The 71,414-nt window shown below is 51.7% G+C and overlaps 3 protein-coding genes across 3 annotated transcripts; 2 read left to right on the top strand and 1 right to left on the bottom strand.

Moving 5' to 3' along the window:
- Window positions 1-16,740: 16,740 nt before the first annotated feature.
- On the bottom strand, window positions 16,741-30,107 carry CIAPIN1 (cytokine induced apoptosis inhibitor 1). The gene is made up of 9 exons (XM_075326287.1): window positions 30,004-30,107; window positions 20,128-20,291; window positions 19,897-20,049; window positions 18,591-18,667; window positions 18,308-18,455; window positions 18,150-18,223; window positions 17,226-17,347; window positions 17,066-17,141; window positions 16,741-16,901 (listed from the first exon to the last, which is right to left on the bottom strand). Exons 2-9 carry the CDS (start codon window positions 20,288-20,290, stop codon window positions 16,791-16,793), a joined length of 924 nt encoding a protein of 307 aa, XP_075182402.1. The 5' UTR covers window position 20,291; window positions 30,004-30,107; the 3' UTR covers window positions 16,741-16,790.
- A 3-nt stretch (window positions 30,108-30,110) lies between these two features.
- On the top strand, window positions 30,111-36,782 carry COQ9 (coenzyme Q9). Its single transcript, XM_075326286.1, has 9 exons — window positions 30,111-30,242; window positions 31,543-31,678; window positions 31,753-31,888; window positions 31,957-32,099; window positions 32,323-32,407; window positions 34,509-34,613; window positions 34,694-34,849; window positions 34,922-34,975; window positions 36,691-36,782. The coding sequence occupies exons 1-9, from the start codon at window positions 30,161-30,163 to the stop codon at window positions 36,724-36,726; spliced, it is 933 nt and encodes a 310-aa protein (XP_075182401.1). The 5' UTR covers window positions 30,111-30,160; the 3' UTR covers window positions 36,727-36,782.
- Window positions 36,783-37,161: 379 nt separating this feature from the next.
- On the top strand, window positions 37,162-39,454 carry LOC142254414 (uncharacterized). Its single transcript, XM_075325457.1, has 3 exons — window positions 37,162-37,251; window positions 37,528-38,132; window positions 38,174-39,454. Exons 1-3 carry the CDS (start codon window positions 37,162-37,164, stop codon window positions 38,670-38,672), a joined length of 1,194 nt encoding a protein of 397 aa, XP_075181572.1. The 3' UTR covers window positions 38,673-39,454.
- Window positions 39,455-71,414: the final 31,960 nt, after the last annotated feature.

Genomic DNA, 71,414 nt, shown 5'->3' on the forward strand with positions numbered 1-71,414 from the left:
ATCGTGATCGGTGGCAGGAGCTCTGGTCACTGTGTTGCAGCGAGCGGTGGCAGGAGCTCTGGTCACTGTGTTGCAGTGAGCGGTGGCAGGAGCTCTGGTGACTGTGTTGCAGTGAGCGGTGGCAGGAGCTCTGGTGACTGTGTTTCAGGATCGTGATCGGTGGCAGGAGCTCTGGTCACTGTGTTGCAGCGAGCGGTGGCAGGAGCTCTGGTGACTTGTGTTGCAGTGAGCGGTGGCAGGAGCTCTGGTGACTGTGTTGCAGGAGGGTGAGTGGTGGCAGGAGCTCTGGTGACTTGTGTTGCAGTGAGCGGTGGCAGGAGCTCTGGTGACTGTGTTGCAGTGAGCGGTGGCAGGAGCTCTGGTGACTGTGTTGCAGGAGGGTGAGTGGTGGCAGGAGCTCTGGTGACTGTTGCAGGGTATCGAGCGGTGGTAGGAGTTCCTAGTGACTGTTGCAGGACGGTGAGCGGTGGCAGGAGCTCTGGTGACTGTGTTGCAGGAGGGTGAGCGGTGGCAGGAGCTCTGGTGACTGTGTTGCAGGAGGGTGAGCGGTGGCAGGAGCTCTGGTGACTGTGTTGCAGGAGGGTGAGCGGTGGCAGGAGCTCTGGTGACTGTGTTGCAGGAGGGTGAGCGGTGGCAGGAGCTCTGGTGACTGTGTTGCAGGAGGGTGAGCGGTGGCAGGAGCTCTGGTGACTGTGTTGCAGGAGGGTGAGCGGTGGCAGGAGCTCTGGTGACTGTGTTGCAGGAGGGTGAGCGGTGGTAGGAGCTCTGGTGACTGTGTTGCAGGAGGGTGAGCGGTGGCAGGAGCTCTGGTGACTGTGTTGCAGGGTATCGAGCAGTGGTAGGAGTTCCTGGTGACTGTTGCAGGAGGGTGAGCGGTGGCAGGAGCTCTGGTGACTGTGTTGCAGGAGGGTGAGCGGTGGTAGGAGCTCTGGTGACTGTGTTGCAGGAGGGTGAGCGGTGGCAGGAGCTCTGGTGACTGTGTTGCAGGAGGGTGAGCGGTGGTAGGAGCTCTGGTGACTGTTGCAGGAGGGTGAGCGGTGGCAGGAGCTCTGGTGACTGTGTTGCAGGAGGGTGAGCGGTGGTAGGAGCTCTGGTGACTGTGTTGCAGGGTATCGAGCGGTGGTAGGAGTTCCTGGTGACTGTTGCAGGACGGTGAGCGGTAGCTGGAGTTCCCGATGACTGTGTTGCAGGACGGTGAGCGGTGGTAGGAGCTCTGGTGACTGTGTTGCAGGAGGGTGAGCGGTGGCAGGAGCTCTGGTGACTGTTACAGGGTATCGAGCAGTGGTAGGAGTTCCTGGTGACTGTTGCAGGAGGGTGAGCGGTGGTAGGAGCTCTGGTGACTGTGTTGCAGGAGGGTGAGCGGTGGCAGGAGCTCTGGTGACTGTGTTGCAGGACGGTGAGCGGTGGCAGGAGCTCTGGTGACTGTGTTGCAGGAGGGTGAGCGGTGGCAGGAGCTCTGGTGACTGTTGCAGGGTATCGAGCGGTGCTAGGAGTTCCTGGTGACTGTTGCAGGACGGTGAGCGGTGGCAGGAGCTCTGGTGACTGTTGCAGGGTATAGAGCGGTGGTAGGAGTTCCTGGTGACTGTTGCAGGAGGGTGAGCGGTGGCAGGAGCTCTGGTGACTGTGTTGCAGGAGGGTGAGCGGTGGCAGGAGCTCTGGTGACTGTTGCAGGGTATTGAGCGGTGGTAGGAGTTCCTGGTGACTGTTGCAGGACGGTGAGCGGTAGCTGGAGTTCCCGATGACTGTGTTGCAGGACGGTGAGCGGTGGTAGGAGTTCCTGGTGACTGTTGCAGGACGGTGAGCGGTAGCTGGAGTTCCCGATGACTGTGTTGCAGGACGGTGAGCGGTGGTAGAAGTTCCTGGTGACTATTGCAGGACGGTGAGCGGTGGCAGGAGCTCTGGTGACTGTGTTGCAGGGTATCGAGCGGTGGTAGGAGTTCCTGGTGACTGTTGCAGGACGGTGAGCGGTAGCTGGAGTTCCCGATGACTGTGTTGCAGGACGGTGAGCGGTGGTAGGAGTTCCTGGTGACTGTTGCAGGACGGTGAGCGGTGGTAGGAGTTCCTGGTGACTGTTGCAGGACGGTGAGCGGTAGCTGGAGTTCCCGATGACTGTGTTGCAGGACGGTGAGCGGTGGTAGAAGTTCCTGGTGACTATTGCAGGACGGTGAGCGGTGGCAGGAGCTCTGGTGACTGTGTTGCAGGGTATCGAGCGGTGGTAGGAGTTCCTGGTGACTGTTGCAGGACGGTGAGCGGTGGCAGGAGCTCTGGTGACTGTTGCAGGACGGTGAGCGGTGGCAGGAGCTCTGGTGACTGTTGCAGGACGGTGAGCGGTGGCAGGAGCTCTGGTGACTGTGTTGCAGGGTATCGAGCGGTGGTAGGAGCTCTGGTGACTGTGTTGCAGGGTATCGAGCGGTGGTAGGAGTTCCTGGTGACTGTTGCAGGACGGTGAGCGGTAGCAGGAGTTCCCGATGACTGTGTTTCAGAACCACCAGCGGTGGCAGAAGCTTGTGTCCAACCTTGCACCAGGATAGAGTAAAACACCCTTCGTAGTGGAGGACGGTGGTGGTTTCTGGTTTCTCAGTCTGCGTTCACCAGGCATGAGCGTGTTGTAGGATTACGTGCAGTTTTTCTGTATCTCTTCCCATAAGGCCTTGTGGACACGAGTATTTGGAGAGGTTTTACCTCAGTATTTGTAGCCAAAACCAGGAGTGGGTGAAACTGCAGGAGTGGTGCCCGTGCTTCTATTATACTTTTCCTGATGTTCCACTCCTGGTTTTGGTTACAAATACTGAATGTGTGAACATGGCATTACAGATACTCATATGTGTGCACCGCTTATAAGCCCCATATGTGTGCACTGCTTATAAGCCCCATATGTGTGCACTGCTTATAAGCCCCATATGTGTGCACCGCTTATAAGCCCCATATGTGTGCACCGCTTATAAGCCTCATATGTGTGCACTGCTTATAAGCCCCATATGTGTGCACTGCTTATAAGCCCCATATGTGTGTGCACCGCTTATAAGCCCCATATGTGTGTGCACTGCTTATAAGCCCCATATGTGTGTGCACTGCTTATAAGCCCCATATGTGTGCACTGCTTATAAGCCCCATATGTGTGCACCGCTTATAAGCCCCATATGTGTGCACCGCTTATAAGCCTCATATGTGTGCACTGCTTATAAGCCCCATATGTGTGCACTGCTTATAAGCCCCATATGTGTGTGCACTGCTTATAAGCCCCATATGTGTGTGCACCGCTCATAAGCCTCATATGTGTGCACCGCTTATAAGCCTCGTGTGTGCACCGCTTATAAGCCTCATATGTGTGCACTGCTTATAAGCCCCATATGTGTGTGCACCGCTTATAAGCCCCATATGTTTGTGCACCGCTCATAAGCCTCATATGTCACAAACCACCGGGGGGGTCACTCAGAAATCCCCCGCGCTGGCTACCAGTACGTCACAATCGGGGGGTAACAAGTGGGGGTCACCCCTCCTTTATACCTCCCGACCGACAGACAGAGCACGTGACGCGCTCTCTAGCGCCCCTCTTATAGTCAGGCCAATTATGGAATTGCCCGACAATAAGCAAGGAGGCCGCTATACTACTTATGCCGATTATTGAAGGGTCCCCGGTGAGAGTAGGGTATATATTCCCCCGACCTCCGCGGGCGGAATATATAAAATCTCCCCGAATCTCACTGGCCTCCCCACAATAATCCTTGGCACAAACTCGCTGCCACCAACCGCTTCACGGTAACTATTAGCCGAACACACAGACGTGGGATTCAAGATCGAGATAACAGAACAGCCCAAGATTAATTATATAATTTAATCAGCCTAAAGCACACTAGAAACTACAATATATACAATAGGGAATTGTGAGGTAAATCCGGAGAGATGACGATAAATCATGATATTCAAGTATGTCAGGAAGCCCTCTCCTGGTGTCACCCCCCCTTTCCTTCACACAACTGGTTTAGCAACAAATCCCATGGCCATGTCCTGTGATATGGAAATGAGGTGGTGTGGGAACAATGGACACAGGATGACTCCCTGCCGTCACCCTGTAACAAGAGTTGTATCTCATTAGCCAGGCTATGGAAATAGCCAGACAGAACGACTCCAGTAAAAAATGGTTCATATCTCGCAAGCCATATTTCCGATAAATATGGCAACCATAAAAATGGTGTCTCCGCATGTGGACGATGCCGGCACCCCCTTTTTATGGGAGCAGGACATTGGGAAATGCCCCAGGCGTGATATCAGCCAATGGGGAACTGGCAGACAGGTCATGAGTCCCCTCGTTCTGTAGCTAAATTCATAACTGTCACAATGAGAGCATTGGCGTCTGCCTACGACGCTCCCAGGCAAAGTTATGGCCAATATCCCCTTTGCTGGATAATTCTGATCCATGCAGGGGGAGTGGCAGTGCTTCCCTGTGAGGTCACTAAGGTAGGAGGGGACCTGGATCTGCCCAGGTTGATAACCCTACTTCGGCCATTTTCCAGGGTTCTTCTGCTCGGGGGCCTGGTTGGGAAAGACCTGTGAGGGAGTTCCTGGAAACCTGGTCTACAGCGCCCCCCTGTGGCCAGACGCAACAAGGTAACTGCTGGAACTGTGTATGCCTGTTTGTAACCCATGCTTTGATTGTAACTGTCCTCTGACATATGTATATTCTGTAGATTCCCTATTGTATATATTGTAGTTTCTAGTGTGCTTTAGGCTGATTAAATTATATAATTAATCTTGGGCTGTTCTGTTATCTCGATCTTGAATCCCACGTCTGTGTGTTCGGCTAATAGTTACCGTGAAGCGGTTGGTGGCAGCGAATTGTGCCAAGGATTATTGTGGGGAGGCCAGTGAGATTCGGGGAGATTTTATATATTCCGCCCGCGGAGGTCGGGGGAATATATACCTTACTCTCACCGGGGACCCTTCAATAATCGGCATAAGTAGTATAGCGGCCTCCTTGCTTATGGTCGGGCAATTCCATAATTGGCCTGACTATAAGAGGGGCGCTAGAGAGCGCGTCACGTGCTCTGTCTGTCGGTCGGGAGGTATAAAGGAGGGGTGACCCCCACTTGTTACCCCCCGATTGTGACGTACTGGTAGCCAGCGCGGGGGATTTCTGAGTGACCCCCCCGGTGGTTTGTGACATATTGGTGGCATAGCGGTGGGATCGAGATAATAGTGTGTGTGAGTGTGAGACCCATACTCCCAGACACTAAAGACTGCCTGCAGCAGCTGTGGCTGCTGGGGTCTTCAGACTAGCTCAACACTAGAGTGTCAGAGTGCAGATACTGTAAGGTGTGTGGAGGCATCAGGTGTCAGTTCTGTGTCAGTGACCAAAAGTCTGCAAGAATGGCTGATGGCACCAGGAGCAGAGCTATGCAACTGGCCAATGCTAAGGCAGGAGCCGAAGAGAGGGAGGACGGTGCTGTGGACAGCAATGAGGAGGTTGCCCACGAGTCCTCTAGGAGCTCGACGCCAGAAAACCGTTCTGCCGAGGACATTGCACAACCTGGCACTGCTGGACAAGATGAGGAGGAGCTCACCCAAGGTTCCTCAACGAGCCAGATGCCAGCCCTCCGCTCTGAAAGGGACAGTGAATCGCCTAGCTCTGCAGCGTGCCGCAGATCACCACGTGCCATTCCACCGAGCCTGGGAGGCTCGGATAGCCTTCTTCAAATGGCTATGGCCCTTCTCCAGGCTGGAGACCAGAAGGGCTACAAGGAACTCCTGGCAGAGCGCAGGGCAGAGCGGCAGGCAGCGCGTGACGCTGAGGCTGCGGAGCGGCACGCAGAGCGTGAGGCTGCGGAGCGAGAGCGGCAGGCAGCGCGTGAAGAGCGAGAGCGAGAGCGACAGGCAGACCGTGACTACCAGCTGCAGCTAGCTCAGCTCCGGCCCTCATCAGCCACACGTGACCTTCGAGACACCAAACTTCCAAAGGTCCGTGTTGAGGACTTCCCAGTGCTGGAGAAGGATGGAGACTTGGACTCTTTCTTGACTGCTTTTGAACGGACTTGCTTGCAGCACCATCTGGACAAGGACCAGTGGGCCAAATACCTGACCCCCCGTTTAAGGGGTAAGGCCCTGGATGTCCTTGGGGACTTGCCTGCTGAGGCAGATCAGGGCTACGACACCATCAAGCGGGCCCTGATCCAACAGTACAACCTCACTCCAGAGTCCTACCGCAAGAAGTTCCGGAGCCTACAGAAGGGACCAAAGGACTCCTGGGCTGACCACCGGCGGGCACTTGCCCGAGCTGCCGACCACTGGACCCAAGGCCTGCAGCTTTCCACCGGACCAGAGATCCTGGACTTGGTCATCACGGAGCAACTCTTGTGGAACTGCCCTGAGGATCTCCGCCAGTTCATCCGAGACCAGAAGCCAAAGGGGTCCACGGCTACAGCTGCCCTGGCCGATGACTACACCAACAATCGGGCTCCGGAAGCCAGGAGAGCAGCCACCAGCAGCACCTGGAGAGGGGGTAAGATGAATTCTGCGACTGCCCCACCTGCCCCTAGACTGCAGGGGGTGTCCCCCTCAACTCCCCTCTCCAGGCCCGTGGCGGAACCAAGACGGTGCCACCAGTGCAACCTACCTGGACACTTCAAGGCCATGTGCCCTCAGCGTCCCAAGGCCCCGGCTCCGTCCCCGTCCCAAGGGCCGCCCAAGGTGTATTGTGTGGGTGGGGGTGGTGGTAGGTCCCTGGACAGCTTCCAACCTGTCACCGTCGGCCGGTCTGTGACCATAGGACTGCGAGACAGCGCCTCGGAGGTGACTCTGGTGCGGCCTGAGATGGTGTCCCCCCAAGACTTGATCCCTGGAAAAACCCTCGCTGTCTCCGGGATTGGAGGCATTGACCCGGCGCTGCCTGTTGCTGACATTTATGTGGACTGGGGCGCAGGGCGAGGGGTGAGGGAGGTGGGGGTAACTGATCGGATCCCTGCAAACGTGCTACTTGGGACAGATTTGGGGCAGATAACCTCCCAGTTTGGGCCCCCCCCAAGGGCTGAACCTTCAGCCCGTACTGACATGACTCCTAACAATGTTAATGTGTTATCTATGAATGATGTAAGGGAGGAGGGAGTGAACTCTGATATTTCTGCTTGCACAGACACCATAGACACACACACAGCTGCAGCTGTGACAGGGGAGGGGGTCAGAGAAAGGTGTGACAATGCCTCTACAAGTAACCAGCCTGTGAGCTGGGATCTGTTGCCCTCTGCAGGGATAAGCAGAGAGCAGGGTGCTGCAGGGGGAGGACCAGTGTGTGGGGTGGGGGCTACCACAGCAAATGTGGGGTCCCCAGAGATTTCACAGCGGGGTTCTGTTGCTGCAGGAGGGGAACAGGCAGGTGAGATTGGGGCCGGTCCAGGAGCGGAAGTGCTCCCAGGTAAGATCTCGGTGCATGGTTCCCCCACAACCGGGGTGTCAGGAAGCCAGGTAGGTCTGCCTGAACCGGCGACTTGGTCAGGAACGGAGGAGGAGCAGGCACGACCCACGGTCGCAGCGGCTGTGGCCGCTGTCACCCGCAGTGGGAGTGCTGGAAGCCAAGGGGCCTCCCGGAGGTCCGATAGCTCTTCCCCTTCTGACCAAGTGGCAGCCGAGTCAGGTGGAGGCCAGGACACAGGTCCCGGGGTACTGACCGAAGATGTGACAGTCTCGTCGATTCTGGCCACATCTAGTCAGGGGTTTCAGGCAGCGTTAGAAGCTGACGACAGCCTGAAAGCTCTTAAGGAGCAGGCGGCACAGCCTCCCTCGGACTCGGACCCGGAGCGAGTGGTCTGGGACCAAGGACGGCTGTACCGGGCCACGGTCCAGCAGGGTTCACCGGAGGCGTGGCCCAGGGACCGACAGTTGGTGGTACCCTATCCGTTCCGGACGGAGTTGTTGCGGATCGCACATGAGATTCCGATGGCCGGACACCTAGGGATCGCTAAGACCAAGGCCAGGTTAAACCAGCATTTCTACTGGCCAAAAATGGGGGCCGATGTGGCTGCCTACTGCCGTTCGTGTGAAACCTGTCAGAGAGTGGGGAAGGCGGGGCCACGCCCCAAAGCCCCACTGGTATCTCTGCCAATCATCGATGAGCCTTTCAGGAGGGTGGCTGTGGATCTGGTCGGCCCGCTGGCCATCCCCAGCAGCTCCGGGAAACGCTTCATACTGACGGTAGTGGACTATGCCACCCGGTACCCAGAAGCAGTGGCCTTGTCGTCCATTCGGGCTGACAAGGTGGCCACCGCATTGCTGGAGATTTTCTCCCGAGTGGGTTTTCCCCAGGAAATGCTCACTGACCGGGGGACCCAATTCATGTCCCAGCTGATGGAGGCCCTCTGTAAGCAAGTCCAGGTGCGACATCTGGTGGCCAGCCCGTACCATCCACAGACTAATGGCCTGTGCGAGCGGTTCAATGGCACCTTAAAGCAGATGCTTAAGATGTTGGTCGACTCCCATGGGCGTGACTGGGAGCGGTATCTCCCACACCTGTTATTTGCTTACCGGGAGGTTCCACAGGCCTCAACAGGATTCTCACCGTTTGAGCTCCTGTACGGGCGACGTGTGCGGGGCCCCCTGGCTCTGGTGAAAGAGGCTTGGGAAGGGGATTTGGCCACCCCTGGAGTGTCGGTTATCGAGTATGTCATGCGCTTCCGGGACAAAATGCAGGCCTTGACGCAACTGGTACACGACAATATGGCTCAAGCCCAGGCCGATCAGAAGCGTTGGTACGACCAGAACGCTTGTGAGAGGACCTACCAAGTGGGTCAAAAGGTGTGGGTACTGGTCCCCGTACCACAGGACAAGCTTCAGGCAGCCTGGGAAGGCCCATACCTCGTGTACCAGCAGCTCAACCCTGTAACGTACCTGGTCACCCTGGACCCTGCCCGTGGAAGGCGGAAGCCCTTCCATGTGAACATGATGAAGGCACATCATGAGCGGGAGGCATGTGCGCTCCCCGTGTGCAACCTGCCCGAGGAGGGAGAAGCGGAAACCCTCTTGGATATGCTAGCCCAGGTTAGGGCAGGCGGATCCATTGAGGATGTGGAGGTTGGCCACCAGCTCTTGGAAGACCAACGGTCCCAGCTGTGGGCCACCCTCCTCCCCTTCCGGGGGTTGTTTACCAACCAGCCCGGAAGGACTGACTTGGCTGTCCATCACGTGGACACTGGGGATCATCCCCCGATCCGGCGTTCAGCATATCGGGTCTCCCTGGAGGTGCAGCAACACATGCGCCAGGAGATTGACGAGATGCTGAAGCTGGGGGTGATCCAGGCATCCAACAGCGCTTGGGCCTCGCCTGTAGTCCTCGTCCCTAAGAAGGACCGAACCACTCGGTTCTGCGTGGACTACAGGGGGCTCAATGCGGTCACGGTCGCCGATGCGTACCCAATGCCACGCATCGATGACCTGCTCGATCAGTTGGCCGGGGCTCAGTACCTGACCATCATGGATCTGAGCCGGGGATATTGGCAGATCCCCCTGACTCGCAAGGCCAGGGAACGCTCTGCCTTTATTACCCCATTTGGACTGTACGAGTCCACGGTGATGCCATTCGGGATGAGGAATGCCCCTGCCACTTTCCAGCGGATGGTCAACACCCTGCTCAAGGGACTTGAAGGGTACGCGGCCGCGTACCTGGATGACATTGCCGTCTTCAGTCCCACCTGGGAGGACCACCTAGAGCATCTAGCACAGGTGCTCAGGCGGATCCACCGGGCAGGTTTGACCATCAAGCCGGGAAAGTGTCAGCTGGCCATGAGCGAGGTCCAGTACCTCGGTCACCGGGTAGGTGGGAGAACACTGAAGCCCGAGCCTGAGAAAGTGGAAGCCATCGCATCCTGGCCCACCCCCAGGACCAAGAAGCAGGTGATGTCCTTCTTGGGGACCGCCGGGTACTATAGGAGGTTTGTTCCACGCTATAGTAGCCTGGCAAAGCCCTTGACGGACCTCACCAAGAAGAAGCTGCCCTCTGCAGTCGATTGGACAATGGACTGCGAGACAGCCTTCCGGGCCCTAAAGGACGCCCTGTCCAGCCCGCCCGTGCTACAGGCAGCCGACTTCACGCGGCCGTTTGTAGTACAGACCGACGCCAGTGACTTCGGCCTCGGTGCGGTGCTCAGCCAGGTGGACTCTGCGAGCCAAGAGCACCCAGTCTTGTACCTGAGCAGGAAGCTGTTACCAAGGGAAGTTGCCTATTCCACGATGGAGAAGGAGTGCGTGGCCATAGTGTGGGCCCTGCAGCGTCTGCAACCCTATCTATACGGGCGCCACTTCATCGTGGAGACGGACCACAATCCCCTCAGCTGGTTGCACACCGTCTCTGGGACGAATGGGCGATTGTTGCGATGGAGCCTTGCGCTCCAGCAATACAACTTCACCATTCGCCACAAAAGGGGCCGTGACCACGGTAACGCAGACGGGCTGTCCCGACAAGGAGAGGTCGCGGACGGGCGCACGGGGGAACACCGGAGTGTGCTGCCCCCTAGCGCCCTCAAAAGGGGGGAGGTGTGAGGTAAATCCGGAGAGATGACGATAAATCATGATATTCAAGTATGTCAGGAAGCCCTCTCCTGGTGTCACCCCCCCCTTTCCTTCACACAACTGGTTTAGCAACAAATCCCATGGCCATGTCCTGTGATATGGAAATGAGGTGGTGTGGGAACAATGGACACAGGATGACTCCCTGCCGTGACCCTGTAGTGGGGGCTGCTAGCTAGTTAGCAAGGCTATGGAAATAGCCAGACAGAACGACTCCAGTAAAAAATGGTTCATATCTCGCAAGCCATATTTCCGATAAATATGGCAACCATAAAAATGGTGTCTCCGCATGCGGACGATGCTGGCACACCCTTTTTATGGGAGCAGGACATTGGGAAATGCCCCAGGCGTGATATCAGCCAATGGGGAACTGGCAGACAGGTCATGAGTCCCCTCGTTCTGTAGCTAAATTCATAACTGTCACAATGAGAGCATTGGCGTCCGCCTACGACGCTCCCAGGCAAAGTTATGGCCCATATTCCATGTTGTGGATTGTCCATAACTCAAGCCAGGGGTGGAGCAGTGCTCCCTCTGAGGTCACTAAGGTAGGAGGGGACCTGGATTTGCCCAGGTTGATAACCCTACTTCGGCCATTTTCCAGTGTTCTTTTCGCTGGGGGCACGTGTAGGAAACATCTGTGGGAAGGATCCTAGAAACCTGGGTACAGCGCCCCCCTGTGGCCAGACGCAACAAGGTAACTGCTGGAACTGTGTATGCCTGTTTGTAACCCATGCTTTGATTGTAACTGTACTCTGACATATGTATATTCTGTAGATTCCTGTCACAAACCACCGGGGGGGTCACTCAGAAATCCCCCGCGCTGGCTACCAGTACGTCACAATCGGGGGGTAACAAGTGGGGGTCACCCCTCCTTTATACCTCCCGACCGACAGACAGAGCACGTGACGCGCTCTCTAGCGCCCCTCTTATAGTCAGGCCAATTATGGAATTGCCCGACCATAAGCAAGGAGGCCGCTATACTACTTATGCCGATTATTGAAGGGTCCCCGGTGAGAGTAAGGTATATATTCCCCCGACCTCCGCGGGCGGAATATATAAAATCTCCCCGAATCTCACTGGCCTCCCCACAATAATCCTTGGCACAATTCGCTGCCACCAACCGCTTCACGGTAACTATTAGCCGAACACACAGACGTGGGATTCAAGATCGAGATAACAGAACAGCCCAAGATTAATTATATAATTTAATCAGCCTAAAGCACACTAGAAACTACAATATATACAATAGGGAATCTACAGAATATACATATGTCAGAGGACAGTTACAATCAAAGCATGGGTTACAAACAGGCATACACAGTTCCAGCAGTTACCTTGTTGCGTCTGGCCACAGGGGGGCGCTGTAGACCAGGTTTCCAGGAACTCCCTCACAGGTCTTTCCCAACCAGGCCCCCGAGCAGAAGAACCCTGGAAAATGGCCGAAGTAGGGTTATCAACCTGGGCAGATCCAGGTCCCCTCCTACCTTAGTGACCTCACAGGGAAGCACTGCCACTCCCCCTGCATGGATCAGAATTATCCAGCAAAGGGGATATTGGCCATAACTTTGCCTGGGAGCGTCGTAGGCAGACGCCAATGCTCTCATTGTGACAGTTATGAATTTAGCTACAGAACGAGGGGACTCATGACCTGTCTGCCAGTTCCCCATTGGCTGATATCACGCCTGGGGCATTTCCCAATGTCCTGCTCCCATAAAAAGGGGATGCCGGCATCGTCCACATGCGGAGACACCATTTTTATGGTTGCCATATTTATCGGAAATATGGCTTGCGAGATATGAACCATTTTTTACTGGAGTCGTTCTGTCTGGCTATTTCCATAGCCTGGCTAATGAGATACAACTCTTGTTACAGGGTGACGGCAGGGAGTCATCCTGTGTCCATTGTCCCCAAGCCACCTAATTTCCATATCACAGGACATGGCCATGGAGGTGTAAGTGGAACACTGAGAACAAGAAGGGAGGGGGCACTGCCAGGGAGTGATGAGGGATTATGACTGGAGTCATAATTCATCTTCATATCCCGGGATTTGCCTCACATGTGTGCACCGCTTATAAGCCTCGTGTGTGCACCGCTTATAAGCCTCATGTGTGTGCACCGCTTATAAGCCCCATATGTGTGCACTGCTTATAAGCCTCGTGTGTGCACCGCTTAGAAGCCTCGTGTGTGCACCGCTTATAAGCCCCATATGTGTGCACCGCTTATAAGCCTCATATGTGTGCACCGCTTATAAGCCTCATATGTGTGCACCGCTTATAAGCCTCATATGTGTGCACCGCTTATAAGCCCCATATGTGTGCACCGCTTATAAGCCCCATATGTGTGCACCGCTTATAAGCCTCATATGTGTGCACCGCTTATAAGCCCCATATGTGTGCACCGCTTATAAGCCTCATCTCTGGGCATCACAGACTTGGCCCTATCTTGGATCTCCTCATACCTAACCGACCGAACTTTCAGCGTCTCCCATTCTCACACCACTTCCTCAGCTCGCCCCCTATCTGTCGGTGTCCCTCAAGGCTCAGTTCTTGGACCCCTGCTGTTCTCCATCTATACCTTCGGCTTGGGACAGCTCATAGAGTCCCACGGCTTCCAGTATCATCTCTATGCCGATGACACACAGATCTACCTCTCTGGACCTGACATTACCTCTCTACTAACCAAAATACCACAATGTCTGTCTGCTATTTCATCCTTCTTCTCTGCACGATTCCTAAAACTTAACATGGACAAAACAGAGTTTATTGTCTTTCCTCCTCCTCACTCACCTCCTCCAACAAGCCTTTCCATCAAACTTGATGGTTGCTCACTCACCCCAGTCTCACAAGCTCGTTGCCTTGGAGTAACCCTCGACTCTGCTCTATCCTTCAAGCCACACATCCAAGCCCTCTTCAACTCATGCCGATTACAACTCAAAAATATCTCCCGGATCCGTGCTTTCCTTAACCAAGAATCTTCAAAAACATTAGTGCATGCCCTCATCATCTCCCGCCTCGACTACTGCAACCTCCTGCTCTCTGGCCTCCCTTCCAACACTCTTGCACCCCTCCAATCTATCCTAAACTCTGCAGCCCGCTTAATCCACCTCTCCCCTCGCTACTCCCCAGCCTCGCCACTCTGCCAATCCCTTCACTGGCTTCCCATCGCCCAACGACTCCAGTTCAAAACATTAACCATGACATACAAAGCCATGCACAACCTGTCTCCTCCCTACATCTGTGACCTAGTCTCCCAGTACCTACCTGCACGCAACCTTAGATCCTCACAAGATCTCCTTCTCTGCTCCTCTCTTATTTCCTCTTCCCACAATCGTGTACAAGATTTCTCCCGTGCATCCCCCATACTCTGGAACGCTCTACCTCAGCACATCAGACTCTCCACTACCGTGGAAAGCTTCAAGAGGAACCTCAAGACCCACCTCTTCCAACAAGCCTACAACCTACAATAGCCCTCAGCCCAGTAGACCACTGCGCAACCAGCTCTGTCCTCACCTATTGTACCATCACCCATTCCCTGTAGACTGTGAGCCCTCGCGGGCAGGGTCCTCTCTCCTCCTATACCAGTCTGTCTTGTACTGTTAATGATTGTTGTACGTATACCCTCTTTCACTTGTAAAGCGCCATGGAATAAATGGCGCTATAATAATAAATAATAATAATAATAATAATACTAATGTAACAACTCACCCAATGCTGTGTTCATGGTGAACCACAGCTTTTACGGCTTTGCTGGTCAGCCTATGCGCTGTGAATCCTGATAAGCCTCGTTGAATCTACTCCTGGAAGACTTTGTGCCTTGTGTGGCACCTTGGCACCAGCCTTACCTATCCCAACAAATTACTTCAAAAGAAAAAGATCAATATGGCAACATGAAGTCAAGTTTCTTTTACAACAAGGTTAAAATCTCAGCTGTCTCCTACAGAAAATGTAAATATCTGAGATAAATCAGCATCTCAGAAAATGTTCCTGAAATTATCAGCCTGGATTCACATTGTGTGGGACGTGAAACCTCCACCACACGATAAACCAGCCGTGAAGATTCAGACTCCGACCGCCGGGAAGAAGCAGTGACCGCTTCAGCCAATAGTTCATCAATCTGCACACAATTCTTCCCACCAAACAGGATCTGAAGAGTTGGATGTCTCCATCTCGGGAAGGACAAGTCTGCTGCCGCAATGGATGCATCAAGCTCAGGTTAGGGTGCTTTTGTGGTCAAGTCTTGGCTTCAGGCAAAATGGGATTTCCTAGATGAAAAACATCTTTTCTTAAACTCTGAAAGAATGAAGCTCTTTCCTCAAGTACCTCCAAAAGCTAACTCTTAAGGGGGCTTTACACGCCACAACATCGCTAACGAGATGTCATTGGGTGTCACGGAATTCGTGACACACATCCAGCCTCGTTGGCGACGTCGTTGCGTGTGAAACGCACGAATGACCGCTAATGATCAAAATTACTCACCATATCGTTGATCGTTGACACGTCGTTCTAATCTCAAATATCATTGCTGTTGCAGGACGCAGGTTGTTCGTTGTTCCCGAGGCAGCACACACCTCTATGTGTGACACCGCAGGAACGAGGAACAACAGCGTACCTGCGGCCGCCGGCAATGAGGAAGGAAGGAGGTGGGCGGGATGTTGCGGATCAGCAGAGCGTCGCATGTGCTCAGGTATGTTCGGGGCTCAGCCGAATATCGCAGGTGCCCACGTGGGTTCGGTCGAGTATCATAGGGGCTCAGTTACGCTTGGGGCTCAGCAGAGCATCGCAGGTGCTCAGGTATGTTCAGGGCTCGGACGAATATCACACCTGCCCAAGTGGGCTCAGCCGAGTATCATGGGTGCTTAAGTTGGCTTGGGGCTCGGTAGAGCATCGTAGGTGCTTAGCCAAGTATATTTGGGGTGCAGGTACACTTGGGGCTGTATATCCCGTATGTGGGTGGCGAACTGAACTGTCCAATCGTTGACTTCCATTATCCGAGCGTCTGATTTGCTTGAGGAACCAGTACTGGACCATCGTAGCGTTCACTCACTTGCATTTCTAATATACTTTGCCTTCGGACCAGCCCTTTCTCTTGTGACAACTCCTTCCTGGGATCTGGCTCAGTAGCGCCCCTTTGGCTGGTTTAGTAGTTATGATAAACCGTTTTTGAGGAGCAGCACTAGCTATAAGCGAGGTCCATCAGCTCAGATTGGGCAGCTGCAAGTACAATCATCTACAGCAGAGGTTCCCAACTCCAGTCCTCAAGGCACACCAACAGTGCAGGTTTTCAGGATCTCCTTAGTTTTGCACAGGTGGTAATTTAATCACCTGCACTGGCGATGATTCCAACCCCTGTGCAATACTAAGGCAATCCTGAAAACCTGCACTGTTGGTGTGCCTTGAGGACTGGAGTTGGGAACCTCTGATCTACAGCACCATATTTGCCCGACCCGTGCTCAATTTTTAGGATGCTTGCAGCAGAATTCTGGCATAAAACACCTGAAGTAGCAGTATTTTTGCTTAACTTGGCAGCAGATATTGGGGCATTGTGCTTGAGATGAGCCGCCGCACCTCAGTGGCACGCCGCACCTCAGTGGCACGCCGCACCTCAGTGGCACGCCGCACCTCAGTGGCACGCCGCACCTCAGTGGCACGCCGCACCTCAGTGGCACGCCGCACCTCAGTGGCACGCCGCACCTCAGTGGCACGCCGCACCTCAGTGGCACGCCGCACTGCTGCCCCGACCGGAGGAACATTCCTGCCTGAGCCGCCCATCCTTCATTCAGTGGTGTGGGCCTCCTGCTGCAATGGTCCCGTGCATTAACGTTTTATTTTTTTATGGGGGTAATTCTAATTTTACCTATTCATTAGTCCCCTATGAACCTTTGCTGCAGCCTGCACACCCAGTTGGCAGAGGTTTGGACTTTCGGATTGTTTGGTTTTCTTGCTTCTTCCCACCTCATGGTGACGGCAGACAGTCCCATGTAACCAGGCCAGTGTCGGGGACTGCTCATTCATTAGATGCTGCCTCCACACCATTTCAGGTTCCAGCCTCTCCAAGGACAAGGCTGTAGGAATCCACATGGTGAGCACTGGTTGTACTAGGATTAGCCGACGTCAGAAGCGCGAGGTGCCGCTCTGAGAATCACAGATGTCTGGATCTCCGGACGCTCCCGTCCTCACACAGCAGCCGGTGTCACACGTTAGCACATACATATTTTATTGTGAATTGTATACACAGGGGCCCCCCTAGGCGTCCTGCAGCTGCCCCGAATTCAGCAGGACCTTCTCTCCGGGTTTAAACGCTGGCATTCCAAGGTACGGGCAGCTGGCACAGCGAAACGCGTCCCCCAGGTAACACTGAAAGACAAAGCAGGCACATGAAATCTCACACTGGCCAATACTGCCGCTCTCCACCCAAAACCGGGCACACAGGCTGCTTCCTGCGGCAACCAGTAACCGGAGAGAACCCTTTCACACAGATTTTTTTGTCCCATGTGATTGTACACAGGTTCCATACTCACATTACCACAAGCTGAGGCAGCGGGTTTTGGGGTTGCACTCTTACTCTCCTGCAGTTCTTCCGCTAGTCCACAAGTGCTGTGGAGAGAAGAGAAGCCATCAAATAAGAGGTGCAGCGAGGACGCTGAGCAACGCACCGACTCCGGCACAAACAGCTCTCACCAGTTCTTGCAGGCTTTACGTTTCTTCTCACTGCCCTCCCCACAGCCCCCGAGCCGCAAAGAAGATGGCGGCGGCAATTTCAGGTCTTCTTGGTCTAGAAGATCATCTGAGTCTAAGAGGTCCTGAAACAAATGAAAAGACTAGGATAAAATGGGCAGTAATGGAGGCAGCAAAGATAGCTCAGCCACCCACATGTCGGCCGCGATCTCAGCCCTCACCCCTCACCCCCTCCAGGCCCGTCTACATCAGCCCCAACCTAAGCCCTCACCAACCCGACTGCCCCGTCTACATCAGCCCCGACCTCCCCCCCACCCGCCTGACTGCCCGTCTACATCAACCACGACCTCAGCCCTCGCCCACCCACACCGGCCTGACCTCAGCCCTCGCTCCCCTTCCCCCACCCGGCCTGACCTTACCCCTCACCCCCCACCCCCTCCAGGCCCATCTACATCAGCCCCAACCTCAGCCCTCACCAACCCGACTGCCCCGTCTACATCAGCCCCGACCTTCCCCCCCACCCGCCCGACTGCCCCGTCTACATCAACCACGACCTCAGCCCTCGCCCACCCCCACCCACCTGACCTCAGCCCTCGCTCCCCTTCCCCCACCCGGCCTGATCTCAGCCCTTGCCCCCCGGCCTAACGGCCCCATCTCCATAAGCCCCAACTTTTGCCCTCACCCCTGACCGCCCATCTCCATCAGCACTTGCCTGACCAACCCATTTCCATCGGCCCGGACTTCAGCCCTCACCCCCAACCTGACTGCCCCATCTCCATCAGCCCTCACCCCCATCGGCCTGACTACCAGTCTCCATCTGCCCAGACTTCCACCCTCACCACCCCCCCCCCCCCATTCCAACCACACCACCCCCCCCCACCAGCATCTGAATATATCCACCCCCACATGTAAGGGGAACGCACTGACCACATCCTCGTCATTCATGTCAGTGGCAGACAGCGTCCAGAGCTTCACGGCAGTCAGATCGGCAGAGGGCTTCCCTGCAGCACAAAGCCCTGGTTATTAAAGGCCCTGCCCCCCAGCACAGCCCCCCACACACCGTGCTCACAGCCCTCAGTCAGTACCGGGCCTCGAGTGTCTGGATAGAGACAGCTGCCGTGAGGACCCCACTTCATAGTTGGGTTTTTTAGCTGCTATTGTAACAGAGTTTACATCAGAACTGAAGGGTCCCAGAAGCCCCCCGGTTTGGTCCATCCCCTGCTCTGGAGGAATCTACAGACAAAATAGAAAGCATCCCAAGTGAGATGACACAAGGCGGCGTACCAGAAACCGGCACCCAAACCAGACAGTGCCCTCAGAAGAACTCTGCCTGGAGCACACAGGAGCGGCGTGCAGGTGCACACTTACCTGAGTTACATCAGTTAGTCCAGACAATGTGAGAGAGGAGGTGAGCTGTGCCGGGGACCGGAGACCGGAGGCGCCAACTGCAGAGAGACGACATACTGTCAGTACAGGAGCGTTGCAAAGAGAAAGAGGGGGCGGGATCAGTGGGAGGTCCTATGCAATGAGGATGGAGGGGGCGGGATCAGTGGGCGGTTCTGTGCAGTGAGCTTGGAGGGGGCGGGATCAGTGGGCGGTTCTGTGCAGTGAGGATGGAGGGGCGGGATCAGTGGGCGGTTCTGTGCAGTGAGGATGGAGGGGGCGGGATCAGTAGGCGGTTCAATGATTGGTCCTGTGCAGGGAGGATGGAGGGGACGGGATCAGTGGGCGGTTCTGTGCAGTGAGGATGGAGGGGGCGGGATCAGTAGGCAGTTCTGTGCAGTGAGGATGGGGGGGGTAGGGTCAGTGGGCGGTTCTGTGCAGTGAGGATGGGGGGGTAGGGTCAGTGGGCGGTTCTGTGCAGTGAGGATGGAGGGGGCGGGATCAGTGGGCGGTTCTGTGCAGTGAGGATGGAGGGGGCAGGATCAGTAGGCGGTTCTGTGCAGTGAGCTTGGAGGGGGTGGGATCAGTGGGCGGTTCTGTGCAGTGAGGATGGAGGGGCGGGATCAGTGGGCAGTTCTGTGCAGTGAGGATGGAGGGGGCGGGATCAGTAGGCGGTTCAGTGATTGGTCCTGTGCAGTGAGGATGGAGGGGACGGGATCAGTGGGCGGTTCTGTGCAGTGAGGATGGAGGGGGCGGGATCAGTGGGCGGTTCTGTGCAGTGAGGATGGAGGGGGCGGGATCAGTGGGCGGTTCTGTGCAGTGAGGATGGAGGGGGCGGGATCAGTAGGCAGTTCTGTGCAGTGAGGATGGGGGGGGTAAGGTCAGTGGGCGGTTCTGTGCAGTGAGGATGGGGGTGGAATCAGGGGGCAGTTCTGTGCAGGGAGGATGGAGGGGGCGGGATTAGTAGGCAGTTCAGTGATTGGTCCTGTGCAGTGAGGGGGGGGGGGGTAGGGTCAGTGATGATCCGATGCAGTGGGGAGGGGGGGGGAGATCAGTGATTGGTCCTGTGCAGTGAAGATGGAGGGGCGGGATCAGTGGGCGGTTCTGTGCAGTGAGGATGGAGTAGGCGGGATTAGTAGGTGGTTCAGTGAGTGGTCCGATGCAGTGAGGGTGGGAGAGGGGGGGGGGGTGGGATCAGTGATTGGTCCTGTGCACGCCTGTATGGTGAGGGAGGGGTAGATGTGGATGAGGGGCAGAGACGTCCTCTCTCGCTGTGTTATTCCCTTCTCACCCTCCTGGGGATCCGCGGCCCCCCGGATCAGTACGATGCCGCCAGGCTTTAAGATTCGCGCGACTTCTGCCAGAAGATCTGAGCCGTGAATGGCGGAGCTTCCAGGGACCAGACCAAGAAGGACGAGGTCAAAGCTGGAGTCTGTGTGAGAGGCTGGAGGGGAAGTAGGACGTCAGGAGGATGGATCCACCGGAACATGAAGGCAGCAGCAGCGGAGCCAGCGCAACTCACACACAATCAGCCGCTCCTCGTTCTCTACTTTCACGCTCCCGCCGGGACCTACTGACTCCTGCACCAGAGACACGAAGTCCTGCAGAGCGGCCAGAGACACGCCGCCATCCCAGGTGAGCAGAGCGTGACGACAGCTCGACAGACGATCCCTCAGCCCAGCCATCCTGCCGAGAAGAAGAGGTGACAAGTACCGCCATATACACAGCACAGGATACAGAGGACACCACCGACAACTCCACCATCCTGCCGAGAAGAAGAGACAAGTACTGCCATATACACAGCACAGGATACAGAGGACACCACCGACAACTCCACCATCCTGCCGAGAAGAAGAGACAAGTACTGCCATATACACAGCACAGGATACAGAGGACACCACCGACAACTCCACCATCCTGCCGAGAAGAAGAGACAAGTACTGCCATATACACAGCACAGGATACAGAGGACACCACCGACAACTCCACCATCCTGCCGAGAAGAAGAGGTGACAAGTACTGCCATATACACAGCACAGGATACAGAGGACACCACCGACAACTCCACCATCCTGCCGAGAAGAGGAGACAAGTACTGCCATATACACAGCACAGGATACAGAGGACACCACCAACAACAACTCCACCATCCTGCCGAGAAGAAGAAGAGACAAGTACCGCCATATACACAGCACAGGATACAGAGGACACCACCGACAACTCCACCATCCTGCCGAGAAGAAGAGACAAGTACCGCCATATACACAGCACAGGATACAGAGGATACCACCGACAACTCCACCATCCTGCCGAGAAGAAGAGACAAGTACCGCCATATACACAGCACAGGATACAGAGGACACCACCGACAACTCCACCATCCTGCGAGAAGAAGAGACAAGTACCACCATATACACAGCACAGGATACAGAGGACACCACTGACAACTCCACCATCCTGCCGAGAAGAAGAAGAGACAAGTACTGCCATATACACAGCACAGGATACAGAGGACACCACCGACAACTCCACCATCCTGCCGAGAAGAAGAGACAAGTACTGCCATATACACAGCACAGGATACAGAGGACACCACCAACAACTCCACCATCCTGCCGAGAAGAAGAGACAAGTACTGCCATATACACAGCACAGGATACAGAGGACACCACCAACAACTCCACCATCCTGCCGAGAAGAAGAGACAAGTACTGCCATATACACAGCACAGGATACAGAGGACACCACCACCGACAACTAAACCATCCTGCCGAGAAGAGGAGACAAGTACTGCCATATACACAGCACAGGATACAGAGGACACCACCGACAACTCCACCATCCTGCCGAGAAGAGGAGACAAGTACTGCCATATACACAGCACAGGATACAGAGGACACCACCACCAGGGCATCACTCAATATACACAGCACAGGATACAGAGGACACCACCGACAACTCCACCATCCTGCCGAGAAGAGGAGACAAGTACTGCCATATACACAGCACAGGATACAGAGGACACCACCGACAACTCCACCATCCTGCCGAGAAGAAGAGACAAGTACTGCCATATACACAGCACAGGATACAGAGGACACCACCGACAACTCCACCATCCTGCCGAGAAGAAGAGACAAGTACTGCCATATACACAGCACAGGATACAGAGGACACCACCGACAACTCCACCATCCTGCCGAGAAGAAGAGACAAGTACTGCCATATACACAGCACAGGATACAGAGGACACCACCAACAACTCCACCATCCTGCCGAGAAGAGACAAGTACTGCCATATACACAGCACAGGATACAGAGGACACCACCAACAACTCCACCATCCTGCCGAGAAGAGACAAGTACTGCCATATACACAGCACAGGATACAGAGGACACCACCAACAACTCCACCATCCTGCCGAGAAGAGACAAGTACTGCCATATACACAGCACAGGATACAGAGGACACCACCAACAACTCCACCATCCTGCCGAGAAGAAGAGATAAGTACCACCATATACACAGCACAGGATACAGAGGACACCACCACCAACAACTCCACCATCCTGCCGAGAAGAGGAGACAAGTACTGCCATATACACAGCACAGGATACAGAGGACACCACCACCGACAACTCCACCATCCTGCTGAGAAGAAGAGACAAGTACTGCCATATACACAGCACAGGATACAGAGGACACCACCACCGACAACTCCACCATCCTGCCGAGAAGAAGAGACAAGTACCGCCATATACACAGCACAGGATACAGAGGACATCACCGACAACTCCACCATCCTGCCGAGAAGAGACAAGTACCACCATATACACAGCACAGGATACAGAAGACACCACCGACAACTCCACCATCCTGCGAGAAGAAGAGACAAGTACCACCATATACACAGCACAGGATACAGAGGACACCACCGACAACTCCACCATCCTGCCGAGAAGAAGAGACAAGTACTGCCATATACACAGCACAGGATACAGAGGACACCACCACCGACAACTCCACCATCCTGCCGAGAAGAAGAGACAAGTACTGCCATATACACAGCACAGGATACAGAGGACACCACCGACAACTCCACCATCCTGCCGAGAAGAAGAGACAAGTACTGCCATATACACAGCACAGGATACAGAGGACACCACCGACAACTCCACCATCCTGCCGAGAAGAAGAGACAAGTACTGCCATATACACAGCACAGGATACAGAGGACACCACCAACAACTCCACCATCCTGCCGAGAAGAGACAAGTACTGCCATATACACAGCACAGGATACAGAGGACACCACCAACAACTCCACCATCCTGCCGAGAAGAGACAAGTACTGCCATATACACAGCACAGGATACAGAGGACACCACCAACAACTCCACCATCCTGCCGAGAAGAAGAGACAAGTACTGCCATATACACAGCACAGGATACAGAGGACACCACCACCGACAACTCCACCATCCTGCCGAGAAGAAGAGACAAGTACTGCCATATACACAGCACAGGATACAGAGGACACCACCACCGACAACTCCACCATCCTGCCGAGAAGAAGAGACAAGTACCGCCATATACACAGCACAGGATACAGAGGACATCACCGATAACTCCACCATCCTGCCGAGAAGAAGAGACAAGTACTGCCATATACACAGCACAGGATACAGAGGACACCACCAACAACTCCACCATCCTGCCGAGAAGAGGAGACAAGTACCACCATATACACAGCACAGGATACAGAGGACACCACCGACAACTCCACCATCCTGCCGAGAAGAGGAGACAAGTACCACCATATACACAGCACAGGATACAGAGGACACCACCGATAACTCCACCATCCTGCCGAGAAGAGGAGACAAGTACTGCCATATACACAGCACAGGATACAGAGGACACCACCACCGACAACTCCACCATCCTGCCGAGAAGAGACAAGTACTGCCATATACACAGCACAGGATACAGAGGACACCACCGACAACTCCACCATCCTGCCGAGAAGAAGAGGAGACAAGTACCACCATATACACAGCACAGGATACAGAGGACACCACCACCAACAACTCCACCATCCTGCCGAGAAGAAGAGACAAGTACCACCATATACACAGCACAGGATACAGAGGACACCACCAACAACAACAACTCCACCATCCTGCCGAGAAGAAGAGACAAGTACCACCATATACACAGCACAGGATACAGAGGACACCACCACCGACAACTCCACCATCCTGCCGAGAAGAAGAGACAAGTACCACCATATACACAGCACAGGATACAGAGGACACCACCAACAACAACTCCACCATCCTGCCGAGAAGAGACAAGTACCACCATATACACAGCACAGGATACAGAGGACACCACCAACAACTCCACCATCCTGCCGAGAAGAGGAGACAAGTACCACCATATACACAGCACAGGATACAGAGGACACCACCGACAACTCCACCATCCTGCCGAGAAGAAGAGACAAGTACTGCCATATACACAGCACAGGATACAGAGGACACCACCACCGACAACTCCACCATCCTGCCGAGAAAAAGAGGAGACAAGTACTGCCATATACACAGCACAGGATACAGAGGACACCACCGACAACTCCACCATCCTGCCGAGAAGAAGAGACAAGTACTGCCATATACACAGCACAGGATACAGAGGACACCACCACCGACAACTCCACCATCCTGCCGAGAAAAAGAGGAGACAAGTACTGCCATATACACAGCACAGGATACAGAGGACACCACCGACAACTCCACCATCCTGCCGAGAAGAAGAGACAAGTACTGCCATATACACAGCACAGGATACAGAGGACACCACCAACGACAACTCCACCATCCTGCCGAGAAGAAGAGACAAGTACTGCCATATACACAGCACAGGATACAGAGGACACCACCAACAACTCCACCATCCTGCCGAGAAGAAGAGACAAGTACTGCCATTTACACAGCACAGGATACAGAGGACACCACCGACAACTCCACCATCCTGCCGAGAAGAGGAGACAAGTACTGCCATATACACAGCACAGGATACAGAGGACACCACCGACAACTCCACCATCCTGCCGAGAAGAAGAGACAAGTACCACCATATACACAGCACAGGATACAGAGGACACCACCACCGACAACTCCACCATCCTGCCGAGAAGAGACAAGTACTGCCATATACACAGCACAGGATACAGAGGACACCACCACCGACAACTCCACCATCCTGCCGAGAAGAGGAGACAAGTACCGCCATATACACAGCACAGGATACAGAGGACACCACCAACAACTCCACCATCCTGCCGAGAAAAAGAGGAGACAAGTACTGCCATATACACAGCACAGGATACAGAGGACACCACCACCGACAACTCCACCATCCTGCCGAGAAGAAGAGACAAGTACTGCCATATACACAGCACAGGATACAGAGGACACCACCACCGACAACTCCACCATCCTGCCGAGAAGAAGAGACAAGTACTACCATATACACAGCACCGGATACAGAGGACACCACCGACAACTTCACCATCCTGCCGAGAAGAAGAGACAAGTACCACCATATACACAGCACCGGATACAGAGGACACCACCGACAACTCCACCATCCTGCCGAGAAGAAGAGACAAGTACCGCCATATACACAGCACAGGATACAGAGGACACCACCACCGACAACTCCACCATCCTGCCGAGAAGAAGAGACAAGTACCGCCATATACACAGCACCGGATACAGAGGACACCACCGACAACTCCACCATCCTGCCGAGAAGAAGAGACAAGTACTGCCATATACACAGCACAGGATACAGAGGACACCACCGACAACTCCACCATCCTGCCGAGAAGAAGAGACAAGTACTGCCATATACACAGCACAGGATACAGAGGACACCACCGACAACTCCACCATCCTGCCGAGAAGAAGAGACAAGTACTGCCATATACACAGCACAGGATACAGAGGACACCACCAACAACTCCACCATCCTGCCGAGAAGAGACAAGTACCACCATATACACAGCACCGGATACAGAGGACACCACCGACAACTCCACCATCCTGCCGAGAAGAAGAGACAAGTACCGCCATATACACAGCACAGGATACAGAGGACACCACCACCAGGGCATCACTCAACTCCATGATCCTGCACAACTTTCAAAGCAAAACTCAAAAACAATCTACCGCCCCTCAGCGTCTCTCTTTGTGACGTCACGGCCCCCTGTACCGCTCTACACCGTGTGCAGAATTATTAGGCAAGTTGTATTTTAGAGGATTTTTTTTATTATCGATCAACAACTATGTTCTCAATCACCCAAAAGACTCATAAATCACAGCTTAATATTTTGGCAGTTGGAGGGGTCTTTAGATTCGGCTTCTTAGGAGGAAATGTTTGTGCAGTGACTATTACTGTGCAGAATTATTAGGCAACTTAATAAACACCAGATCTATTCCCATCTCACTTGTTTATTGTCACCAGGAAACCAATATAACTGCACAACATATAGAAATAAACATTCCTGACTGCAAAAACAAAACCCCGAAAAATGACTGCCCGATATCGCCCCCTTTCTTTCTGATGACACTCAGCAGCGACCATCCATAGATTCTGTCATTGCTTCATCTGTTTACCATCAACATTGCGTGCAGCAGCCTCCACAGACTCCACAGCCTCCAGACTCCACAGCCTCCAGACACTGCTCCCAGAGGTGGACTGTTTTCCCTCCCTGTAGATCTCACATTTTATGAGGGACCACAGGTTCTCTATGGGGTTCAGATCAGGTGAACAAGGGGGGGCCATGTCATTATTTTTTCATCTTTTAGACCTTTACTGGCCAGCCACGCTGTGGAGTAGTTGGATGCATGTGATGGAGCATTGTCCTGCATGAAAATCATGTTTTTCTTTAACGATAGCGACTTCTTCCTGTACCACTCCTTGAAGTTGTCTTTCAAAAACTGGCAGTAGGTCTGGGAGTTGAGCTTCACTCCATCCTCAACCTGAAAAGCTCCCACAAGTTGATCTTTGCTGATCCCAGCCCATACCAGTGCCCACCTCCACCTTGCTGGCGTCTGAGTCGGAGTGGAGCTCTCTTTACTGATCCAGCCTCTGGCCCATCCATCTGCCCATCAAGAGTCACTCTCATTTCATCATCCATAAAACCTGTGAAGAATCAGTCTTCAGATATTTCTTGGCCCAGTCTTGAGGTTTTATCTTCTGTTTCTTGGTCAGAGGTGGTGGTTTTCGGCCTTCCTTACCTTGGCCTGTCCCTGAGTATGGCACACCTTGTGCTTTTTGATACTCCAGTAACGTTGCAGCTCTGAAATATGGCCAAACTGGTGGCAAATGGCATCTTGCAGCTTCACGCTTGATTTTCCTCAATTCATGGGCAGTTATTTTGCGCTTTTTTGCCCAGCACGCTGCTAGCGACCCTGTTGGCTATTTGCCATGAAACGCTTGATTGTTCGGTGATCACGCTTCAAAAGTTTGACAATTTCTAGACTGCTGCGTCCCTCTGCAAGACATCGCACAATGTGGACTTTTCAGAGCCCGTAAAATCTCTCTTCTGACCCATTTTGCCAAAGGAAAGGAAGTTGCCTAATAATGAAGCCCCCCTTATATAGGGTGTTGTGTCATTACACCGCACCCCTCCTCATTACAGAGATGCACAGCACCGGAGTTACTTCATTGGTAGTTGGCTCTCAGCCTATACAGCTTGGAGTAGGACGACATGTATAACGAGCATCATGTGATGAAAATACTCATCTGCCTAATAATTCTGCACACAGTGTACGTGACGTCACGGCCTCTCAGCACCCCTCTACGTGACGTCACGGCCCCTCAGCACCCCTCTACGTGACGTCACGGCCCCTCAGCACCCCTCTACGTGACGTCACGGCCCCTCATCACCCCTCTACGTGACGTCACGGCCCCTCAGCACCCCTCTACGTGACGTCACGGCCCCTCATCACCCCTCTACGTGACGTCACGGCCCCTCAGCACCCCTCTACGTGACGTCACGGCCCCTCAGCACCCCTCTACGTGACGTCACGGCCCCTCAGCACCCCTCTACGTGACGTCACGGCCCCTCAGCACCCCTCTACGTGACGTCACGGCCTCTCAGCACCCCTCTACGTGACGTCACGGCCCCCTCAGCACCCCTCTACGGGACGTCACGGCCTCTCAGCACCCCTCTACGTGACGTCACGGCCCCTCAGCACCCCTCTACGTGACGTCACGGCCCCTCAGCACCCCTCTACGTGACGTCACGGCCCCTCAGCACCCCTCTACGTGACGTCACGGCCCCTCAGCACCCCTCTACGTGATGTCACGGCCCCACAGCACCCCTCTACGTGACGTCACGGCCCCTCAGCACCCCTCTACGTGACGTCACGGCCCCTCAGCACCCCTCTACGTGACGTCACGGCCCCCTCAGCACCCCTCTACGTGACGTCACGGCCCCTCAGCACCCCTCTACGTGACGTCACGGCCCCTCAGCACCCCTCTACGTGACATCACGGCCCCCTCAGCACCCCTCTACGTGACGTCACGGCCCCCTCAGCACCCCTCTATGTGACGTCACGGCCCCCTCAGCACCCCTCTACATGACGTCACGGCCCCCTCAGCACCCCTCTACGTGACGTCACGGCCCCCTCAGCACCCCTCTACGTGACGTCACGGCCCCCTCAGCACCCCTCTACATGACGTCACGGCCCCCTCAGCACCCCTCTACGGGACGTCACGCACCCCTCTACGTGACGTCACGGCCCCTCAGCACCCCTCTACGTGACGTCACGGCCCCCTCAGCACCCCTCTACATGACGTCACGGCCCCCTCAGCACCCCTCTACGTGACGTCACGGCCCCCTCAGCACCCCTCTACATGACGTCACGGCCCCCTCAGCACCCCTCTACGGGACGTCACGCACCCCTCTACGTGACGTCACGGCCCCCTCAGCACCCCTCTACGGGACGTCACGCACCCCTCTACGGGACGTCACGGCCCCTCAGCACCCCTCTACGTGACGTCACGGCCCCCTCAGCACCCCTCTACGGGACGTCACGCACCCCTCTACGGGACGTCACGGCCCCCTCAGCACCCCTCTACGTGACGTCACGGCCCCCTCAGCACCCCTCTACATGACGTCACGGCCCCCTCAGCACCCCTCTACGGGACGTCACGGCCCCTCAGCGCCCCTCTACGTGACGTCACGGCCCCTCAGCACCCCTCTACATGACGTCACGGCCCCCTCAGCACCCCTCTACGTGACGTCACGGCCCCCTCAGCACCCCTCTACGTGACGTCACGGCCCCCTCAGCACCCCTCTACATGACGTCACGGCCCCCTCAGCACCCCTCTACGGGACGTCACGCACCCCTCTACGTGACGTCACGGCCCCTCAGCACCCCTCTACGTGACGTCACGGCCCCCTCAGCACCCCTCTACATGACGTCACGGCCCCCTCAGCACCCCTCTACGTGACGTCACGGCCCCCTCAGCACCCCTCTACATGACGTCACGGCCCCCTCAGCACCCCTCTACGGGACGTCACGCACCCCTCTACGTGACGTCACGGCCCCCTCAGCACCCCTCTACGGGACGTCACGCACCCCTCTACGGGACGTCACGGCCCCTCAGCACCCCTCTACGTGACGTCACGGCCCCCTCAGCACCCCTCTACGGGACGTCACGCACCCCTCTACGGGACGTCACGGCCCCCTCAGCACCCCTCTACGTGACGTCACGGCCCCCTCAGCACCCCTCTACATGACGTCACGGCCCCCTCAGCACCCCTCTACGGGACGTCACGGCCCCTCAGCGCCCCTCTACGTGACGTCACGGCCCCTCAGCACCCCTCTACGTGACGTCACGCACCCCTCTATGTGACGTCACGGCCCCCTCAGCACCCCTCTACGTGACGTCACGGCCCCCTCAGCACCCCTCTACGGGACGTCACGGCCCCCTCAGCGCCCCTCTACGTGACGTCACGGCCCCCTCTACGGGACGTCACGGCCCCCTCAGCACCCCTCTACGGGACGTCACGGCCCCTCATCACCCCTCTACGGGACGTCACGCACCCCTCTATGTGACGTCACGGCCCCCTCAGCACCCCTCTACGTGACGTCACGGCCCCCTCAGCACCCCTCTACGTGACGTCACGGCCCCCTCAGCACCTCTACGTGACGTCACGGCCCCCTCAGCACCCCTCTACGGGACGTCACGGCCCCCTCAGCACCTCTACGTGACGTCACGGCCCCCTCAGCACCCCTCTACGGGACGTCACGCACCCCTCTATGTGACGTCACGGCCCCTCAGCACCCCTCTACGTGACGTCACTTTCTTTACCTCCAGCTCCGGTTTCCGCTTTCTGCTTCTTTCTCCAGATGATTCAATTCACCTCTCACATCCGGTCTCCGTATTCTGCGCCGGAAATGACGTCACGACGTCACCACGCCTCCACTCTGGCAGATAAGTCTCCGCCCTCCCGCTGCCAGACGCTGTTATGGCGGCCGTGGCGGTGCGATGTCTGGCGGCTGTGGGCGGCGGGAGACTGCTGCTGCTGTGCGGGCGGCGACGGTTGTCTGGTGAGTGGGAACAGCGGGGAACGGAGCCCGGAGGAAGCGGCGGCCCGAGAAACGGAAGGGCACGGGCAGAGGTCACAGTCACCTCGAGGGCGGGACCAAAGCCCCCCCCCCCCCCCCCGACGAGTACGCTCCCAAACCCCGCCCCATGGACGAGTCCACATCGCCTCACCCCCTCCTCCGCGGGCCGCCTCGCCTCGCCCCTTCCTCCGCGGGCCGCCTCGCCCCTTCCTCCGCGGGCCGCCTCGCCCCTTCCTCCGCGGGCCGCCTCGCCTCGCCCCTTCCTCCGCGGGCCGCCTCGCCCCTTCCTCCGCGGGCCGCCTCGCCCCTTCCTCCGCGGGCCGCCTCGCCTCGCCCCTTCCTCCCCAGGCCGCCTCGCCTCGCCCCCTCCTCCGCGGGCCGCCTCGCCTCGCCCCTTCCTTCCCGGGCCGCCTCGCCTCGCCCCTTCCTCCCCGGGCCGCCTCGCCTCGCCCCCTCCTCCGCGGGCCGCCTCGCCTCGCCCCTTCCTCCGCGGGCCGCCTCGCCTCGCCCCTTCCTCCGCGGGCCGCCTCTCCTCGCCCCTTCCTCCGCGGGCCGCCTCTCCTCGCCCCTTCCTCCGCGGGCCGCCTCTCCTCGCCCCTTCCTCCGCGGGCCGCCTCTCCTCGCCCCTTCCTCCGCGGGCCGCCTCTCCTCGCCCCTTCCTCCGCGGGCCGCCTCTCCTCGCCCCTTCCTCCGCGGGCCGCCTCTCCTCGCCCCTTCCTCCGCGGGCTGCCTCTCCCTCTCCTCCACGGGCCACCTCGCACTGACCCCCTTCTCTGCGGGCCGCCCCTCCTCTCCTTGCCCCCTCCTCCCCGGGCCGCCTCACCCCGCCCCTCCTCTCCCCCTCCTCCCCGGGCCGCCTCTCACTGACCCCTCCTCCGCGGGCCGCCCCTCCTCTCCTCGCCCCTTCCTCCGGGCCGCCTCTCCTCGCCCCTTCCTCCCCGGGCCGCCTCTCCTCGCCCCTTCCGCCTCACCCCGCCCCTTCCTCCCTGGTCCACCCCTCCTCTCCCTCTCCTCCACGGGCCACCTCGCACTGACCCCCTTCTCTGCGGGCCGCCCCTCCTCTCCTTGCCCCCTCCTCCCCGGGCCGCCTCTCACTGACCCCTCCTCCGCGGGCCGCCCCTCCTCTCCTCGCCCCTTCCTCCCTGGGCCGCCTCACCCCGCCACTTCCTCCCCGGGCCGCTTCGCCTCCCCCACTTTGGGCCAGTCCGCACCCCTTCTCGTCACCCCCCTCCCTGCCCCCAGCACCTATCATGGCCGCTTTCCCACTATTTTTGTCTTGCAGCCCTGACTCGCCCGGTGGGGGTCTTCGTGCGGCCCCTATGGACGACCTCCGCCCTGAGCTCCAGAGATGACCAGTCGTCTCCACCTCTTTCTTCCCCATTAGATGCGGCCGAGCAGCCGGGCTCGGCACCGCCCAGGTATGATGGGGCCCCTCACGGTGCCTGCAGTGTGGGCTCCTGAGGGGCCGCTCTGATCACAGCTGTGGCCGCAGGTTTACTGACCAGGGAGGAGAGGAATCGGAGGGGTACGAGAGCGAGGAGCAGCTGCAGCAGCGCATCCTCTCCGCAGCCCTGACCTTTGTACACGAGTATGGCTGGAGCTCCGAGGCCATTGCTGAGGGGGCGAAGGTAAGTCAGCGAGCTCAGTGCTAGGCCAACATGGCCGGCATCATCTCCCCTCCCCTCTCTCTCCGCAGACCCTAGATCTGTCCGCAGCAGCAGCGGGAATGTTCCAGAATGGCGGCAGCGAACTCGTCCTGCACTTTGTATCCGTCTGTAACAAGAACCTGACCGAACTGCTGGAGCAGGAGCACAAACTGGTCCAACTGGGCAGCACGGAGTGAGTGCAGGACGGGGAACGGCCGGGTGACGGGGGGAGGGGAAACGGGGGGGGGGGGGACACGGCCGGGGGAGGGGAATGGCCGGGTGACGAGGGAGGGTAACTGGGGAGGGGGACGGCCGGGTAACGAGGGAAGGGGAACGGCCGGGTAACGGGGGAGGGGAAAGGAACAGACGGGGAAGGGTAATAGACGGGTAACGTGATGTCACCCTATTTGGTTTAGGAAGAAGACAACGGAGCAATTCCTGAGAGACGCAGTGGAGGCACGACTGAGGATGGTTGTCCCCTACATAGGACGCTGGCCACAGGTACCGCAGTATCACAGCCACTGTGCAGTTCAGGAGCGCAGCGGGGGCAGCCGGGGATATCACACCAGTGACATATCAGTTATATTATACACCGGTAGGGTCCAAATCTGTAATAAGAGCATAAAGCGGGACACTAGTGGTTATTGACGATGGAAGCAGTAAGCCGGGCGGGCATGCAGACATTACAATGGCTTTGGGCACTAGTGGTTATTGATGATGGAGGTGGTGTGATGGCCGGGTATACATGGCTTCTATTGGCCCTGGGGCTCTAGTGGTTACTGATGATGGAGGTGGTGTGATGGCCGGGTATACATGGCTTCTATTGGCCCTGGGGCACTAGTGGTTACTGATGATGGAGGTGGTGTGATGGCTGGGTATACATGGCTTCTATTGGCCCTGGGGCTCTAGTGGTTATTGATGATGGAGGTGGTGTGATGGCCGGGTATACATGGCTTCTAATGGCCCTGGGGCTCTAGTGGTTATTGATGATGGAGGTGGTGTGATGGCCGGGTATACATGGCTTCTATTGGCCCTGGGGCTCTAGTGGTTACTGATGATGGAGGTGGTGTGATGGCTGGGTATACATGGCTTCTATTGGCCCTGGGGCTCTAGTGGTTATTGATGATGGAGGTGGTGTGATGGCCGGGTATACATGGCTTCTATTGGCCCTGGGGCACTAGTGGTTATTGATGATGGAGGTGGTGTGATGGCCGGGTATACATGGCTTCTATTGGCCCTGGGGCACTAGTGGTTATTGATGATGGAGGTGGTGTGATGGTTGGGTATACATGGCTTCTATTGGCCCTGGGGCACTAGTGGTTATTGATGATGGAGGTGGTGTGATGGCCGGGTATACATGGCTTCTATTGGCCCTGGGGCTCTAGTGGTTATTGATGATGGAGGTGGTGTGATGGCTGGGTATACATGGCTTCTATTGGCCCTGGGGCTCTAGTGGTTATTGATGATGGAGGTGGTGTGATGGCTGGGTATACATGACTTCTATTGGCCCTGGGGCTCTAGTGGTTACTGATGATGGAGGTGGTGTGATGGTTGGGTATACATGGCTTCTATTGGCCCTGGGGCTCTAGTGGTTATTGATGAAGACAGAAGCAGCCGGATGAATTCTGAAGTCACAGGACGAGACTTTCTCCTCAGATTCAACCAAATGCAGCAATGATTGGACGACTCTTCAGAGAGAGACGGACAATTCTGCACTGGCCGAGTCCTCACCAGATCTCACCCTATCGAGCCGCATCTCACAGGAGTAACGAAACGTAAGGAGGAAGAGCCACAAACAAGGAACAACTGAAGAAACCGCGGCAAAGCCTCACACCAGAGGAGACCAGCGATGGAGACGTCCACAGCCGAGAGCCTCACACCAGAGGAGACCAGCGATGGAGACATCCACAGCCGAGAGCCTCACCCCGGAGGAGACCAGCGATGGAGACGTCCACAGCCGAGAGCCTCACACCGGAGGAGACCAGCGATGGAGACATCCACAGCCGAGAGCCTCACACCGGAGGAGACCAGCGATGGAGACGTCCACAACCGAGAGCCTCACACCGGAGGAGACCAGCGATGGAGACGTCCACAGCCGAGAGCCTCACCCCGGAGGAGACCAGCGATGGAGACGTCCACAGCCGAGAGCCTCACCCCGGAGGAGACCAGCGATGGAGACATCCACAGCCGAGAGCCTCACACCGGAGGAGACCAGCGATGGAGACATCCACAGCCGAGACCCTCACCCCGGAGGAGACCAGCGATGGAGACGTCCACAACCGGAAGACTTTAGTTATTGCTACAAAGGAGTCTCCACAAAGGGTTAAACATGGACATTTCTGGGACGGTCACTTGGTCACTTCTGAGCCCTGAAGTGAGGAGATCTGTAGACACATGGCCGCCATCCCTGAACATTTCACAGGAGATTTCTGATCAGCCCCTTTATATAAACCTGAAAGTCTCCACTTCTTCACTTGTGTCTCAGTCGTTTCATTATCACATATAGCGACCTGCAGAGCTGAAATCACAACGATTCATCACTGCCGAAAGATTTCTTGGTCTGTCAGCAGCTGTAGCGCCCCCTACTGATTGTCTTTTCTAGGCAGTGGGGATTCTCCTTTTGCCGCACAATCTTCCCTCCAGTCTGACGCTCCTGACGGCGATGGTAGACGATATTTGGCACTATGCTAGTGACCAGTCTACAGACGTGAGTACGGGGTGCGGGGAGGGCATGTGTCTGCGTGGTCTCCCTCCTGCTTATTACCTCTGCTCTACCTCTGCCCGCAGGTCAGCTGGTACACGCGGCGGGCGGTGCTGGCCGGGATCTATAACACCACAGAGCTGGTCATGATGCAGGACACGTCGCCCGACTACGAGGATACCTGGAGCTTCCTGCACAACCGGATTTCTGAGGCCATGTCCATGGGAGAGTCTGTCAACCAGGTGCTGAGCCGACTGCTGCAGCCCCTGAGCTAGCGTGGCGTTCCCGGGCTTACTCTGTCCTCTCTGTTGTAGGTGACCAGCACAGGAGAAGCCGTGATCCAGGGGCTGATGGGAGCGGCCGTCACTGTGAGTATCCAGCAGCTGGGCAGCCATGATGGTATCAGAGAGTGAACAATGAGCGGCCAAAAGGACGACCTCCTCCTGGAGCCTCGAGGGAGGAGGGGAGCAGGGGGGGGGGTTTGTTTATATGGGGTGGATCATGGTGGTAATTCAGTGGGGGGGGTTATATGGGGTAGATGATGGTGGGAATTCAGTGTGGGGGGGGTGTTATATGGGGTAGATGATGGTGGGAATTCAGTGGTGGGGTGGTGTTATATGGTGGGAATTCAGTGTGGGGGGGGATGTTATATGGGGTAGATGATGGTGGTAATTCAGTGGGGGGGGTTATATGGGGTAGATGATGGTGGGAATTCAGTGGGGGGGGTGTTATATGGGGTAGATGATGGTGGGAATTCAGTGGTGGGGTGGTGTTATATGGGGTGGATGATGGTGGGAATTCAGTGTGTGGGGGGGGGGGGTGGTGTTATATGGGGTGGATGATGGTGGGAATTCAGTGGTGGGGGTGTTATATGGTGGGAATTCAGTGTGGGGGGGGGGGTGTTGGTGGGAATTCAGTCGGGGGGGGTGTTGGTGGGAATTCAGTCGGGGGGGGGGTTATATGGGGTGGATGATGGTGGGAATTCAGTGTGGGGGGGGTGTTATATGGGGTAGTTGGTGGGAATTCAGTCGGGGGGGTTATATGGGGTGGATGACGGTGGGGATTCAGTGTCGGGGGGGGGGGTGTTATATGGGGTAGATGATGGTGGGAATTCAGTGTGTGTGGGGGGGTGTTATATGGGGTGGATGATGGTGGGAATTCAGTGTGTGTGGGGGGGTGTTGGTGGGAATTCAGTGTGTGTGTGGGGGGGTGTTATATGGGGTGGATGATGGTGGGAATTCAGTGTGTGTGGGGGGGTGTTATATGGGGTGGATGATGGTGGGAATTCAGTGTGTGTGTGGGGGGGTGTTATATGGGGTGGATGATGGTGGGAATTCAGTGTGTGTGGGGGGGGTGTTATATGGGGTGGATGATGGTGGGAATTCAGTGTGTGTGTGGGGGGGGGTGTTATATGGGGTGGATGATGGTGGGAATTCAGTGTGTGTGTGGGGGGGTGTTATATGGGGTGGATGATGGTGGGAATTCAGTGTGTGTGGGGGGGTGTTATATGGGGTGGATGATGGTGGGAATTCAGTGTGTGTGGGGGGGTGTTATATGGGGTGGATGATGGTGGGAATTCAGTGTGTGTGGGGGGGTGTTATATGGGGTGGATGATGGTGGGAATTCAGTGTGTGTGGGGGGGTGTTATATGGGGTGGATGATGGTGGGAATTCAGTGTGTGTGGGGGGGTGTTATATGGGGTGGATGATGGTGGGAATTCAGTGTGTGTGGGGGGGTGTTATATGGGGTGGATGATGGTGGGAATTCAGTGTGTGTGGGGGGGTGTTATATGGGGTGGATGATGGTGGGAATTCAGTGTGTGTGGGGGGGTGTTATATGGGGTGGATGATGGTGGGAATTCAGTGTGGGGGGGTGTTATATGGGGTGGATGATGGTGGGAATTCAGTGTGGGGGGGGGTGTTATATGGGGTGGATGATGGTGGGAATTCAGTGGGGGAGGGGGGGGTGTTATATGGGGTGGATGGTGGGAATTTGGGGTGCACACAGGGTAGCTGTTGCTATGGGGCAGTGATGGATCTTTCTGTAGGGAGAAGATCACTGATTATATTCCTCTTTTTTCCAGTTGAAGAATCTGACGGGTGTGAGCCAGCGCCGGTGAAGCCCCTCCAGTGACCCCTGCCCCCATATTTATGTATTAAACATTTGTGGAGCGCAGCTGTGTCTTGTGACTGTGTGCCGCGGCCGCCCCCTGCCCCTCATATTGGGGGCCAAGCTCCATTTATAAAGAGTAGGATAAACCCCTGGGTATTTAGTAAGGGAAGGCTTCCGCCTGTCCTCGGGGAGGTGTCTGTGGATAACCGCCATATACACCAGCCATACACAGCGCGGCAGTACGCTGCCATTAATAAATACATGACATATAGCTAAAAGCATTAATAGCGTAAGGTGAACGCCTCCGAGCAGGTGACGGTGTCCCCGATATCTGTGCAGATCTCGTGCTCCGTGAGCGATTTGTGAGCGGACACAGCTCATACAGCCCCAAAGGAGACCCCCCACCTCCCAATATGTACTCCAAGGAAAATATTGGACCCAGATGCGGCAGTGCAGTCAATACAAATCATTCCATATATCGGACTGGCAGCAGATGGGAGAGCCGGGTGCCCAGTGTACAATGTGTCCACCCGTATCCTGTATACACCGCACCTATATACAGTGTGTCCACCCGTATCCTGTATACACCGCACCTATATACAGCGTGTCCACCCGTATCCTGTATACACCGCACCTATATACAGCGTGTCCACCCGTATCCTGTATACACCGCACCTATATACAGCGTGTCCACCCGTATCCTGTATACACCGCACCTATATACAGCGTGTCCACCCGTATCCTGTATACACCGCACCTATATACAGCGTGTCCACCCGTATCCTGTATACACCGCACCTATATACAGCGTGTCCACCCGTATCCTGTATACACCGCACCTATATACAGCGTGTCCACCCGTATCCTGTATACACCGCACCTATATACAGCGTGTCCACCCGTATCCTCTATACACCGCACCTATATACAGCGTGTCCACCCGTATCCTCTATACACCGCACCTATATACAGCGTGTCCACCCGTATCCTCTATACACCGCACCTATATACAGCGTGTCCACCCGTATCCTCTATACACCGCACCTATATACAGCGTGTCCACCCGTATCCTCTATACACCGCACCTATATACAGCGTGTCCACCCGTATCCTCTATACACCGCACCTATATACAGCGTGTCCACCCGTATCCTCTATACACCGCACCTATATACAGCGTGTCCACCCGTATCCTCTATACACCGCACCTATATACAGCGTGTCCACCCGTATCCTCTATACACCGCACCTATATACAGCGTGTCCACCCGTATCCTCTATACACCGCACCTATATACAGCGTGTCCACCCGTATCCTCTATACACCGCACCTATATACAGCGTGTCCACCCGTATCCTCTATACACCGCACCTATATACAGCGTGTCCACCCGTATCCTCTATACACCGCACCTATATACAGCGTGTCCACCCGTATCCTCTATACATTGCACCTATATACAGCGTGTCCACCCGTATCCTCTATACACCGCACCTATATACAGCGTGTCCACCCGTATCCTCTATACACCGCACCTATATACAGCGTGTCCACCCGTGTCCTCTATACACCGCACCTATATACAGCGTGTCCACCCGTGTCCTCTATACACCGCACCTATATACAGCGTGTCCACCCGTGTCCTCTATACACCGCACCTATATACAGCGTGTCCACCCGTGTCCTCTATACACCGCACCTATATACAGCGTGTCCACCCGTATCCTCTATACACCGCACCTATATACAGCGTGTCCACCCGTATCCTCTATACACTGCACCTCTATACAGCGTGTCCACCCGTATCCTGTATACACTGCACCTATATACAGCGTGTCTACCCGTATCCTGTATACACTGCACCTATATACAGTGTGTCCACCCGTATCCTGTATACACTGCACCTATATACAGTGTGTCCACCCGTATCCTGTCCACCGCCAGTAACTTGAGAACGGCAGCAGCTATAGGCATAGAAGTGGTGTCTAGGTATAGTAAAGTAGCTATGCGCTACACAATGAAACCACCTATAGCGCCACCTGCTGGAAAACAACGGAGTTAGCATTTTTATCTTGAAAATGGAATGAGAGAGAATAAAAGTGAATTACAAAGTTGTAAGGGCATCATCAATTCAATACGAATCGACACCTTGCACTTCTATGCCTATAGCTGCTGCCGTTCTCAAGATAATGGCGGTGGACAGGATATGGGTGGACACACTGTATAGCGGGCTTTACACACTGCGATTTCGCTAGCGACCGTACCCGCCCCCGTCGGTTGTGCGACACGGGCAAATCGCCTCACTTAACCCCGGCACACGCATTTACCTGCCCTGAGACGTCGCTCTGGCCGGCGAACCGCCTCTTTTCTAAGGGGGCGGTTTGTGCGGCGTCACAGTGACATCACATGGCAGGCGTCCAATAGAAGCGGAGGGGCGGAGATGAGCGGGACGTAACATCCCGCCCACCTCCTTTCTTAGAATCATAGTATATTAGCGTTGGAATGGACCTCCTGGGTCATCTCGTCCAACCCCGGCTCAAAGCAGGATTCACTAAATCATCCCAGGCAGATGTGCGTCCAACCTCTTTTTATAGACTTCCATTGAAGGAGACTTCACCACCTCTCGTGGCGCCGGTTCCACTCATTGATCACCCTCACTGTCTCCCATCAGTTTCATCCATTGCTTCTAGTCTTTCCTTGTGAAGATGAGAATAAAACTGATCCCTCTACAGTGTGACCGCCTGTAAGATATTTGTAGACCGCTATTAGGCTTTGTGCGCACTAGACCGTTTTACCCGCGGATTTGCTGCGGAAATTTCTTGAGAAAGGTGTTAAATCTTTCTGCAGACATTTCCCAGCAAAACCTATGGAAAAAAAAAAATAGGTGTGCGCACACTGCGGATTTTTCTCAAGGAAAGTTTCTTGAGAAAATGAGCATGTTCATTATTTCCTGCGGATTACCCCCGGATTTGCACTTATCCATTCATAAAAATCCGCAGGGAAAAATCCGCGGGTAATTTGCGGCAAATCCGCATGCGTTTTTGCCGTGAATTTGGTGCGGATTTTTTCCGCAGATGCAAGAATCTTCAGCTCCCAGAATGTCTCTCAAGAAAGTTTCTTGAGAAACATGACATTTCTAGTGCGCACATAGCCTTAAGTCTCCTCTGTCTTCTCTTTTGTGAGCTAAACAATCCTAAATCCTGTAACCGTTCCTCATAGGACATGGTTTGCAGACCGGTCACCATTCTGGTCCCTCTCCTCTGAAGTTGCTCCAGATTGTTGATGTCTTTTTTATAATGTGGAGCCCAGAACTGGACCCAATATTCCAGATGAGGTCTGACCACAGAGGAGTAAAGGGGGATAATGGCTTCCGCATTGCCGGCGGACGCAGGTAAGGAGATGTTCCTCGCTCCTGCGGTGTCACACGTAACGATGTCTGGAGCCGCAGGAACGAGGAACAACATCGCTAATAAGCAGAAAATGATTGTTTCAGGACGACCTCTCCGCGGCAAACTATATTGGACGCTTTTGCAATCGTTTAAAGTCGCTCATAAGTGTCGCACACTGCGATATCGTTAATGACGCCGGATGTGCGTCACAAACACCGTGACCCCGACAATAATTCATTAACGATATCATAGCGTATAGAGCCCACTTATATCCGTATATACACAGGACCTATACCTGAATATGTGGGGTTCACAATGAGGGAAGCCGACCACGGCACAGAGTCAGGGGTCTGACTTCTTACTACACTTACATTGTCCATGTTCCTTGTACACAACATTTCTGGATGATGGGGGGAGTCGGGCCGCCATACTGGGATTATTGGTGCCCTCCTCCCATCCACATGTCTCCCACATGTAGTCCATGTGTATGAATGAGGAAGGTCTAAGGTTCCGTTCACACTAGAAAAAGGATTTTTCTCAAGAAATTTCTTGAGTCTGATAGATTAGCGCACTTGCAGTAAAAAAACGAACCGAAAACCGCATGCGTTTTTACCGCTTTTTTGGTGCGTTTTTTCCGCAGGTTGGTCCCTGCGTTATTTTACCATTATCTATGGCAAAAAACGCAGGTACCTGCAGAAAAGAAGTGACATTCACATTGTTTTTCTTCAGCGCTCTATTGGGAGACCCAGACGATTGGGTGTATAGCACTGCCTCCGGAGGCCACACAAAGCAATTACACTAAAAAGTGTAAGGCCCCTCCCCTTCTGGCTATACACCCCCAGTGGGATCACTGGCTCACCAGTTTTCTGCTTTGTGCGAAGGAGGTCAGACATCCACGCATAGCTCCACTGTTTGTGGTCAGCAGTAGCTGCTGGCTATATCGGATGGAAGAAAAGAGGGCCCATATGGGGCCCCCAGCATGCTCCCTTCTCACCCGCGGTGGTGCTTGTAAGGTTGAGGTACCTATTGCTGGTACAGAGGCTGGAGCCCACATGCTGTTTTCCTTCCACATCCCCTTAGGGCTCTGTGGAAGTGGGATCTTACCGGCCTCCAAGCCCTGAGGCCGGGCTCCATCCACAGACCCATAGAACCTGCTGGATTTGGAGCGGGAGTGCCGTTCAGGGACAAGGCCCTGCAACTTTCAGGTACTCTGTGTCCCCGGCAGGCACGGACACTCTCAAGGCTTGCTGAGCGTTATAGTGCGCCGGGGACAGTAGCGCTGTGCGCTGGGGTTAGGTCACTGCAGCTTTGCTGAGTGACGTTACATGTTGGGAACTTCTGCGCCGACCGCTACTGGAGCGGCGGCGCAGCTGCGACTTGTGGTGCGCCGGGGACTTGCGCCGACCGCGCTTGTACGGCGGCGGCGCTTCTAACTTTAGCCCCCGGCTTCTGCGGCCTAGCGCCGCTTCGTTCCCGCCCCCACCCTGTCAATCAGGGTAGGGGAGAGACGCTGCTCAATTGGCAGCGCCGAGGGCTGGAGCTTTATTTACATGCTCCAGCCCTCTCACTAGGCACAGTGGGAAGCAGGCTTCCCGCTCTTCGTCTGTATACGCCCAGGGCCCGCCCCCCCTCTCCACAAGGACGCCGGCAGCCATTACACATGCGGTCTGGCTGGGGAAAGGCAGCAGGCTCTGGGAGACCCAGACTAAAGGGATTTCGGCGACCACACACCCGCTCCTAAGCGGGCGGTAAGCTGCACTTTAGTGCTGGCCCCACTTGTGCCTCAGTGTTATATTAGTGTACTTTTTTCTTAGTACCATATATATATATATAGTTGCACTGTAAGGTCGCTTCTTGGCTGGACACCCTGTACTGCTCTGAGGAGGCAGCAACATGTCATTCGCAAAACGCAAGGGTGCCAAGGCACAGGCTGTGTACACTGTTTGTACTGCATGTGGGGCTGATCTACCGGCAGGCTCCAAAGACTCACATTGTATGCAATGTTCAGTCCCAGTGGCACTCCGTCAGCCAGAGCCTAATGTGGTGGTAGCCCAGGCAGAGACGCCTGTGAACCCTGCCCCGGTGACGGGGACAGACTTTGCAGTTTTTGCTGACAAAATGTCTGTGACTATGTTAAAAATCCTGGAGACCTTGCAGTCCAGGCCAGTTACTCAGACCATGGACACTGCTGTGTCTATGCTCTCCGGTCCCCCTCAGTTGGAACTAATCCGTACTTCAAGGGGGTCTCAAGCATCACAGGCTGAAGTCTCTGACTCAGATGACAGTCCCAGGCAGCCTAAGCGAGCTCGCTGGGAAAGACCCTCCACGTCCTCACACTGCTCAGGGTCTCAGCGAGAGGAGTCTCTCTGTGATGAGACTGAGGACGGGGATCAGGATTCTAATCCTGAGGCTCCTTTCAATCTGGATGCCCCTGATGGTGACGCCATGGTTAATGACCTTATATCGGCAATTAATAGACTGTTGGATATTTCTCCCCCAGCCCCTTCTGAAGAGGAGGCAGCGGCACAGCAGGAGAAGTTCCATTTCCTGTATCCCAAGCGTAAATTAAGTGCTTTTTTGGACCACTCTGACTTCAGAGAATCGATCCAGAAACACGACGCTCATCCAGATAAGCGTTTCTCTAAACGTTCTAAGGATACCCGTTACCCTTTTCCTGCGGAGGTGACCAAACGCTGGACCCAGTGTCCAAAGGTGGATCCCCCAATTTCCAAGCTTGCGGCTAGATCCATAGTCGCAGTAGAGGATGGCGCTTCACTTAAAGATGCCAACGACAGACAGATGGACCTTTGGTTGAAATCTGTCTATGAAGCTATCGGCGCGTCGTTTGCTCCAGCATTCGCGGCCGTGTGGGCACTCCAAGCTATTTCAGCTGGTTTAGCACAGGTGGATGCTGTCATACATCCAGCAGTGCCGCAGGTGGCGTCCCTAACTTCGCAAATGTCTGCGTTTGCGACCTATGCTATCAATGCTGTCCTAGAATCTACGAGCCGTACCGCTATGGCGTCCGCCAATTCTGTGGTTTTGCGCAGAGCCTTGTGGTTAAAGGACTGGAAAGCAGATGCTGGTTCCAAAAAATGCTTAACCAGCTTGCCATTATCTAGAGACAGACTGTTTGGTGAGCCATTGGCTGAAATCATAAAACAGTCCAAGGGTAAGGACTCTTCCTTATCACAGCCCAGAGCAAGTAAACCTCAACAGAAAAAGTGGCAGTCGAGGTTTCGGTCCTTTCGAGGCTCGGGCAAGGCCCAATTCTCCTCGTCCAAAAGGACTCAGAAAGAACAAGGGAGCTCAGATTCCTGGCGGGCTCACTCACGCCCCAGGAAAGCAAATGGAGGAACCGCTTCCAAAGCGGCTACCTCATGACTTTCGGCCTCCTCCCTCCGCATCCTCGGTCGGTGGCAGGCTCTCCCGCTTTTGCGACATTTGGCTGTCACAGGTCAAGGACCGGTGGGTAACAGACATTTTGTCTCGCGGGTACAGAATCGAGTTCAGTTCTCGACCTCCACTTCGGTTCTTCAGAACCTCCCCACACCCCAACCGAGCAGAGGCCCTGCTGCAGGCGGTGGACTCTCTAAGAGCAGAAGGAGTCGTGATCCCTGTCCCCCCTCAGGAACGGGGGCGAGGATTTTACTCCAATCTCTTTGTGGTTCCAAAAAAGGACGGCTCCTTCCGTCCTGTTCTGGACCTAAAACTGCTCAACAAGCATGTGAACGCCAGGCGGTTCCGGATGGAATCCCTCCGCTCAGTCATTGCCTCAATGTCTCAAGGAGATTTCATAGCATCAATAGACATCAAAGATGCTTATCTCCACGTGCCGATTGCTACAGAGCACCAACGCTTTCTACGCTTCGTGATAGGAGACGACCATCTTCAGTTCGTAGCTCTGCCATTTGGTCTGGCGACAGCCCCTCGGGTGTTCACCAAGATCATGGCGGCAGTGGTAGCAGTCTTGCACTCTCACGGACATTCTGTGATCCCTTACTTGGACGATCTACTGGTCAAGGCACCCTCTCAAGAGGCATGCCAACTCAGCCTGAATGTTGCACTGGAGACTCTCCAGGCGTTCGGGTGGATCATCAACTTCCCAAAGTCAAATCTGTCACCGACCCAATCACTAACGTATCTTGGCATGGAGTTTCATACTCTCTCAGCGATAGTGAAGCTTCCGCTGGACAAGCAGCGGTCTCTACAGATTGGGGTGCAGGCTCTCCTCCAAAGTCAGTCGCACTCCTTAAGACGCCTCATGCACTTCCTCGGGAAGATGGTGGCGGCAATAGAGGCGGTTCCGTTTGCGCAGTTTCATCTGCGCCCACTTCAATGGGACATTCTCCGCCAATGGGACGGGAAGTCAACATCCCTAGACAGGAAAGTCTCCCTTTCCCAGACGGCCAAGGACTCTCTGCAGTGGTGGCTTCTTCCCACCTCATTATCACAGGGAAGATCCTTCCTACCACCGTCTTGGGCGGTGGTCACGACAGACGCGAGTCTGTCAGGGTGGGGAGCAGTTTTTCTCCACCACAGGGCTCAGGGTACGTGGACTCGGCAGGAGTCCACCCTTCAGATCAATGTTCTGGAAATCAGAGCAGTGTATCTTGCCCTACTAGCCTTCCAGCAGTGGCTGGAGGGAAAGCAGATCCGAATTCAGTCGGACAACTCCACAGCGGTGGCATACATCAACCACCAAGGGGGGACACGCAGTCGGCAAGCCTTCCAGGAAGTCCGGCGGATTCTGATGTGGGTGGAAGCCGCAGCCTCCACCATATCCGCAGTTCACATCCCCGGCGTAGAAAACTGGGAAGCAGACTTCCTCAGTCGCCAGGGCATGGACGCAGGGGAATGGTCCCTTCACCCAGACGTGTTTCAGGAAATCTGTCGCCGCTGGGGGGTGCCGGACGTCGACCTAATGGCGTCACGGCACAACAACAAGGTCCCAACCTTCATGGCACGGTCTCGCGATCAAAGAGCGCTGGCGGCAGACGCCCTAGTGCAAGATTGGTCGCAGTTCCGGCTCCCTTATGTGTTTCCACCTCTGGCACTCTTGCCCAGAGTGCTACGCAAGATCAGATCCGATTGCAGCCGCGTCATACTTGTCGCCCCAGACTGGCCGAGGAGGGCGTGGTATCCGGATCTGTGGCAGCTCACGGTCGGCCAACCGTGGGCACTACCAGACCGACCAGACTTACTGTCCCAAGGGCCGTTTTTCCATCGGAATTCTGCGGCCCTGAACCTGACTGTGTGGCCATTGAGTCCTGGATCCTAGCGTCTTCAGGATTGTCCCAAGGGGTCGTTGCCACCATGAGACAGGCTAGGAAGCCCACGTCCGCTAAGATCTACCACAGAACGTGGAGGATATTCTTATCCTGGTCCTCTGCTCAGGGAGTGTCTCCCTGGCCATTTGCATTGCCTACCTTTATTTCTTTCATGCAATCTGGGTTAGAAAAAGGTTTGTCGCTCAGCTCCCTTAAAGGTCAGGTCTCGGCGCTATCCGTCTTTTTTCAGAGGCGTTTGGCACGCCTTCCTAAGGTGCGCACGTTCCTGCAGGGGGTTTGTCATATTGTACCCCCGTACAAGCGGCCGTTAGATCCATGGGATCTGAACAGGGTACTAGTTGCCCTCCAGAAGCCGCCCTTCGAGCCTCTGAGGGAGGTTTCACTTTCTAGACTATCACAGAAAGTGGCTTTTCTGGTAGCGATCACATCTCTTCGGAGAGTGTCTGAGCTGGCAGCACTATCATCCAAGGCTCCCTTCCTGGTCTTCCACCAGGACAAGGTTGTGCTGCGCCCCATTCAGGAGTTTCTCCCGAAGGTGGTATCCTCTTTTCATCTTAATCAGGATATCTCTTTGCCTTCGTTTTGTCCTCATGCAGTTCATCGGTATGAGAAAGATTTACATTTGTTAGATCTGGTGAGAGCACTCAGAATCTACATTTCCCGCACAGCGCCCTTGCGCCGTTCGGATGCACTCTTTGACCCTTGTCGCTGGTCAGCGCAAAGGGTCGCAGGCTTCTAAGGCCACCCTGGCTCGATGGATCAAAGAACCAATTCTTGAAGCCTACCGTTCTGCTGGGCTTCCGGTTCCATCAGGGCTGAAGGCCCATTCTACCAGAGCCGTGGGTGCATCCTGGGCATTACGACACCAGGCTACGGCTCAACAGGTGTGCCAGGCAGCTACCTGGTCGAGTCTGCACACTTTCACCAAACATTATCAGGTGCATACCTATGCTTCGGCGGACGCCAGCCTAGGTAGAAGAGTCCTGCAGGCGGCAGTTGCCTCCCCGTAGGGGAGGGCTGTCTTGCAGCTCTAACATGAGGTATTTCTTTACCCACCCAGGGACAGCTTTTGGACGTCCCAATCGTCTGGGTCTCCCAATAGAGCGCTGAAGAAGAAGGGAATTTTGTTACTTACCGTAAATTCCTTTTCTTCTAGCTCTTATTGGGAGACCCAGCACCCGCCCTGTTGTCCTTCGGGATTTTTGGTTTGTTTGCGGGTACACATGTTGTTCATGTTGAACGGTTTTCAGTTCTCCGTTGTTACTCGGAGAGATTTTGTTTAAACCAGTTATTGGCTTTCCTCCTTCTTGCTTTTGCACTAAAACTGGTGAGCCAGTGATCCCACTGGGGGTGTATAGCCAGAAGGGGAGGGGCCTTACACTTTTTAGTGTAATTGCTTTGTGTGGCCTCCGGAGGCAGTGCTATACACCCAATCGTCTGGGTCTCCCAATAAGAGCTAGAAGAAAAGGAATTTACGGTAAGTAACAAAATTCCCTTCTTCTCAAGAAATTCTGCAGAAACCATGTTCTTGAGAAACAAACGCAGTGTGCGCACAGCTATTTTTTTTCCCATAGGTTTTGCTGGGGAATGTCTGCAGAAAGGTTACAACCATTTTCTCAAGAAATTTCTGCAACAAAAAAAAAACGCGGGTAAAAACGCAGTGTGCGCACAGGGCCTAAGATACTGACCGAAAAGGTTGTAGAATTGGAGGGCTCTCACCTGTGTCCCCCACTATCCTCCCCATTTATGTTGGAGGGCTCTCACTCGTGTTCTCCACTATTCTCATGTTGGAGGGCTCTCACTCGTGTTCTCCACTTTCCTCCCTCCTCTATGTTGGTGGGCTGTCACTCATGTCCTTCATCCTCTGTTGGAGGGACTTCGGCCGTACACTTTTGGTTGCAGATTTTTGAGTGCTGGTATTTCTTGTCACTGTATGTAGATATTGTCCATGGATGATGGTTAGGGTTTTTGGTCAGTAGTGGCCAGAATCCAGTTTTCTTGTAATCTGCCATCATTGTATTGCCCCATCTTCCCCAGTATCTTCTTGTAATCTGCCATCATTGTAATGCTCCATCTTCCCCGGTATCTTCTTGTAGTCTGCCATCATTGTAATGCTCCATCTTCCCTGGTGTCTTCTTGTAGTCTGCCATCATTGTAACGCTCAATCTCCCCCGGTATCTTCTTGTAGTCTGCCATCATTGTAACGCTCCATCTCCCCCGGTATCTTCTTGTAGTCTGCCATCATTGTAATGCTCCATCTTCCCTGGTATCTTCTTGTAGTCTGCCATCATTGTAATGCTCCATCTTCCCTGGTATCTTCTTGTAGTCTGCCATCATTGTAATGCTCCATCTTCCCCAGTATCTTCTTGTAGTCTGCCATCATTGTAACGCTCCATCTTCCCTGGTATCTTCTTGTAGTCTGCCATCTTTGTAACGCTCCATCTTCCCCGGTATCTTCTTGTAGTCTGCCATCATTGTAATGCTGCATCTTCCCTGGTATCTTCTTGTAGTCTGCCATCATTGTAATGCTCCATCTTCCCCGGTGTCTTCTTGTAGTCTGCCATCATTGTAACGCTCCATCTCCCCCGGTATCTTCTTGTAGTCTGCCATCATTGTAATCCTCCATCTTCCCTGGTATCTTCTTGTAGTCTGCCATCATTGTAATGCTCCATCTTCCCTGGTATCTTCTTGTAGTCTGCCATCATTGTAATGCTCCATCTTCCCTGGTATCTTCTTGTAGTCTGCCATCATTGTATTGCCCCATCTTCCCTGGTATCTTCTTGTAGTCTGCCATCATTGTAACGCTCCATCTCCCCCGGTATCTTCTTGTAGTCTGCCATCATTGTAATGCTCCATCTTCCCCGGTATCTTCTTGTAGTCTGCAATCATTGTAACGCTCCATCTCCCCCGGTATCTTCTTGTAGTCTGCCATCATTGTAACGCTCCATCTTCCCCGGTATCTTCTTGTAGTCTGCCATCATTGTAACGCTCCATCTTCCCCGGTATCTTCTTGTAGTCTGCCATCATTGTAACGCTCCATCTTCCCCGGTATCTTCTTGTAGTCTGCCATCATTGTAACGCTCCATCTTCCCCGGTATCTTCTTGTAGTCTGCCATCATTGTAACGCTCCATCTTCCCCGGTATCTTCTTGTAGTCTGCCATCATTGTAACGCTCCATCTTCCCCGGTATCTTCTTGTAGTCTGCCATCATTGTAACGCTCCATCTCCCCCGGTATCTTCTTGTAGTCTGCCATCATTGTAACGCTCCATCTCCCCCAGTATCTTTGTTGAGGAGAGCCATAAGATGAAATACTTGATTAACCTCTGGACATAGAGCACTGTGAGAAGTGTGTTCAATTAAATCAATTCTCTATACATAAGTCAGTCTTCAGAGGAACCCAAGATGGCCCCCGATGACATCACAGATCCTACCATCAGCATGGATCCACCATATGACGTTCCTCCCATCACCATGGATCCATCCAAAGGTGTCATAGACTCGCCTATGATGACGCCCACCAATCAGCTCATGGACTAATACATTGTTCAACCCACTGACCAATGGACACATCCAAAGTATTTTTTCTACAATTTTCTTCTTGGTTTTTTTTCTAGTCTTGAGGCTGCAATTCACATGCTTGTAATGTTGCATGTTTATTGAACATTTGTCACAGCTCAGTTTTTTGTTTTTTTTGTCTGTTATCTTGCTTTAATGCAAGTTGGGGGTGCAGCCCTCCTGATACTGAGGCTGAACAATTACCTGCTTCTCACTTTTTGCTGTGTATTTAATCTGGGACCCAGCTGACCACTTTACCATCCATATTGAGGTTTGGACATGACACTAGTCAGGTACAGAATATGTTTTTAACTTTAGTAGGTTAGGGACTGTCTCAGATGGGTACACCGTGACGAGGTGAGACAGCTTCTTACCTTTTTGCAAAAATGTATATACTAAGTACCCTGTTTATTAAGCACTTGCAATTTATTTATTTATAGTCAGGGTATTTTTTCTACAATTTTCTCCTTGTTTTTTTTTTTTTGTTTTTTTTTTTTTTCATGGACTAATACATTGTTCAACCCACTGACCAATGGACACATCCAAGTATGGTCACTGTAGAGCCGACCATGCCCCTTTCCTAGGTTATATAAAGGCATGCTCTTGAATAAATCAGGCAGTTCTAAGCTACCTCTGACCGAGGAAAGATGAATATCCGACTGTGTGTCTGATGTCATTTTTCAAGCATGCACTCGATCCACACCAATTAGGCCATGCAGTGGACAAGTGATCTCTGATTAAGAGTTCACCTAACTGCATGCATTAATAAAGTAATATTTGGGAGTTGGGACAGTCAAAAAGAATATCAAAGTAGTAGGAAATTAGATAAAATGAGTATTTGCAGTGCGAGACTTAGGGATCAATATGTTAAAGTCCATTACAATATTGAAAATGATAGATTAGGAAAGCAATAAGAGGAATAAAAACCTTAAATAAACATACCTTAGAAAGATGTGATGATAAGCAAATAAATAAAAATAGATATTCCAGTTACGGATGGGTTTGAATAGATCCTGAGAGTTGCATGTTTTAAGAAATATATCCAAGGGATGGATTATACCTGTTTGCTTGTGGCTTCAGGGGGAGGAGGAAAATACAGGTTTTCCACTAGAGTTTCAGGTTACAAGGGGGGTTAGTCCTATCTATTGTTTTGTCATCAAAAGAGGGAAGAGGAATGAAAAAAAAAAGGGGGGTTTTCCACATTTAATTCATTGTAAATTGTATTGGAAAACGTAATTGAAAATAGCTTAGTTTACTAATTTAATCCCAAATGAATAAATTAAATTGTGGACATATTTAGATTTATTGGTAGATACGGAAGCATTTTCTATGGCAAATTAGCATTTTATGGTGATTTATTTGGAAAATTATTTCATATCTGTTCCCACATGGCCAGTTCTAGATTCTTTTATCCCTTCCAATTATAGTACAGTATCACAGAGATGCTGATAATGTCCTCAATTTTGCAAATATGAACGCCCCTACATCCAATATCCAGAGGTTGTGTTACGTTATTATTATTGATGATAATGATGGTGATGATAATAATCTTTATTAATAATCTAATGTATTAATAATTACAATAATTTGGCTTAAGATATGTGGATGATTTATGGAATTCTGTGTTTGATATTTAATGTATTGAATCGTCTTTCTTTTTATAGAAAGATTGTAATGCAGATTTCTGTGGTTCAAGCGAAGGTTGAAAAGTCATTGAAATGGTTCTCCATTATAAGGTTACACATAACACGATATTTATGGTGTTCCCGGTTAGGTACAATCTACACAATGTGACTTTTATGCCTAAATGTACAGCTCCGGGGCCACACACATTGTGAATCTAATTATGTTTTGGATAATAGATTCAAAAAGGGGGGGGAAGATGATGTGGAAAGTCACACCTATTTTTAAGTTTTTAATTTGTTCATCGATTGAGTTTTTCTATTAAGTTGTCTTTATATTTTTATCTGTAATGGAGGATACAGCAGACAGACATATCTCATGATTGCTCTGATGTAACAAGAATTGTCAGGGTTTGAACATGTCTAAGATGAGCCCATTGCTAATGCAGATTTTGAGTTTTTCTGTAGATGGATCCAGATACCAAGATGCTGGTTGATTCTGCATTGGATATGCTGAGGTTACGCAACATGAGGTATTAAAAATCGAACCACTCGCTCCTCTCCCATCGGTATAGGAGAACGAGATGAAGATTTGCGATCACTGTTGTTCGTAGAGCGGAGGGGGGTAAGATAGTCAAAAGTGGATATAGGGAGCAGATCTTTTCTAGTGTGACGTGATAAACCTACAAAGACCGTAAAGTGGGTGTGAGCCCAGGTAGAGGCTCTCCTGTTGTCAAAGTTGCCGGTGACTGGTGGAGCCGGAGGAGATACTCGCACAGGTGCAGACAACAAAGAAGCAGTGAACGGGCCTAGCGTTGAGAGTCCTTTACCAATGCAGACCAGTACCAGTACCTCGGTGGCACCTGTCACGTCATCCGTGACATCTGTCACTCCTTGTGTTCTTAAATCCTTACAGGAACAAGCGATTCAGCAAGGAATGGCGTGTGAGACGCAGGGAGCCAGTGACTGAGGAAGGTCTGTGGATAAAGGGCGGTAAGCTTTCTCTGCCATGAGCGCTCTACTCAATAATGGCCCAGGTAACCAATGAACACATGTGACAAAGATTGTGATGGTGGACAAGATATGGGCAGCACCACTGCTCAGTACCCAGGTGGCCAGACACATCCAGTCTTGTAAGACGTGTGCCTATTAAGGTAGAAAAACTGTAAAGATCTCGTAGCAACACCCCCCTCATCCGCTCTACTGCTCCGGTGATTGCAGATTAGTCATATACATCTACCATGAGTAGGTTTATATGCGTTTTGTGTGAATTTCTTTTTAGGCCTGCTCTGAAACATATCCAGTATGGAAAACGTTACTACTGAAAAACTCATGATGCTGGTGGTATGTAAAGATGTAGTTCCTAAAAGTGGTAAAAGTGCATATCCTATAGCACAGGTCATTATAGAGATCAGTACCTGGGGATGCCCCTGATGAACCCCTGTCTGCCATTGTGAAGAGGGGAGAAACGTGTTGGGCTTCTTTCATGCTAAGTGTCTGACAAATTTGCATTTATTTTATTACTCTGAGTGTGAATTGTACAGTGGAGGGTCTGTGATTGGACGAGATCTCCTCATGACTTTACCTGGCCTTATTATTGTATTTATATAGTGGGTACATGTTATACATGTGAGATATTTAATTTCTTTTAGGGTTTGGTCCTTGAATTTGCTGTATCATATTGATTTAAGCTACCAAACAGCTATGTAAATACAGAGTGTGAATATTTAATCTTTGGGAATGAATTGGATATATATAATTGCATATTGACGCCTCTTTATCCCCGGTATCTCACGGTTTCTATATTCCCTCACTGACATTAGCAGCACGTATTAGCTTAGCAGTGTAGGGATAGGGAGGGTGAGCCGTCGGTGAGTGGGGGCGCCAATTCGCCTTATAGGGTGCCAACCTCCGCTGCGAGGTAGGGAGAGTTTAGGGCTATTGCCCCAATCCCTGCCCCCTCCTTTATTGGAATATTTAATTGTGTCTATAGTCACATGGGTGTATGTTTGGAATTTTAATAATAACATAAACATGTAACAATCCACAAGATAATGGTGGACGCTGACAAATCATGGAACAAATGTTCGTTTTCCTTAATAATTAGATCTTTATATAAGGTATTTTTGGTTTAGCACCTACAATGTGATTATATTTCTCACAGATACTGCAGATACAGTGTGATATCCTGACCAGTGATGTACGAGCCGTATACAACTGCCTATATAGTGTGTTAAACATGTGTATCCTCCAATTCCAGATCCTAAATCAGTGTTAGGAGCTTGTGGTCTCCAGCCAGGAGACCTAAAAAAAAAAGACAAGTCAGAATGAGCCATGAGTCAGAATCAGATGGACCGATCCAGCTTTTCTCAACCACAGCAACTTCTATGAAGCTTGAGGGAAAACCCATCTGGAGACAACAGCCGCTGTAAAGAGTCCATCGTACCGGCAGAATGAGGGTCACAACACACATAGTGCTGGATTATCTCACATAGAACCTAATGGAGAATTTCTAGATTGGGGATAATACATGGGAAATCACCAATATAAAGGAACAATGGGTACAGGAACATTACACAAATAAGGACTGGTGGGGAAAAACATTATCTGACCTGAACCAAACACTTAGTTTAAGGGTTTAAGTGACTTTTTAAGTATAACATACACTTTTAGGTAATTGGTATTGTCTTATTTGTTGGTATTTAAAGACGTAAAAATGCTACTCTGTGTTACTGAAGGTAATCGGATCCATGTGTAAGGGAAATCTTGTTAAAGGCCTCCTGGTGGTACATTATGGACCTGAGACAAGAAGAGATCCATAAGGCTATGTCCGCACGTTGCTTTTTAGGCCGGTTTCACACATCCGGCTTTTTGCCGTTTTACCGGATCCGGCGCTCTCCCGTACAGATAATACAGTACAATAACAGCGCTGTAACTTCCGGGTCACATGCGCCGGTCACATGACAGCATGTGACCGGCGCTTGTTGCTCTGTCATTGTACTGTATTAACTGTACGGGAGAGCGCCGGGTCCGGTAAAACGGCAAAAAGCCGGATGTGTGAAACCGGCCTTACCTGCTTTTTACCTGCTTTTTCTTCGGCGCTCCATTGGGAGACCCAGACGATTGGGTGTATAGCACTGCCTCCGGAGGCCACACAAAGCATTACACTAAAAAGTGTAAGGCCCCTCCCCTTCTGGCTATACACCCCCCGTGGGATCACGGGCTCATCAGTTTTCAAGCTTTGTGCGAAGGAGGTCAGACATCCACGCATAGCTCCACTGTTTAGTCAGCAGTAGCTGCTGACTATATCGGATGGAAGAAAAGAGGGCCCATACTAGGGCCCCCAGCATGCTCCCTTCTCACCCCATTCCTATTGGCGGTGTTTGTTAAGGTTGAGGTACCCATTGTGGGTACGGAGGCTGGAGCCCACATGCTGCTTTCCTTCCCCATCCCCCTGAGGGGCTCTGAGGAAGTGGGATCTTACCGGCCCCCAAGCCCTGAGGCCGGGCTCCATCCACAGACCCGTAGAACCTGCTGGATACGGAGCTGGGTACCGTTCAGGGACAAGGCCCTGCAACATTCAGGTACTCTGTGTCCCCGTATGGACAGGCCGCGCACACTCCAGACTTGCTGGGTGTGCTAGTGCGCCGGGGACAGTAGCGCTGTGCGCTGGGGTTACAGTCACTGCAGTTTCTCTGAGGGACTTTTTGTGTTGGGGACTGCCGCGCCGGCCGCCCCTGGAGCGGCGGCGCGGCTGAGACTTGTGGTGCGCCGGGGACTTAGCGCCGACCGTGCTTTTACGACGGCGGCGCTTATAAATCTAGTCCCCGGCTTTTGCGGCCTAGCTCCGCTTCGTTCCCGCCCCCACCCTGTCAATCAGGGCAAGGGAGAGACGCTGTAAGATAGTCAGCGCCGAGGGCTGGAGTCTTATTTACATACTCCAGCCCTCTCACTGAGCACAGTGGGGAGCAGGTTTCCCGCACTTTGTCTGCACACGCCCAGGGCCCGCCCCTCTCCACAGACGCCGGCAGCCATTCCTACATGCAGTCTGGCTGGAGAACGGACACAGGCTCTGGGAGACCCAGACAAGGGATTTCTGGCGACCACACACCCGCGTTAAGCGGGCGGTAAGCAGCACATTAGTGCTGGCCCCACTAGTGCCCCAGTGTTATATTGGTGTATTTTTTTCTCTATACCATATATATATATATTGCACTGTAAGGTCGCTTCTTGGCTGTATACCCTATATTGCACTGAGGAGACGACAACATGTCATCCGCAAAACGCAAGGGTGCCAAGACACAGGCTGTATACGCTACTTGTGCCGCTTGTGGGGCTGATCTACCGGCAGGTTCCCATGACCCCCATTGTGTGCAATGTTCGGTCCCTGTGCCACTTCGTCAGCCGGAGTCTATGGTGGTAGTGGCCCAGGCAGAGTCACCGGTGAACCCTGTCCCGGTGACGGGGACAGAGTTTGCAGTTTTTGCTGACAAGATGTCTGTCACTATGACAAAAATCCTAGAGACCTTGCAGGCCAGGCCAGTTACTCAGACCATGGACACTGCTGCGTCAATGTTCCCCGGTCCCCCTCAGTTGGAGTTAATCCGTGCTTCAAGGGGGTCCCAGGCATCTCAGGCTGAAGGCTCTGACTCAGATGACAGTCCCAGGCAGCCTAAGCGAGCTCGCTGGGAGAGACCCTCCACGTCATCACGCGGATCAGGGTCTCAGCGAGAAGAGTCTCTGCATGATGAGACAGAGGAGGGTGATCAGGAGTCTAATCCTGAGACCGCTCTCAATCTGGATACTCCTGATGGTGACGCCATGGTAAATGACCTTATAGCGGCCATCAATAGACTGTTGGATATTTCTCCCCCTGCCCCTTCAGCAGAGGAGGCAGCGGCACAGCAGGAGAAGTTCCATTTCAGGTATCCCAAGCGTAAACTGAGTACTTTTCTGGACCACGCTGACTTCAGAGAATCAGTCCAGAAACACCATGCTTATCCAGACAAGCGTTTCTCCAAACGTCTTAAGGATACACGTTATCCCTTTCCCCCTGACGTGGTCAAACGCTGGACCCAGTGTCCAAAGGTGGATCCCCCAATCTCCAGGCTTGCGGCTAGATCCATAGTTGCAGTGGAGGATGGGGCTTCACTTAAAGATGCCAATGACAGACAGATGGACCTTTGGTTGAAATCTGTCTATGAAGCTATTGGCGCGTCGTTTGCTCCAGCATTCGCGGCCGTGTGGGCACTCCAAGCTATTTCAGCTGGTCTGGCACAGGTGGACTCTATCATACGTCCAGCAGTGCCGCAAGTGGAGTCCTTAACTTCGCAAATGTCTGCGTTTGCGACCTATGCTATCAACGCTGTCCTGGACTCTACGAGCCGTACCTCAATGGCGTCTGCCAACTCGGTGGTTTTGCGCAGAGCCTTGTGGTTAAAAGAATGGAAAGCGGATTCTGCTTCCAAAAAATGTTTAACCAGCTTGCCACTATCTGTAGACAGACTGTTTGGTGAGCAATTGGCTGAAATCATTAAACAGTCCAAGGGTAAAGACTCCTCCTTACCCCAGCCCAGATCAAGCAAACCTCAACAAAGGAGGTGGCAGTCGAGGTTTCGGTCCTTTCGAGGCTCCGGCAAGGCCCAATTCTCCTCGTCCAAAGGGACTCAGAAGGAGCAAAGGGGCTCAGATTCCTGGCGGGCTCACTCACGCCCCAAGAAAGCAACCGGAGGAACCGCTTCCAAGGCGGCTGCCTCATGACTTTCGGCCTCCTCCCTCCGCATCCTCGGTCGGTGGCAGGCTCTCCCGCTTTTGCGACATTTGGCTGCCACAGGTCAAGGACCGGTGGGTAACAGACATTTTGTCTCACGGGTACAGGATAGAGTTCAGTTCTCGTCCTCCGCCTCGGTTCTTCAGAACTTCCCCACATCCCGACCGAGCAGATGCTCTTCTGCAGGCGGTGGGCTCACTAAGAGCAGAAGGAGTGGTGATCCCTGTTCCTCTTCAGGAACAAGGGCAAGGTTTTTACTCCAATCTCTTCGTGGTTCCAAAAAAGGACGGCTCGTTCCGTCCTGTTCTGGACCTAAAGCGGCTCAACAAGCATGTGAACGCCAGGCGGTTCCGGATGGAATCCCTCCGCTCCGTCATTGCCTCAATGTCTCAAGGAGATTTCCTTGCATCAATAGACATCAAAGATGCTTATCTCCACGTGCCGATTGCTACAGAGCACCAACGTTTTCTACGTTTTGTGATAAGAGACGAACATCTCCAGTTCGTAGCTCTGCCATTTGGTCTAGCGACAGCCCCACGGGTTTTCACCAAGGTCATGGCGGCAGTGGTAGCAGTCTTGCACTCCCAGGGACACTCGGTGATCCCTTACTTGGACGATCTACTTGTCAAAGCACCCTCTCAAGAGGCATGCCAACACAGCCTGAATGTTGCGCTGGAGACTCTCCAGACTTTCGGGTGGATCATCAACTTTTCAAAGTCAAATCTGTCACCGACTCAATCACTAACGTATCTTGGCATGGAGTTTCATACTCTCTCAGCGATAGTGAAGCTTCCGCTGGACAAGCAGCGGTCACTACAGACAGGGGTACAGTCTCTCCTTCATGGTCAGTCGCACTCCTTAAGGTGCCTCATGCACTTCCTAGGGAAGATTGTGGCAGCAATGGAGGCAGTCCCGTTTGCACAGTTTCATCTGCGCCCACTTCAATGGGACATTCTCCGCCAATGGGACGGGAAGTCAACTTCCCTGGACAGGAAAGTCTCCCTTTCCCAGACGGCCAAGGACTCTCTGCAATGGTGGCTTCTTCCCACCTCATTATCACAGGGAAGATCATTCCTACCCCCATCCTGGGCAGTGGTCACGACAGACGCGAGTCTGTCAGGGTGGGGAGCAGTTTTTCTCCACCACAGGGCTCAGGGTACGTGGACTCGGCAGGAGTCCACCCTTCAGATCAATGTTCTGGAAATCAGGGCAGTGTATCTTGCCCTACTAGCCTTCCAGCAGTGGCTGGAAGGAAAGCAGATCCGAATTCAGTCGGACAACTCCACAGCGGTGGCATACATCAACCACCAAGGAGGGACACGCAGTCGGCAAGCCTTCCAGGAAGTCTGGCGGATTCTGTTGTGGGTGGAGGACAGAGCATCCACCATATCAGCGGTTCACATCCCGGGCGTAGAAAACTGGGAAGCAGACTTCCTCAGTCGCCAGGGCATGGACGCAGGGGAATGGTCCCTTCACCCGGACGTGTTTCAGGAAATCTGTCGCCGCTGGGGGGTGCCGGACGTCGACCTAATGGCGTCGTGGCACAACAACAAGGTCCCGACGTTCATGGCGCGGTCTCGCGATCAAAGAGCTCTGGCGGCAGACGCCTTAGTGCAAGATTGGTCGCAGTTCCGGCTCCCTTATGTGTTCCCACCTCTGGCACTCTTGCCCAGAGTGCTACGCAAGATCAGATCCGATTGCAGCCGCGTCATACTCGTCGCCCCAGACTGGCCGAGGAGGTCGTGGTACCCGGATCTGTGGCATCTCACGGTCGGCCAACCGTGGACACTACCAGACCGACCAGACTTACTGTCCCAAGGGCCGTTTTTCCATCGGAATTCTGCGGCCCTGAACCTGACTGTGTGGCCATTGAGTCCTGGATCCTAGCGTCTTCAGGATTATCCCAAGGAGTCGTTGCCACCATGAGACAGGCTAGGAAGTCCACTTCTGCTAAGATCTACCACAGAACGTGGAGGATTTTCTTATCCTGGTGCTCTGCACAAGGAGTATCCCCCTGGCCATTCGCGTTACCTACTTTTCTTTCCTTCCTGCAATCTGGGTTGGAAAAGGGCTTGTCGCTCGGCTCCCTTAAAGGGCAAGTCTCGGCACTATCCGTGTTTTTTCAGAAGCGTCTAGCACGACTTTCTCAGGTGCGCACGTTCCTGCAGGGGGTTTGTCATATCGTCCCTCCGTACAGGCGGCCGTTAGATCCATGGGATCTAAACAGGGTACTAGTTGCTCTCCAGAAGCCGCCCTTCGAGCCTCTGAGGGATGTTTCACTTTCTCGTCTCTCACAGAAAGTGGCCTTTCTAGTGGCGGTCACGTCTCTTCGGAGAGTGTCTGAGCTAGCAGCGCTGTCATCCAAGGCTCCCTTCCTGGTGTTCCACCAGGACAAGGTAGTGCTGCGCCCCATTCAGGAGTTTCTCCCTAAGGTGGTATCCTCTTTTCATCTTAATCAGGATATCTCCTTGCCTTCCTTTTGTCCTCATCCAGTTCTTCGGTATGAAAAGGATTTACATTTGTTAGATCTGGTGAGAGCACTCAGAATCTACATTTCCCGCACGGCGCCCCTGCGCCGCTCGGATGCACTCTTTGTCCTTGTCACTGGTAAGCGCAAAGGGTTGCAGGCTTCCAAAGCCACCCTGGCTCGATGGATCAAAGAACCAATTCTTGAAGCCTACCGTTCTGCTGGGCTTCCGGTTCCATCAGGGCTGAAGGCCCACTCTACCAGAGCCGTGGGTGCGTCCTGGGCATTACGACACCAGGCTACGGCTCAACAGGTGTGCCAGGCAGCTACCTGGTCGAGTCTGCACACTTTCACCAAACATTATCAGGTGCATACCTATGCTTCGGCGGACGCCAGCCTAGGTAGAAGAGTCCTGCAGGCGGCAGTTACTTCCCCGTAGGGGAAGGCTGTCTTTGCAGCTCTAATATGAGGTATTTCTTTACCCACCCAGGGACTGCTTTTGGACGTCCCAATCGTCTGGGTCTCCCAATGGAGCGCCGAAGAAGAAGGGAATTTTGTTACTTACCGTAAATTCCTTTTCTTCTAGCTCCTATTGGGAGACCCAGCACCCGCCCTGTTGTCCTTCGGGATTGTTGGTTTTGTTCGGGTACACATGTTGTTCATGTTGAACGGTTTTCAGTTCTCCGATGTTACTTCGGAGTGAATTTGTTTAAACCAGTTATTGGCTTTCCTCCTTCTTGCTTTAGCACTAAAACTGATGAGCCCGTGATCCCACGGGGGGTGTATAGCCAGAAGGGGAGGGGCCTTACACTTTTTAGTGTAATGCTTTGTGTGGCCTCCGGAGGCAGTGCTATACACCCAATCGTCTGGGTCTCCCAATAGGAGCTAGAAGAAAAGGAATTTACGGTAAGTAACAAAATTCCCTTCTTTGCTGCATTTTCAACTGCAGCGTTTAATGCCAAAATGGTTGTGTTCTGCTTTTCAAGCAAAGTCTATGGGAATTTGGGTTTCTTGTCCGCACTATGCAGTTCAAACTGCAGCCTTTTTGTTGCAGAACTTTGGTCAAAAACTCAGCTTTGCAGTGCAAAACCCAAATGGCAAAAACAATTGACATGTTAATTGTTTTTGCCATTTGGGTTTTGCACGGCAAAGCTGAGTTTTTGACCAAAGTTCTGCAACAAAAAGGCTGCAGTTTGAACTGCATAGTGCGGACAAGAAACCCAAATTCCCATAGACTTTGCTTGAAAAGCAGAACACAACCATTTTGGCATTAAACGCTGCAGTTGAAAAAGCAGCAAAAAAGCAGGTAAAAAGCAACGTGCAGACATAGCCTTAGTGTTGTGATACAATCAGGTGTATTCAGGTAGAAAGGTCTCGAAGATGCAGACAGCACTCAGATGTTGACTAAGAATCAGTCTTTCAGAAACAGTAATGCTAAAAGCTGCAGCATAATGGTAAGAAGCTTATTCTTACAATTGCCATACTCTTTCTAAAATCGATTAATCTTAATCTGGGTGAGCTCTTCAGGATTAAATAGTCTGTTCTAAGGACTGGAATGTTACCTATGCCTCTGTGAACTGTGGGTGCAGGATGTAAGTTTGAACAGCTATTATTGTTTGTTGTGTCTTTCCCTGTGTATGGAAGATGATCGGGAAAATAATAGAAACATCAGTTCCCACTTTCCTAGCTCAGGAGGTTGGTTAGGTTCTGTAGATATAGAACAGCTAGCTACCCTTCAGTCTTTCACAGTTCCCAGCTAGGCAGTCAGAGTAGGGCGAGTACATCAGGCTCTCTGATCGACAGTCTGAACCAAGGGAGGCAAAGGCTTAGCATTGCTCGTATAGCTGACAGCAAAAAGAAAAGAGTTACAGTTAAAGCATTAGAGCTGATGTGTAAGGGGACCTTGTTAGGGTCAGAAGGTTAATAAAGTATTTAGGGGGGACTGTTGATGAGAGCCATAAGATGAAATACTTAATTAACCTCTGGACATTGTCGACGAATGATTGTTATGGGTTTTTGGTCAGTAGCGGCCAGAATACAGTTTTCTTTGATTTGAGATGGTCAGAAAGGTCAGCAAAATAAAATTTTTCAAGAGCTGTTTTGGTTATTCCACATAATCTTTGTAACGCTCCATCTTCCCTGGTATCTTTTTGTAGTCTGCCATCATTGTAATGCTCCATCTTCCCCGGTATATTCTTGTAATCTGCCATCATTGTAATGCTCCATCTTCCCCGGTATCTTCTTGTAGTCTGCCATCTTTGTAACGCTCCATCTTCCCCGGTATCTTCTTGTAGTCTGCCATCATTGTAACGCTCCATCTTCCCCGGTATCTTCTTGTAATCTGCCATCATTGTAACGCTCCATCTTCCCTGGTATCTTCTTGTAGTCTGCCATTATTGTAATGCTCCATCTTCCCCGGTATCTTCTTGTAGTCTGCCATCTTTGTAACGCTCCATCTTCCCCGGTATCTTCTTGTAGTCTGCCATCTTTGTAACGCTCCATCTTCCCCGGTATCTTCTTGTAATCTGCCATCATTGTAATGCTCCATCTTCCCCCGTATCTTCTTGTAGTCTGCCATCATTGTAATGCCCCTTCTCCCTGGTATCTTCTTGTAGTCTGCCATCATTGTAACGCTCCATCTTCCCCCGTATCTTCTTGTAGTCTGCCATCATTGTAACGTTCCATCTTCCCCGGTATCTTCTTGTAGTCTGCCATCATTGTAATGCTCCATCTTCCCCGGTATCTTCTTGTAATCTGCCATCATTGTAATGCTCCATCTTCCCCGGTATCTTCTTGTAGTCTGACATCATTGTAATGCTCCATCTTCCCCAGTATCTTCTTGTAATCTGCCATCATTGTAATGCTCCATCTTCCCCGGTATCTTCTTGTAGTCTGCCATCATTGTAATGCTCCATCTTCCCCGGTATCTTCTTGTAGTCTGCCATCATTGTAATGCTCCATCTTCCCCGGTATCTTCTTGTAGTCTGCCATCATTGTAATGCTCCATCTTCCCCGGTATCTTCTTGTAGTCTGCCATCATTGTAATGCCCCATCTCCCTGGTATCTTCTTGTAGTCTGCCATCATTGTAACGCTCCATCTTCCCCCGTATCTTCTTGTAGTCTGCCATCATTATAATGCTCCATCTTCCCTGGTGTCTTCTTGTAATCTGCCATCATTGTAATGCTCCATCTTCCCCGGTATCTTCTTGTAATCTGCCATCATTGTAATGCTCCATCTTCCCCGGTATCTTCTTGTAGTCTGCCATCATTGTAACGCTCCATCTTCCCCCGTATCTTCTTGTAGTCTGCCATCATTGTAATGCCCCATCTCCCTGGTATCTTCTTGTAGTCTGCCATCATTGTAATGTTCCATCTCCCTGGTATCTTCTTGTAGTCTGCCATCATTGTAACGCTCCATCTTCCCCGGTATCTTCTTGTAGTCTGCCATCATTGTAATGTTCCATCTCCCTGGTATCTTCTTGTAGTCTGCCAGCATTGTAACGCTCCATCTCCCCCAGTATCTTTGTTGAGGAGAGCCATAAGATGAAATACTTGATTAACCTCTGGACATAGAGCACTGTGAGAAGTGTGTTCAATTAAATCAATTCTCTATACATAAGTCAGTCTTCAGAGGAACCCAAGATGGCCCCCGATGACATCACAGATCCTACCATCAGCATGGATCCACCATATGACGTCCCTCCCATCACCATGGATCCATCCAAAGGTGTCATAGACCCGCCTATGATGACGCCCACCAATCAGCTCATGGACTAATACATTGTTCAACCCACTGACCAATGGACACATCCAAGTATGGTCACTGTAGAGCCGACCATACCCCTTTTCTAGGTTATATAAAGGCATGCTCTTGAATAAATCAGGCAGTTCTAAGCTACCTCTGACCGAGGAAAGATGAATATCCGACTGTGTGTCTGATGTCATTTTTCAAGCATGCACTCGATCCACACCAATTAGGCCATGCAGTGGACAAGTGATCTCTGATTAAGAGTTCACCTAACTGCATGCATTAATAAAGTAATATTTGGGAGTTGGGACAGTCAAAAAGAATATCAAAGTAGTAGGAAATTAGATAAAATGAGTATTTGCAGTGCGAGACTTAGGGATCAATATGTTAAAGTCCATTACAATATTGAAAATGATAGATCAGGAAAGGAATAAGAGGAATAAAAACCTTAAATAAACATACCTTAGAAAGATGTGATGATAAGCAAATAAATAAAAATAGATATTCCAGTTACGGATGGGTTTGAATAGATCCTGAGAGTTGCATGTTTTAAAAAATATATCCAAGGGATGGATTATACCTGTTTGCTTGTGGCTTCAGGGGGAGGAGGAAAATACAGGTTTTCCACTAGAGTTTCAGGTTACAAGGGGGGTTAGTCCTATCTATTGTTTTGTCATCAAAAGAGGGAAGAGGAATGAAAAAAAAAGGGGGGTTTTCCACATTTAATTCATTGTAAATTGTATTGGAAAACGTAATTGAAAATAGCTTAGTTTACTAATTTAATCCCAAATGAATAAATTAAATTGTGGACATATTTAGATTTATTGGTAGATACGGAAGCATTTTCTATGGCAAATTAGCATTTTATGGTGATTTATTTGGAAAATTATTTCATATCTGTTCCCACATGGCCAGTTCTAGATTCTTTTATCCCTTCCAATTATAGTACAGTATCACAGAGATGCTGATAATGTCCTCAATTTTGCAAATATGAACGCCCCTACATCCAATATCCAGAGGTTGTGTTACGTTATTATTATTGATGATAATGATGGTGATGATAATAATCTTTATTAATAATCTAATGTATTAATAATTACAATAATTTGGCTTAAGATATGTGGATGATTTATGGAATTCTGTGTTTGATATTTAATGTATTGAATCGTCTTTCTTTTTATAGAAAGATTGTAATGCAGATTTCTGTGGTTCAAGCGAAGGTTGAAAAGTCATTGAAATGGTTCTCCATTATAAGGTTACACATAACACGATATTTATGGTGTTCCCGGTTAGGTACAATCTACACAATGTGACTTTTATGCCTAAATGTACAGCTCCGGGGCCACACACATTGTGAATCTAATTATGTTTTAGATAATAGATTCAAAAAGGGGGGGGAAGATGATGTGGAAAGTCACACCTATTTTTAAGTTTTTAATTTGTTCATCGATTGAGTTTTTCTATTAAGTTGTCTTTATATTTTTATCTGTAATGGAGGATACAGCAGACAGACATATCTCATGATTGCTCTGATGTAACAAGAATTGTCAGGGTTTGAACATGTCTAAGATGAGCCCATTGCTAATGCAGATTTTGAGTTTTTCTGTAGATGGATCCAGATACCAAGATGCTGGTTGATTCTGCATTGGATATGCTGAGGTTACGCAACATGAGGTATTAAAAATCGAACCACTCGCTCCTCTCCCATCGGTATAGGAGAACGAGATGAAGATTTGCGATCACTGTTGTTCGTAGAGCGGAGGGGGGTAAGATAGTCAAAAGTGGATATAGGGAGCAGATCTTTTCTAGTGTGACGTGATAAACCTACAAAGACCGTAAAGTGGGTGTGAGCCCAGGTAGAGGCTCTCCTGTTGTCAAAGTTGCCGGTGACTGATGGAGCCGGAGGAGATACGCGCACAGGTGCAGACAACAAAGAAGCAGTGAACGGGCCTAGCGTTAAGAGTCCTTTACCAATGCAGACCAGTACCAGTACCTCGGTGGCACCTGTCACGTCATCCGTGACATCTGTCACTCCTTGTGTTCTTAAATCCTTACAGGAACAAGCGATTCAGCAAGGAATGGCGTGTGAGACGCAGGGAGCCAGCTGACTGAGGAAGGTCTGTGGATAAAGGGCGGTAAGCTTTCTCTGCCATGAGCGCTCTACTCAATAATGGCCCAGGTAACCAATGAACACATGTGACAAAGATTGTGGTGGTGGACAAGATATGGGCAGCACCACTGCTCAGTACCCAGGTGGCCAGACACATCCAGTCTTGTAAGACGTGTGCCTATTAAGGTAGAAAAACTGTAAAGATCTCGTAGCAACACCCCCCTCATCCGCTCTACTGCTCCGGTGATTGCAGATTAGTCATATACATCTACCATGAGTAGGTTTATATGCGTTTTGTGCGTATTGTGTGAATTTCTTTTTAGGCCTGCTCTGAAACATATCCAGTTTGGAAAACGTTACTGCTGAAAAACTCATGATGCTGGTGGTATGTAAAGATGGAGTTCCTAAAAAGTGGTAAAAGTACATATTCTATAGCAGAGGTCATTATAGAGATCTTACAGTACCTGGGGATGCCCCTGATGAACCCCTGTCTGCCATTGTGAAGAGGGGAGAAACGTGTTGGGCTTCTTTCATGCTGAGTGTCTGACAAATTTGCATTTATTTTATTACTCTGAGTGTGAATTGGACAGTGGAGGGTCTGTGATTGGGCGAGATCTCCTCATGACTTTACCTGGCCTTATTATTGTATTTATACAGTGGGTACATGTTATACATGTGAGATATTTAATTTCTTTTAGGGTTTGGTCCTTGAATTTGCTGTATCATATTGATTTAAGCTACCAAACAGCTATGTAAATACAGAGTGTGAATATTTAATCTTTGGGAATGAATTGGATATATATAATTGCATATTGACGCCTCTTTATCACCGGTATTTCACGGTTTCTATATTCCCTCACTGACATTAGCAGCACGTATTAGCTTAGCAGTGTAGGGATAGGGAGGGTGAGCCGTCGGTGAGCGGGGGCGCCAATTCGCCTTAGAGGGGCGCCAACCTCCGCTGCGAGGTAGGGCGAGTTTAGGGGTATTGCCCCAATCCCTGCCCCCTCCTTTATTGGAATATTTAATTGTGTCTATAGTCACATGGGTGTATGTTTGGAATTTTAATGATAACATAAACATGTAACAATCCACAAGATAATAGTGGACGCTGCAAATCATGTAACAAATGTTCGTTTTCCTTCTTAATAATCAGATCTTTATATAAGATATTTTTGGTTTAGTACCTAGAACGCGATTATATTTCTCACAGATACTGCAGATACAGTGTGATATCCTGACCAGTGATGTACGAGCCGTATACAACTGCCTATATAGTGTGTTAAACATGTGTATCCTCCAATTCCAGATCCTAAATCAGTGTTAGGAGCTTGTGGTCTCCAGCCAGGAGACCTAAAAAAAAAAAGACAAGTCAGAATGAGCCATGAGTCAGAATCAGATGGACCGATCCAGCTTTTCTCAACCACAGCAACTTCTATGAAGCTTGAGGGAAAACCCATCTGGAGACAACAGCCGCTGTAAAGAGTCCATCGTACCGGCAGAATGAGAATCACAACACACATAGTGCTGGATTATCTCACATAGAACCTAATGGAGAATTTCTAGATTGGGGATAATACATGGGAAATCACCAATATAAAGGAACAATGGGTACAGGAACATTACACAAATAAGGACTGGTGGGGAAAAACATTATCTGACCTGAACCAACCACTTAGTTTAAGGGTTTAAGTGACTTTTTAAGTATAACATACACTTTTAGGTAATTGGTATTGTCTTATTTGTTGGTATTTAAAGACGTAAAAATGCTACTCTGTGTTACTGAAGGTAATCGGATCCATGTGTAAGGGAAATCTTGTTAAAGGCCTCCTGGTGGTACATTATGGACCTGAGACAAGAAGAGATCCATAAGGCTATGTCCGCACGTTGCTTTTTAGGCCGGTTTCACACATCCGGCTTTTTGCCGTTTTACCGGATCCGGCGCTCTCCCGTACAGATAATACAGTACAATGACAGCGCTGTAACTTCCGGGTCACATGCGCCGGTCACATGACAGCATGTGACCGGCGCTTGTTGCTCTGTCATTGTACTGTATTAACTGTACGGGAGAGCGCCGGATCCGGTAAAACGGCAAAAAGCCGGATGTGTGAAACCGGCCTTACCTGCTTTTTTGCGGCTTTTTCAACTGCAGCGTTTAATGCCAAAATGGTTGTGTTCTGCTTTTCAAGCAAAGTCTATGGGAATTTGGGTTTCTTGTCCGCACTATGCAGTTCAAACTGCAGCCTTTTTGTTGCAGAACTTTGGTCAAAAACTCAGCTTTGCAGTGCAAAACCCAAATGGCAAAAACAATTGACATGTTAATTGTTTTTGCCATTTGGGTTTTGCACGGCAAAGCTGAGTTTTTGACCAAAGTTCTGCAACAAAAAGGCTGCAGTTTGAACTGCATAGTGCGGACAAGAAACCCAAATTCCCATAGACTTTGCTTGAAAAGCAGAACACAACCATTTTGGCATTAAACGCTGCAGTTGAAAAAGCAGCAAAAAAGCAGGTAAAAAGCAACGTGCAGACATAGCCTTAGTGTTGTGATACAATCAGGTGTATTCAGGTAGAAAGGTCTCGAAGATGCAGACAGCACTCAGATGTTGACTAAGAATCAGTCTTTCAGAAACAGTAATGCTAAAAGCTGCAGCATAATGGTAAGAAGCTTATTCTTACAATTGCCATACTCTTTCTAAAATCGATTAATCTTAATCTGGGTGAGCTCTTCAGGATTAAATAGTCTGTTCTAAGGACTGGAATGTTACCTATGCCTCTGTGAACTGTGGGTGCAGGATGTAAGTTTGAACAGCTATTATTGTTTGTTGTGTCTTTCCCTGTGTATGGAAGATGATCGGGAAAATAATAGAAACATCAGTTGCCACTTTCCTAGCTCAGGAGGTTGGTTAGGTTCTGTAGATATAGAACAGCTAGCTACCCTTCAGTCTTTCACAGTTCCCAGCTAGGCAGTCAGAGTAGGGTGAGTACATCAGGCTCTCTGATCGACAGTCTGAACCAAGGGAGGCAAAGGCTTAGCATTGCTCGTATAGCTGACAGCAAAAAGAAAAGAGTTACAGTTAAAGCATTAGAGCTGATGTGTAAGGGGACCTTGTTAGGGTCAGAAGGTTAATAAAGTATTTAGGGGGGACTGTTGATGAGAGCCATAAGATGAAATACTTAATTAACCTCTGGACATTGTCGACGGATGATTGTTATGGGTTTTTGGTCAGTAGCGGCCAGAATACAGTTTTCTTTGATTTGAGATGGTCAGAAAGGTCAGCAAAATAAAATTTTTCAAGAGCTGTTTTGGTTATTCCACATAATCTTTGTAACGCTCCATCTTCCCAGGTATCTTCTTGTAGTCTGCCATCATTGTAATGCTCCATCTAATCTGCCATCATTGTAATGCTCCATCTTCCCCGGTATATTCTTGTAATCTGCCATCATTGTAATGCTCCATCGTCCCCGGTATCTTCTTGTAGTCTGCCATCATTGTAATACTCCATCTTCCCCGGTATCTTCTTGTAGTCTGCCATCTTTGTAACGCTCCATCTTCCCCGGTATCTTCTTGTAATCTGCCATCATTGTAACGCTCCATCTTCCCCGGTATCTTCTTGTAGTCTGCCATCATTGTAATGCTCCATCTTCCCTGGTATCTTCTTGTAGTCTGCCATCTTTGTAACGCTCCATCTTCCCCGGTATCTTCTTGTAGTCTGCCATCTTTGTAACGCTCCATCTTCCCCGGTATCTTCTTGTAGTCTGCCATCTTTGTAACGCTCCATCTTCCCCGGTATCTTCTTGTAATCTGCCATCATTGTAACGCTCCATATTCCCCCGTATCTTCTTGTAGTCTGCCATCATTGTAACGTTCCATCTTCCCCGGTATCTTCTTGTAGTCTGCCATCATTGTAATGCTCCATCTTCCCCGGTATCTTCTTGTAGTCTGCCATCATTGTAATGCTCCATCTTCCCCGGTATATTCTTGTAATCTGCCATCATTGTAATGCTCCATCTTCCCCGGTATCTTCTTGTAGTCTGCCATCATTGTAATGCTCCATCTTCCCCGGTATCTTCTTGTAGTCTGCCATCTTTGTAACGCTCCATCTTCCCCGGTATCTTCTTGTAGTCTGCCATCATTGTAATGCTCCATCTTCCCCGGTATCTTCTTGTAATCTGCCATCATTGTAACGCTCCATCTTCCCCGGTATCTTCTTGTAGTCTGCCATCATTGTAATGCTCCATCTTCCCCGGTATCTTCTTGTAGTCTGCCATCTTTGTAATGCTCCATCTTCCCCGGTATCTTCTTGTAGTCTGCCATCTTTGTAACGCTCCATCTTCCCCGGTATCTTCTTGTAGTCTGCCATCTTTGTAACTCTCCATCTTCCCCGGTATCTTCTTGTAGTCTGCCATCTTTGTAACGCTCCATCTTCCCCGGTATCTTCTTGTAGTCTGCCATCATTGTAACGCTCCATCTTCCCCGGTATCTTCTTGTAGTCTGCCATCATTGTAATGCCCCATCTTCCCCGGTATCTTCTTGTAGTCTGCCATCATTGTAATGCTCCATCTTCCCCGGTATCTTCTTGTAATCTGCCATCATTGTAATGCCCCATCTCCCTGGTATCTTCTTGTAGTCTGCCATCATTGTAACGCTCCATCATCCCCCGTATCTTCTTGTAGTCTGCCATCATTGTAACGTTCCATCTTCCCCGGTATCTTCTTGTAGTCTGCCATCATTGTAATGCTCCATCTTCCCCGGTATCTTCTTGTAATCTGCCATCATTGTAACGCTCCATCTTCCCCGGTATCGTCTTGTAGTCTGCCATCATTGTAATGCCCCATCTCCCCTGGTATCTTCTTGTAGTCTGCCATCATTGTAATGCCCCATCTCCCCTGGTATCTTCTTGTAGTCTGCCATCATTGTAATGCCCCATCTCCCCTGGTATCTTCTTGTAGTCTGCCATCATTGTAACGCTCCATCTTCCCTGGTATCTTCTTGTAGTCTGCCATCATTGTAATGCTCCATCTCCCCTGGTATTGTCAAGGTCAGAATGACGATGATGATGAGACTCAAAGGATCTCTCGATATCCGGCTGCTGCTTCTAATTAAAAATGTCATGTGTGCACACGAGAATGAAAAATAACTGCACAGCAAGTCAGTTATATCTATCTCCATGACTGGCTCTTAACCAAGTGGTTCTTTATTGTTTGAAAGAAACTCTAGACCAAACAGTAAGGGGGTGTAAACAAAAGTTTTAGTCCAATCAAGTATCGTAGGTCAGGGCTTCATGACGTAGAGAGATCTGCATATTCCCCTTGGATTGGTCAATCCAGGCTTCAGGAATTTCTTTTGTCCATGTCTTGGGTGTAGAGCAGGAAATGGTGGCCATCTTCAAGCTATACATATATACATATATATCCTAATATATACTGAGTCTAAGAAAAATACACTGAATATGCAATATACTTATATAAACGTATTAGTAAAAGAATAAAAGAGAACAAAGACATGCATAGATATGTGTGTTAGTTTACATCTTACTAAACTATATACCTGAGTCTATGAAATGGCTGAATTAAGTATTTTTGGATACTCAATTCTTTATCCTCAACAGTCCCCCCTAAAGACTTATTTCTGCCATTTCTAAATTCTAAGGGTACTGTGTTCCCTTAGGAAGAGAGGTAGAAAGATCTGTTGAAAAACCTGCCTAACTGAACGTTGAAACATGGGCGGAAAGGGGAAAGGGGTTTTCTTCACCGGTTTGAGACCAAGGACTCCTAGGCGAGTCCTCACCCTTTGTAGTTGGACTTTCCCATGTCTCAAGGTTCTCTAAGTCCTCTCTTCTAACTGTTCTGGCAATGTTGGTCTAAAACTGTACAGGGTTTTCTGAAAAGGATAAGTATGAGCAGAACGCTCAGTGCAGCTCTGGTTGATTAACCCTTCTGCAATACGAGGTGTGGATCCATAGATTTTCCTGTGGTTGGATCAGCTCCTCTAGTGTTGACTCATGGCTCTTTCTCGCTTGTCCTTTAGGATCAATCAGTCTCCTGACTGGAGACCATATGCTAATAGCTCTGATTTAAGATCTGGAATTGGAGAATACACCTGTTTATCACACTATTCAGTCAATTATATAAAAATTTACATGTCTGTGCTAAACCAAAAACATCTTACATAAAGACCTGCTTATTGCAAAAAGGAAACAAAACATATACATTTTATACACGATTTACTAGTTTCCACTTTTCTATAAAATATACACTTTTTGTAAACACCTTTTTCTTACATACCACCTTCATGTGCTTCTCAACAATAATATCGTTTTCTGCACTGGAATGCGTCTGACCAAACCTGGAGAGAAATTTACACAACACGCACAGACTTGCATACAACGTGCTCATGATATACATCTATAATCAGTTTGCAGTCTCTAAGAATGGGTAGAGTAGGTGCAGGGTGTTTCTACGGACTCTTTACAGTTTTTTCTCACTTCGTTCTAGGCACTTGTCTCACAAGACTGGGTGAATCTGCCCACCTGGGTACTGAACCCGGTGTCACCAAAGCACACACTGACAATTGTCTTTCACAGATGTTACCTGGGCCATCATTAAGAAGAGCTCTCATGGCAGAGAAAGCTTACCACCCTTTGTCCACAGACCTTCTTCAGTCAGCTGGCTCCCTGCATGTCACACTCCATTCCTTGTTGTTTTGCTTGTTCCTGTAGGGATTTAAGAACACAAGGAGTG

This window comes from Anomaloglossus baeobatrachus, chromosome 10 (genome assembly GCF_048569485.1).
Source record: "Anomaloglossus baeobatrachus isolate aAnoBae1 chromosome 10, aAnoBae1.hap1, whole genome shotgun sequence".
NCBI lineage: Eukaryota > Metazoa > Chordata > Amphibia > Anura > Aromobatidae > Anomaloglossus > Anomaloglossus baeobatrachus.

What these genes read in the sequence shown, in the direction of transcription:
- CIAPIN1 (XM_075326287.1), bottom strand. Translation starts at nt 20,290, where the DNA reads ATGGCTGGGCTGAGGGATCGTCTGTCGAGCTGTCGTCACGCTCTGCTC. An exon ending in GACTAACTGATGTAACTCAG is followed by an intron (nt 18,456 to 18,590) that starts GTAAGTGTGCAC and finishes TTTTGTCTGTAG; the next exon opens with ATTCCTCCAGAGCAGGGGAT. An exon ending in ATCCAGACACTCGAGGCCCG is followed by an intron (nt 18,224 to 18,307) that starts GTACTGACTGAG and finishes TTTGTGCTGCAG; the next exon opens with GGAAGCCCTCTGCCGATCTG.
- COQ9 (XM_075326286.1), top strand. Translation starts at nt 30,161, where the DNA reads ATGGCGGCCGTGGCGGTGCGATGTCTGGCGGCTGTGGGCGGCGGGAGA. An exon ending in GTCCAACTGGGCAGCACGGA is followed by an intron (nt 32,100 to 32,322) that starts GTGAGTGCAGGA and finishes TATTTGGTTTAG; the next exon opens with GAAGAAGACAACGGAGCAAT. An exon ending in CTAGTGACCAGTCTACAGAC is followed by an intron (nt 34,614 to 34,693) that starts GTGAGTACGGGG and finishes CTCTGCCCGCAG; the next exon opens with GTCAGCTGGTACACGCGGCG.
- LOC142254414 (XM_075325457.1), top strand. Translation starts at nt 37,162, where the DNA reads ATGCGGCAGTGCAGTCAATACAAATCATTCCATATATCGGACTGGCAG. An exon ending in AGTGTACAATGTGTCCACCC is followed by an intron (nt 37,252 to 37,527) that starts GTATCCTGTATA and finishes ACCTATATACAG; the next exon opens with CGTGTCCACCCGTATCCTGT. An exon ending in GTATCCTCTATACACCGCAC is followed by an intron (nt 38,133 to 38,173) that starts CTATATACAGCG and finishes TATACATTGCAC; the next exon opens with CTATATACAGCGTGTCCACC.